At 42.1% G+C, this 62,156-nt stretch overlaps 1 protein-coding gene across 1 annotated transcript; it reads left to right on the top strand.

Annotated features, from left to right (window-relative positions):
• Positions 1-5,042: 5,042 nt before the first annotated feature.
• Positions 5,043-26,348, top strand: hdlbpa (high density lipoprotein binding protein a). Its single transcript, XM_080505994.1, has 28 exons — positions 5,043-5,131; positions 8,079-8,149; positions 10,360-10,473; positions 10,577-10,743; positions 14,811-15,026; positions 15,122-15,328; positions 15,423-15,638; positions 15,723-15,929; positions 16,018-16,125; positions 16,208-16,312; positions 16,668-16,746; positions 16,889-17,028; positions 17,116-17,220; positions 17,302-17,415; positions 17,499-17,585; positions 19,423-19,554; positions 19,647-19,865; positions 20,147-20,368; positions 20,465-20,683; positions 20,798-20,936; positions 21,048-21,199; positions 21,283-21,387; positions 21,467-21,601; positions 21,785-21,928; positions 22,106-22,285; positions 22,532-22,648; positions 22,741-22,881; positions 24,905-26,348. Exons 3-28 carry the CDS (start codon positions 10,398-10,400, stop codon positions 24,992-24,994), a joined length of 3,822 nt encoding a protein of 1,273 aa, XP_080362120.1. The 5' UTR covers positions 5,043-5,131; positions 8,079-8,149; positions 10,360-10,397; the 3' UTR covers positions 24,995-26,348.
• Positions 26,349-62,156: the final 35,808 nt, after the last annotated feature.

Raw genomic sequence — 62,156 nt, 5'->3', positions numbered from 1 at the left:
GTGCAATATTTCTTTCAACCCCTCCACAGTTTTTGGTTTTGTAAAACTTTTATTATGTGTGCCATTTTAAAAGTTTGCTTCAGTGTCAGCTGGATTAATGGGAAAGTGCCACTAAACATTCATCTAACTGGTCTACTGCTTCAACCTGTTGTTGTTGTTGTTGTTGTTGCAAAACAGTCTTGCACATCCACACAGGGAGAACATGCAGACTCCACTCTGCATATGAACCCTCGGCTTTCTCGGCTTGAGGTCAGGGCATGAACACTGCCCCGCATGCAACCGCTCGATAAACAATAATCACCTCAATTAGTTTTAAATGTTCATGTAGAGCCAAAGTAAATGTGATTTATACACTTTACACGACTACACGTGATAGTAAGCACTCAAGGTAATTTTACATTACTTGTTAAATGCAGTTAAAAACAAGTAAGAACATGGTAGTAGCAGTAAAAACAAAAACAAAAAAACCCTGTACTAACACAGTTTTAAGATGAATAGGCTTGTCTAGTATTTTATGAGAAAAATTACTAGTTCAAAACTAGGTGTCAACACCTTACGTATATAATAAAATATACAAAGCGATGTGTTCATAATTTTCATGTTTAGAATGCACAGTAAAACAATGTAATCAAAGTCTCTTTTCCTTGCATAGAGAGAGTTCTGGAAATCTGAGCGGGAATTTGTTTAGTGATGTTGAAATGTAAGAACAATGACAGATGTTAAGTATAAATGAATCTATAATGTACTATCAATATATAATGTTAACACCCTCACCTCACAGTGAGAGGGCTGTGGGTTCGAATATGAGTCTCTCTGTGTGGAGTCTGCATGTTGTGAGCGGGCATGAGTGGATTTCCTCCAGGTACTCTGTTTTTCCTCACACGGTACAAAGGCATGCATGTGAGGTTGTGTTATTTATTTACCCTGATAGCACCACATAGTGGAACATTGGTCGACACGCTTGCCTGACAATGAGAACGCCATGGGTTTATATACTGACATGTTCTCCTTGTGTTTGTGTGTGTTGGGGTTCCTCCAGGTTCTCCGCTTTCCTCCCACAGTCCAATAACATGCATGTGAGGTTAATTGGTGACACTAAATTTCCCATCGGTGTGAATGTGTGTGTGTGTTGTAGCTGTCGCTATGTGTTTGTCCTGTGACTGGAGCAGCACTGAAGATGTATTTATGTACGTTATAATGTTGAAGTATATGTTGTGAGACTAATGGGGAAAACCCTATCAAGCTCCAGTTAGTTTGTAAAAATGATATTATTTAAATTACAGACGATCATCAGTTTTTCTGGAGTAGGGTCAGGGGAGCAACATTGAGTAAAAGGTAGGATACATCCCACAGCAGGTCACCAGTCCATCTGAGCACTGACGGAGAGAGACAGTCATTCACTCACACCCATAAGCAACATGACTATTTCAACCCAAACCAGTCAGTCCAATACTTCATTCCCTTGAAAGCATAGTGTTTTTGGCCTGTGATGAACTGTTGACCGGTCCAGGGTGCAACCTGCCTTTGAGCATTGTAAGATGGGATTGGCTCCTGGAACTCTGAACAGGACAAACCGGTATAGAAGAAAGATGTTATGATTAAATTAATTGTCCTTCAAGACTCTAAGTCAATGGAATACAACAGAACATTGTGGAAAATATATGATGTATTGGGTCCTTCTTGACTATGTACTGTACTGTATGTCTGTATGTGAAGGTCACTGGTTCATCCTCTCGCTCAATATGTGTTCTCATTTATTTTATTTATTTATCTTTTGTGGGCCGCATGGTGGAAAAATACATGTTTTATGGGGTCAAAGACCAGTCAGGCCTCTGTGTGTTAAAAACATGTATGTGAGGTTAATTGGTGACCTTAGATCAGGAGTGTCCAACATACGGCCCGGGGGCCAGAAGCGGCCCTCCAGAGGATCTAATCCAGCCGCCATGTGACTCTTTTTAAAGTATGAAAATGAAAACTGACAGAGGCTGATCTAAAAACACTAGATTGGCAAAAATGACATTCAAAACCGCCCTTGGTCAGAATTTGACCCTCAACATTAATGCATCTGTGAAGGTCACACAACACAACACCTTTCACAATAAAACAACAAGTCCAATTTATGTGAAATGATACTTTAGACATGTAAACTCAAAAAAATGTCCAGATGATGACAAATTGTTTTTATCCTGAATAAGATATCCAGATTCAGGTGACTGAGGGTTTTTTTTTTTGCAAATATAATAATATCTGATTTCCTTTAATATGCATATTTCAGAATAGACTGGCAAATTCTTGCAGTTACAAGAGGATCAAAAGAAAGAAAGACTTTGCATTTGCCCATATCTGCAGTTTAATATGTTATGTTTGACTTGTCCGCCCCCCCAGAGGTCAGGTCAGGTTGGATGTAGCCCCTCAACTAAAATGAGTTTGGCACCCCTGATTTAGATTGTCCATTGGTGTAAATGTGAGTGAGTGTGTTTGTCCTGTGATGAACTGGTGACCTGTTCAGGTCGTATCATGGCCTCGTCCAGAGCTAGCTGTGTTTGGCTGCAGCGCCTTGTGACCTTGAACAGGGTATAGAGGATGAAAGGTTTTATCTTTAGTTTGGAGGAAACTCTTAAGAGAACTCATCTAAAATATCAATGTTCTCTTACAATTGTTTGTTTTTGCAAATGTCCATTTGTTGAAACCATGAATCACTACTGTGCTCGGTCGGTATTTATTTTCCACCTGCTGTTGATAAACATATGAGCGAGTGCTGAAACTAGTCTTCAGAGGCAAATCTGAAGCACAGAAACTGAGGTGTGATTTCATTTCATCTTTCACTCTGAATTCATTTCCTTTTTAAAAGCACTGCATCTTCACCGTGAATGAGAAAATGAATGTGTTGTGTTTAAAGTCACATTCTGACTGCTGTAAGCTTTCTATTTCTGTGATAGTTTAACAAAAACCATCAGACCTGAAGTGTGTAAGTCTCAAACAAACATTTATTACATTTATTCGACCTATGAATTGTCATATAGTCATACTGAAATGAAATGTCACTCACATGCAGAAACTGGGTTGATGGGTAAATATAAATTAATGAGCCTTTGTCAATATTACAGTAAATTTTGTTTCACAAGCTCCAACACCTCGCCTTCTAAAACCTATAAAAGTGAAAACCAATAGATCATGTCTCTCCCTTTCCCTTCTTAAAGAGCCAGTGATAAGACATCAGCTCACCCATCCTGAGTAAGTCAACAGATGCAGATGAAAATATAAGCGACGGACAACTTTTCAGAGGTGGAGTTCTTTGTGAAACTCTATGAAAAATAGTCAAATACAGCAAATTTCATTGCAAATCAGGCTGAAAAAACCCTGTTGTGCTTCACTGAGCACTGCCATAGTGAGAAATGATGAGTCACCGCAGCTGGGCAGAAAACATGCACCTCCTCTGCTATCAAACTTTGTCTAGATTCTACAGTAAACACTCTCTACACGCCATATGTGGCCCCCACACCGATTCTTTGTAGCCCATGAGCCAATTTCCAAAAGTACCGTATAGTTCCCAATACAGTGCAAGCCTCGGGGGGTGCATCTATTGGGAACATAGTTTTAGGCAGTAAGCCGCCCAGCTCAACCATCATTTGGATGGTCAATATTTGAAGAAGACTGCTGAGAAAATAGTGCACGGCTTTCTCAAAGCCGTCTAAAATATGTGTACAGTCAAAACCCGGGTGAGAGGAGCCGGTAAGAGCAGGCATCCTGTTGACAAATCATCGAGGTTCTAACTGTTAAGACACCTTAATAAGGGTGACTCCCTTAGCATAAAGCCTGTGGGCCAAAACCAGCCTCAAAAGCCTCCAAGACCGACCATAACTGAACCTGACCTCCCGACACCACCGATCACGAAATATAACCTCTCCTGGGCAAAACCCACAGGTTTTCCAAGCTGGGCCACCAAGGGCATCTTGTCAGGTTCCCAAACCCGCTCAACTGGCTTCACTTTCTCCTGCAGGGTTCCACTTGACAATATGTCATCAGGAGTGAAGTCTAGCACCCTGTGAAGAAAGTTATTTCAGCTGTCTGCAGCCATATTTCATTCAAACTCAATCGGTTTGCATCGGTGAAATATATGAAGTTTGATCTTCTGCTAAAGTAATATCTAATGACTGTTAGTCATTTGCTCCTTGCATTTGTCTCCAACTCTATTAAAGCCAACAGAAAATCCTAATAAAAGAAACGAGTAATAGTTACTTAAATGTAAAAAGAACAGCTGACATCACAAAATTATTTTATTTTATTTTATTTTATTTTATCAAACTGAACTGAATTAATTCCAGAATCTGAAACGTCAAAAGCATGGTATGCAAAGGCACAAATAAAAACAAGATTCACATGAATGTGAATTTATACATACATACATACATACATACATACATACATACATACATACATACATACATACATACATACATACATACACACATACATACACACATACATACACACATACATACACACATACACACATAGATAAAGCCCCTTGGAAATAAATCCTCTCTAGACATTATAATGATATAAATACAAATAAAAAAGACACATAACATATGTATCCACATTAACATGTCTGAAAATGGGAAATAGTAACATATAAATTGAATTAATACAAGTCTAAAATATTTTGGTTGGACCTGCAAATGTTTTTTTTTTTAATTGAGTTATTTATTGTTCTTAGTGATTCTTCAAACAGTATAAATGTGATGTTCGTGAGGTATGTTTTAAAGCAGGGTATCGCGTTAGCTGCACGGGTCCACCTTCTTTCCACGTGCCGGTCAGACGTGCTCATTATGTTTCTGGGGGGGGGGGGGGGGGTCTTCTGTGTCCGCAGATCACGGCATAAATCACGTTTCACCTCGCCGATCACGTTTTATCATACATGTTGTGATCGAAGTTCACTTCTTACACAAGACTCCGTCACTTCGTGAAAAGAAGTTATTTGTAACCGGACTCCCGAGCGTGACGTCGCGCGACGTGATTGGCGGGCGGCCCTGCGATATATATCCGTCCGGCGTCCGTCCCACCTTCTCGCCAGTGGAATTTCAGCTCAGCTTCTGCACCTTCAGGGCAGACGAGAACATAAACACAAGTAAGTACATCAGGGGGGTTTTATTTTGTTTTATTTTCGTCAACGGGGCTTCTTGCACACACCAGGGGTGCTTCCACCCTCCCCACGCGGGCCGGGCGGGGTGCCGTTGTGCGGGGCGGTTGGCCGGGGTCGCCTCGGTGTGCTGTGGCCTGACTCCGTGTCATTCCTCCCCGCTCAGCTGTGTGCCTACGTGGACTTCTGGAGCTGCTGGGAGCCAACTGTGAGCGCAGCTAACGCTAGCTTCCCCGGCTAAGGGCTCCGCACTAAACTTCCCACTTTCCACACTCGGCAGACGGATACATGATAGGGAGGCGGCCGCGAGGTGTGTCCCTCAGAACCGGCCGCTGGCCGGCTGTCCTCGGCGGGATGAGAACTTGTGTGCGGCGAACTTCATGCCGCCTCTTAGCCGAGCGGCTACGTGTCACAAACCACAGGCAAAGTTTTTAGCAAGTTTGCTAACTAGCCGCAGGTTTTGACGCCAGCAATCCACGCCACAGTCGGCGTCCCCACTCGGTTTGTCACGCCACATGTGCTCCACGTTATCTCGGCGTGTGTTGTGGTCGTATCGATGTCGTTGCGTTCTTATTTTTTAAATTTTATTTTTATTTTTTCCAAGGTTGACCAGCGCTAGCAACGCGGCGGCGGCTAGCATTAAATGTAACGTGTCGCTGGCAGCTGTCAGCCAGTCTAACTTGATATCGTGTCAGCTATAACCCTCACACTAACCACCGACTTAAATCCCTAATCTGGGATTTGGATATAATTTTGTATAGGTTGCAGGGTTGTCATGGTGGAGCTAATGGTAATGTAAGATTAATTAGCCCCAGCAGCCAGTCAGCGTTGTTGGCTCGTCTGACCCTGAATTATGACAGGCTTGGAGACACTGTTGCCATTAAACTTGTAATTACTCGAGTCAATTAAGAGCTGCAATCATTAACATGATTATAGAAGCATTATAACGTGCTTCAAAATGTAGAAGTGTTAAAACACATCTGTGTTAAAGTGAGCAACAGTTGATGATATATAATGAATCGTACAAGTATTTTTGTTGGGATATGATCTAAAGAAATCTTGAGACTTGGTGAAGTTAATAATTTTCAGGTTATTGTTGTCCAAAGAGTATTCTTCAGACTACATACTCCTTGTTGGTCCAATCTATGTTAATTATACATTTGATACATGCTTTTTCTTTCAAGGTTTTCAAATAATTATTTTCTACAACATCCATATGTATTGAAGCTAAAAAAAAAAATGATGAAAATAAATGTAATTGGTAAACTAAAGGTAAATGCTTATTATGATTCTGCTCCATCTGCTCATCTTGAGAGTCCACAGCACACACCACATTATTTCGTAGCCCAGAAATGCAGTAGGAAGGGTGTTGGCACTGCATTTGTCTGTCAAAATTGCTAGATTATTACATGAAGCTGGTTTGAGGAGGCGTTTTTAGTGCGGATGCGATCCTGACTACTAATAGGAGTTCCGTGTCTGTATGATGGTGTAGATTCTGCTCTGCGTGATGCCGGATGTATTGCATTCATGACTGAAGGAATAGTGTATGTTTATAAAAAAAAAAAAAATTGGTTCAAACACCTCTGAATATCTCGAATCTAATTCATTGTGTAGTTGGAGATCATGATCAATTTGAATGGCCAATGATATGATCAAGGTTCTCATAAATGTGACAGTTTTGACTTTCCAAGTTCAGAAATTTCTCATGTAAGCTTTGTACAGTGGTTATAATGCGAATGTTTGTCCTCTGTATAACAGAATATCTGCACATAAATGGTGTAGTATGACGTCTAGTATATAGTCGGGGAAAGTCTGCCACTGCTAATTGTGTAAATGGTTAAAGAGAAAGACATCTCACAAATGTTAAGTCACGTCAATAGATATGGACCAAAAGAGCTGCGCTGTTTTTACCAAACAGCAGTGTGGTTTCATAAAAACAAGCTACACCTCAATGGAAACTTTGATCCGAGCCTCTAATGCTCCACAGTGGGAGTACACATCGGTGACTTCTGTGGCAAACAAGTGAAATGAATCCAAATGTTCTCATGATTGCGACGGCGGGCCAGACCATACAGCCTGTGTTAAGTTGCATTCTTTAATGGGAACCAGGTGTTGAGTCGTTTTTCTCTCTTTGCAGCCTCCTACATAAGAGAACAATAGCCTATTTACCTGATATGACTGCCAGTTCGGCCCTTCAGTATAAAAAGCCACTATGCAATTATGAAAGCCAGATGTTTGTGGAGGAGAGCAAGCTCCGGTGGCTCCAGTGCTTCAGCGGCATACAGTTCAGTAATGCACCTCTTGGCACCTACTTTATCAGACAAGACTTGATTCAGGAGTGGTTTCAGCTGTCTGACTTGACTGTGTCTTTTTCCCCCGCCTCACCAAAATTACAATTATCGCTAAATATACAACCAAGCCTCAGAAAAGGCTACTTGTGTTAGGGTGAAGCATGACTCTGTACTTGCAGTCTGATATCTGGTGGCGATTCAGTGACTTTGCCTTGACAGTTGGCAGGTTAATCGATTTGTCAGTTTATGGAAAATTGGTCGCCAACCTTTTCAGATTTCAGAGCAGTCTTTATTATGTCCAGTTAAAACTCCATGATGGTAAACTTGTGTCCTGCTAACTTCAGAGATAATCCAGTTCCTACTGCAGAAGGATTAAATTATTGTGTGTATTTTTGTGGGTACTGCCCTCTGACATGCGCTCTCTCAAAGGTACAACGCTGTTATTTGTGCACTCATGATGTTCCTGGACATCTATAAGTGAATGAAATGACCATGATTGAAGCCTCTTTAGAGTAGAACCTTATCATCCAACTCGCTGATATCCATCCATGGTCTACCGATGCTATTCTGCATTGTGTGTCATGGTTTCCTTCTTTCTTATAAGCAAGGCTTCCTTTCTTAACCTTTCTTTTCCTTCTCTTCAGGCAAAAGCTGGCAGGCTGAGGGGAACTTGCATCTTACAGGACGGATTATCTGGTAACTGACCATTTAGCTGGTAAGTTTTCACAGCCACAGCATTCGCACTGTCAAGCTTAAGTGCCTGGCAGCATTTTGTTGATTTAAATAAAAGTGATCCTTGGAACTTTGTCATAAGTACATTATATCAGTTTGTAGGTTGGATCTCTGCACACAGGGAGGAGGGAAAAGCCAGTAGTGAGCCTTTTTCAAACAGGCTTTGGAACATGTTAAATAGTGACGATACAACAAACATTTCACCTGTTTGTCTTTGGCGTCGCATTGTTTTTCCTTGTTCGCTGACTTTACCATGTAGTGCGGCTTCTTTACGAAGCAAATCAATTATCAGGCAATCCCGCACTTTAATAACACACTAATACCACCCCTAGAAAAAAAAACCAAGTTAAATTCGACCAAAAACAAAAAATGTGCAATTTGTGTCATTAATTTTCATACCAGTGCTCATAAGAAGGATATTCACAGCCTTGGTACAGTGTCAGTAAACAGGGTGGACCGCCGGGCACAGTCGCCTTAAGTTTATGAAGCCTGACAAGGAAGAGGCCACTGAAAGGGTGTTCTCTGAAATGTGTTCCTGGGCAGGGGGCGAGGGGGTTGGGGGACCTGCTACTCTGACCAGCTTCAGCAAATTCCCTTCCATTGCAGGCTCTGCGGAAAGGAAAAAAAACAACAACCACCCTTATAATATCAGCTTGTGTGTGATATTGGGGAGTTGTCTCATCATGCTTTCTGACATATTTCGGAGTAAAATAAATCCACCCTGAAACGATTTACATTCCATTGCATGCCATCCAGAAGTTTCTCTTCAAATTGGAGACTCCTCTCGATCTGCGTAGTTTCATCGTGGGTTGTGACTGTTTATCGGCTCCTGTTCCTGAAGTAAATAAGCATTCAGTCAGCACCCTACTGTGGTTCTCAAAGTTGAGAAAATCACACGACAGCAGGGCCTTTAGCCTTCTCTTTGTGTAAGGAATATAAGGTTCAAAGATCCTTAATGGGACTCGCAGGTTTTCCCGCAGGTGGATTCTTACTTTAAGCCTGTCCAGCGTGGAAGTTCACAGGGGTCAGTGGGTGAAAATCCTCTTACCTGTTCACCATTTCCTAGAATAGGCAGTTGCACAGAAAAAGAACTGAAGCTGCAGCCCCAACTCACCACATTGTTTCTCTGTGTAAAAGGTGTAATGTCTTAAATTCCCATGCAGTGCTGACACGCCAAAAGTTCTATGGTAATTCAGTGAAACCCATAGCTTTCTTTGATAAAACTAGATTAGATAATGGTAAGAAATCCCAAAGTCCAACAAGATAAGCCAGTATCTCATGTTAAACTTGTCACATGAGAGAAGGATTACTTCCGTCTGTGGTGGAAACCTGGGTATCGTGATCACCAAGTTAATGCAAATAAGCTTTCGTTCTGGATGCTTCGGTGTGTGCTGATGTGCAAAATCTCCAAGGAGAACATTTGCATCATGTTTTACTGAAGATCCAGAAAACGGGTTACTTTTATAAGTCTTTAAAGTTTTATTGTTTGAATAAAAAACACAAATATGCTCAATAAGTAAGTGGAAGATGATGGGATTTTCCACTGTGTACACGTAAACTAATGAATGGCACAATAACAGAATGGATGATAAGCCAGTTTGGTACTTGTCTTGGTGGAAGACAAGCCTCTTGATTTAAAACCAGTAGGAATACAATACTGCACAACCCGAGTTTGTATTGCACTAATGTGCTTGATTTCATGTCTTAAGATTTTGGTATTTTCAGTACCCTGGAGGGGGATTGGACAAAATGAAACTCAATATATCTTGTGACTTTTTTAAAATGACTGCCTAAAATGAACAGAGCAGCATGTGAGGGAGATCTCCTCAGGGAGGCTCTCAAGCGTTTCAGGGTGAGACTGAGAAAATACTCTAGTTGTAGAGATCACTGAAGTCTCAGTGTGAGGCGCTTTAAGACATGGCAAGAAGTGAATTATGTAGGACAAAAAAACCCTCAATTGAATAGTGGCAACAAAGGCTCAAGCTCAAGCTGAGAACTACTAATTAAACAAAAAAAGCTCAACTTTACACAAACTGGACAGTAAAGTGTCTCACGACAACCACTTAACACACACAAAAGCTGCTTTACCCATTTTTATTATCCTGCATTTTGAGGATTTCACAAATTGGGTGCTAAATGGTGTTTGTATGTAACTGTCTGCCTAATTGAAAATGTTGTTGACTTTGGTTTTAGTGGCACACTCGGACTCCGTGTTACGTGGGATTTTGACCATGAGCTCAGTCGCTGTACTTACGCAGGAAAGCTTCAATGAGCACCGCAGCGGGCTCTTGCCAGAGCAAAGTGGTGGTGAGTATCTGCATGTTTGAAGACTTGTCGCCTGCTTTAAGGTCAATAATGGAATTGTGAGTAGGACACAAATCATTTTCTTTCTTTTTTGGGGGGAATTCAGCTGCTGGGGCAGGACCCAGTGCTGCTGAGGAGGAGGAAGCCCTTCCTACTTACAAGGATGCCTTCCCCCCTCTGCCCGAGAAGGCGGCTACACCTGAGGGGACCCAGGAAGTTTCCCATACCTGGACAGCCAAAATCCGCCCCATTAAGTCTTCAATCATCACCCAGGTAGGAAATGTGTTTTTAGTAAAAGTACATTTGAAACACTAAGGGTTTTAGATCGGCCTGTGAAATCTGAGACAATAATTAAAGCTGACATTTACTCAACTCACTTCCATCACGGTTATATTTTTATTGCCCTTTTCTTTAAGTACACATACAGACATGAACGAGGGGACGCAGGGCTGGGACTAATTTGCGATATGCAGCGTCTCAACCAATGAGCATTTTTGGTGCCTTCAATGAGGCATTTGAAGAGCTTGTTGTTAGCGTCAGATCCCGGCACCTGGAGCCGACGTGTCGCCCATCCTGCTGTGACCACGAGTCATGGTGCGTTCTGCACGTGTGATGTTTGACTGACTCCGGTGCCGGTCAACCTTCCAGGCTGGCAGCCAGTCGGACTCTGGTCAGCAGTGAGCCTGCTCAATGTTGACCAGGCTGAAGTGCATTGTCAAAACCTTGGTTTGCATGCAGCTGTCAATACAAACTGCCACAACCAAGAAAATAATGGATTTTCTTTTCATTCAGATGGCAGGGTGTATGGCAGGCGCTATGCTATTATGAGACTGTGAAAAAATGTCACATTCATCTCATCACACTAAATTTCCTTTGACATATTCTAGTAATAATAGCACTAATACATCTGTCAGTAATCCTGGCAGCCTCTCCAGAACCTGGTAGAGAGCCGTTTCCATAGGGGCAAGTCACGCTTCACACAGTAATGTTGCTACCTGATCTACCTTGTTCGCTTCTATTTGAGCCACCGGCTATCATGCTAGCAATGCTAATTCGGCTCCGCAAAAGCTGTGGCGTTGGTGAAGGTCTGCGCTCTACCGAGTGCCTGTTCTAGTTTTATTGCTGTAACATTACAGTATCGTTTACACTCTTTTTACATGTAACAATGTGATTAATCAGAGAAAATCATACAAGTTCCTCTCTGCCCAGCACCAGTTTTAGGTTTTCTTCTCTTCTATTTCACTTTTGCATCCTTCACATCCAGCGAAACTCTAAAATGACACATATGAATTGGTAAAATGTACACTGCTCATAAAAAAATACAATAAACACTAAAATAACATATCCTAGATCTCAATGAATAAAATATCCCAGTTGAAAGTCTTTATTTATTAGAGAGTGGAATGTGTTGAGAACAAAGCATAAAAATGATCAATGTAAATCAAAGTTGGATTTAGTCATAAAGTCTCAAAATAAAAGTGGAAACTCGCATTACAGGTTGATCCAACTTATGTGGAAATTCCTCAGGACGAGTCAAAATGATGCTCAGTAGTGTGTGTGTGTGGCCTCTGACTGTATAACCCTACAACGCCTAGGGAGGCTCCTGGTGAGGTGGCGGATGTTCTCCTATGAGATCTCCTCCCAAAAACAGATTAAAGCATCAGTCAACTCCTGGACAATGTGTCGTTGGTGGGTGGAGAGACATGATGTCCCAGATATGCTGGATTAGATTCAGGCCTGACGAATGGAAAGGCCAGTCCAGAGCATCAATTCCTTCATCAGGCAGGAACTGCTGACACTCCAGCCACATGAGGCCTCGGATTGCCAGGCACCAGAAGGAACCAGGGCCCAGTGCACCAGCATCTGGTCTCACAATGGGTCTGAAGACCTCATCCTGGTACTTGATGGTAGTCAGGATACCTCTGGCGAGCACATGGAGGGCAGAGCGGCCCTCTCCACATCATCACTGACCCACCGCCAAACTGCTCATGCTGGAGGACGTTGCAGGCTCCAGACACGGTTTGTCACATGGTCTCAGTGTGAACCTGCTCTCATCTGTGAAGAGCACAAGGCACCAGTGGCCAATCTGCCCTTCTTGGTGTTCTCTGGCAAATGCCAATCATCATACCTGCATATACCACCCTGGTGAAGTGTGTTTCTGACAGTTTGAGCAGAAACGCACATATTAGGGTCCTGCTGGAGGTCATTCTGCAGCTCTGGCAGCTCCTCCTGTTCCTCCTTGCACAAAGGTGGAGGTAGCAGTCCTGCTGCTGGCTTGTTGCCCTCCTACCCCCTCTCCATGTCTCCTGGTATGTCCTCCATGCTCTGGACGCTGTGCTGACAGACACAGCAAACCTTCTTGCCACCACTTCTGGATGAGCTGCACCAACTGAGCACCCTGTGTAGGCAGTAGACGCCGCCTCATGCTGCCTCTCGGGGTGAGAGCGCCGACAAACTGCTGAAGTGTTCAAATCATCGGCCAGAAAGGCTGAGAAGAGGAAAGTGGTCTGTGGTCACCACCTGCAAAAGCCGTCCTTTATAGGGCTCGTCTTGCTGATTGCCTCTCATTCCCACCTGGTGTCTGTTCCATTTGCACACCAGCAGGTGAAATACATTCACAATCAGTGTTGCTTCCTAACTGGACAGGTTGATTTCATGGAAGTGTGATTGACTTGGGAATCATTGTGTTTTTTAATTGAGCAGTGTATATTCCACCGTCGTACTGGGCTAGCAGGGATCGCGAAATGCCAAACATTTTTTGCTGGACACTGGTCCAGTAATCATGCAGTTTTCACTGGATCGAAGTAAAGTTTGATGAAAATCTTGTTTTTTTTTGAGGCTGTAATAAACTCGTTTCCACAGGAAAGTATGAATGTATAACTGTATTCTATCAAAATGTAACTTGAGGTTAGTGTAAGGTCAGAAAAGGAAGCAGTCACTAGTTTTGTTCCATGAGGACAATGTGGGGGTCTGCATGATGTCATCATGTCATAATAAACTTGTTGTATATTTAAAAACCAATCCATTTATTAATCTCTGGAGAAATTCTTTATCAACGCAGCACAAACAGAATGTTTCCAGCTCGAATGCAGCACAAATGATTGGGACTATTTTCAGGGAGTTTAGCGTGGAGGAGGACGCAGCTTCACGGAGGTGTGAATCACCTGCTACAAGCAGAGGAGCTGCTTTTCAATGTTCTGATGTCAGAGCTGTTCTCCTGGAGAGCTGGAGTTTTATAACAGTGACATCCGGTGGCAGAGCGCCTCGCTTTACTACGGCTTTGCAAACATCCACGTTGATGCTTTGCGGGGTTTTGAGTGTAAAACATGTCCAAACAGTGACATGTTATGAAAAGTTGGCTCGCCGCAATGCTACTTACCTAGCATCCTCGCTGGCTGCAAACTGTGGAATGGATTTCCTGAAAGGAGGCGGGTCTCAATGAAACTCAAAGTGATGAGTCAGGAAATCGATTTCACATTTTGCAGAGCAGCAGCAGGGAAACACTTGTGGAGTCATTTCAGCAGACGTGGCTTCATTGATCTGAAATCTTCGCAGGTTGGATCAGAAAAAACGTCAAATGATCACAAAAAAACCACGAGCTCGTTCGGTCAAGATGATTCACTTGTCCCACCAAAGCTTTTATGAGATCCGGATGTTCGGACAAACCTTAATGTCCAGGCCTGAGAGTGATAAATGAGAAATTGGGACACTGGACCGGTTTTAAGAGGATATTAACCAGACCGAGGGCATTTTATTGGTAATGACGACTGTCCGACGTATTTCGCGATCACTGGGCTAGCGTCGGACAGATTCATGAAACCACACAGGAAAAGGCCCAATCTAACAGATACTCGTCAGTCTGGTTATGTGTTGTTACATATACGCTTAGGTTTTCAGATTAATGTGAAGTTTAATATAGGCTGTATTTTTTTTTTTTTCCTCAATGAGTTACTGTTATGTGGTTTTATCTATCAGAAAACTATATTGATCACTTCAGAGGTCGGAGCTGTGTGTAATTCCCAGAGTTCAATTAGTGAAATTCCACACTAAATTCACCTATTTCTTTCTATCATGAGGAAATATTTTTAAAGCCAAAGTCTGCTTTTATGTCCTCAGATCAAAACATATTCAGAGCTTTACAATAACTTTCTAATCTGGATGGGGGAAAAAAAAAAACACTAGACATGAGATGAAAAAGAATTTGTTGGAAATTGTGAGCCGGAGCTACATGTATTGCAGTGGCACTTCTAACTTTTTAAAATCTGTTTAATCCCTTAATCAACAATGATCCATCACTGCAGATTAACTCTGCTTTCATTCCTACCCCTTTTCACTCAAAGGTTTTCCATGTGCCGCTAGAAGAGCGCAAGTACAAGGACCTCAACCAGTTTGGCGAAGGAGACCAAGCCAAGGTCTGTGTGGACATCATGCACAAGACCGGCGCCCACCTGGAGCTCTCCTTGGCCAAAGATCAGGGGCTCTCCATCATGGTGTCTGGAAAGTTGGACGCCGTGATGAAGGCCCGCAAGGAGATTGTGTCCCGACTGCAGACTCAGGTCAAGAGGATGTCTTTGTGAACAACAGAGGCTCAACTTGTATTTTTTGTGAATGCTTTTTGTAGAAAACTCACCCCACATGTTGCCCATAACAGGCCTCGGCTACTGTCGCCATCCCCAAGGAGCATCATCGCTTTGTCATCGGCAAAAATGGGGAGAAGCTTCAGGAGCTTGAGCTCAAGACCGCCACCAAAATCCAGATCCCACGACCTGACGACCCCAGCAACCAGATCAAGATCTCTGGTACCAAGGAGGGCCTGGAGAAGGCCAAGCATGAGATTTTGTTGATCTCTGCTGAGCAGGTTAAACTTCCTTCTTAAACAAATGTATGGTTTTTTTTTTCTTTTAAATGTAATAAAGATTTCATAGATGATTTCCTCCCTCGTGCTCTTTTAGGACAAGCGTGCGGTGGAAAGAGTGAACATCGACAAAGTGTACCACCCTTTCATCACCGGTGCCTACAATAAAATGGTAGGAGAGATGTCCCAGGACACCGGCGCCCGCATCAACGTCCCCCCTCCAAGTGTCAACAAGACGGAGATCGTCATCACTGGGGAGAAGGAGCAGGTGGCCCTTGCTGTGGCTTTGATCAAGAAGATTTATGAAGAGAAGGTGAGCAAATAATGACTCAGGAAGTCGATGGGCAACTGAGCTTTCAAGCCTCAGAGCTCAAGTTGTCTCCATTTTGTGTTGCAGAAGAAGAATGCCACCACCATTGCAGTGGAAGTGAAGAAGTCTCAGCACAAATATGTGATTGGCCCCAAGGGAAACACTCTGCAGGAGATCTTGGAAAAAACTGGTGTCTCAGTTGAGATCCCACCTTCTGACAGCAGCTCAGAAACTGTCATCCTTCGTGGGGAGCCGGACCGCTTGGGTCAGGCACTCACCGAAGTTTACGCCAAGGTAAAGGAATTCCCAGCTGATGACCGTCAACAGTGGTAACTAGAAAGCTGAGCCGAATGAAGAGTCAATTTGTGTTTTTCTTTCACAGGCAAACAGTTACACTGTTTCCTCGGTTTCAGCTCCCTCTTGGCTTCATCGCTTCATCATTGGCAAGAAGGGACAGAACTTGGCAAAGATTACCCAACAAATGCCCAAGGTTGGTTGAGAGGCTATAATGCCGCAAAATAATACTCCTAAAAAGAAAGGAATTTAATAACGTTTTTCTGTTTTTCACTCAGGTGCACATTGAGTTCACCGAGGGAGAAGATAAGATCACCCTGGAGGGCCCTACCAAAGATGTGCAAATGGTGCAGAGCCAAATTCAAGTTATTGTTACTGATTTGGTGAGTATTGCATTACTTGTATAATTAAGTTACTTTGTCAAGCTCATCACAATACTTTGACTATTGTGGCATCTCTTGTTTTCCATGGAAGTGTGCCGTCACAGTTTACAAATAAGCAATGTAGCGGTCTGCAGGATCTTGAATGAGCTAATAGTTTGATGGTTGAGAAGCAGAGTGAGGCGTGAGTGGATGCTAGAAACAAAACTGGAAAAATGGCTCGTGCACAATGTGTTGTAATGGCTAATAAACGGGTTCTTCTGGATTTTTAGTCAGCCGATACCAACTTCGCCAACTGTCCCGAGCCATGTGTTATAAAATGGGCTCCATGTTTCCATCTTCCTCCTCCTATTCCCAGGTAAGCCGAATGGACTATACAGAGATTAGCGTGGATCCCAAATTCCACCGTCACCTGATTGGAAAAGGAGGGGTTAACAGTAAGTTAATGGCTTTTTTCCTCTCGGTGGAATGCACAGAAACAAGTGTGATTGTGCTCCAAAGGTGACGTGTCTTTTTACCATTGGCTTGCTGATTTAAAGAATAAAAAAGTCTTTTTATTGCATTTTTTTTTTTTTACAGTCAACCGCATCAAAGAGCTACACAAGGTGACCGTCCGCATCCCTCCCGATAACGAGAAGAGCAACCTTATCCGCATCGAGGGGGATCCCCAGGGTGTGCAGGAGGCCAAGAAGGAGCTGCTTGAGCTGGCGTCACGCATGGTTCGCTCAAACGCCACTTCACAGTCAAGGATGCCGCCACGTCCTCACTGATGCACTGGGAATTGCTAAGCGTGCCATCTCTTGCAGGAGAACGAGCGTACAAAGGACTTGATCATTGAACAGCGTTTTCACAGAGCCATCATCGGCCAAAAGGGGGAGAAGATTAAAGAAGTGCGAGACAAGTTCCCAGAGGTGAGCCGTCCACCGTTTACACGGAGCGGTGCGTTTCTACGTTGGGGTGTTTGTGTTCAGAACTGTCGAAATCTGTTCCAGGTCATCATCAACTTCCCCGACCCAGCACAGAAGAGCGACATCGTTCAACTTCGGGGGCCACGAACTGAGGTGGAAAAGTGCTCCAAGTTCATGCAGAAGATCGTGGCTGAGATGGTAATAATAATCGGTGTTTTCTCACGTGTTGAGTTGAAATGCAGTTTATTGGAGCGTTAACCGAAACTGATTTCTTTGGCCAGGTGGAGAACAGCTTTTCTGTCTCAGTCCCCATCTTCAAGCAATTCCACAGAAACATAATTGGAAAAGGAGGCTCAAACATCAAGAAGGTACTGTTTATAGACAGTTCAGTTTTTTTTTTTTGTTTTTTTTGCATTTGTATGGCAATGCAGTATCCAACTAAGCAAATTTAAACTGGCATTTTTTAAAAGTTCTTGCCTCATACGCATGCACACATCACTAGATGGACAAATAATTGGGTTAAAAACACCACACACACACACACACACACACACACACACACACACACACACACACACACACACACACAGTGGTAAGAGGTCAGACTGTCCACTACTGTTCAATGTTGTCCTGCCAGAAGTTTGGCAGGACATCAGAGTTGCCCTCCGCTCGTTGCGCTGCTGTTCCTTTCAGTCCAGTGCTTCCACTCGGTCAGCCTGGCCTACTATTCCTGCAACTCTGAAGCCTAATCTGTATCTTGGTATGTGACCTGAAGCCAGGGTTTACATTGCAACATTGATGAGCTGTGTCTACATTTGCTGCTTTAAAGAAAGAAAAAAAATAATAAAATAGGGCGTCTAATCAATAAGTGAAAAAAAGTGACAGGTCGGCTTAACCTGAATTCTCAGAACTAATGTTTCCCAACTCTGAAAATTCACATGGACTCCTTGGAGTGAAAATATTAACTCAGTGAATCTTTGATTTTTAATTGGTGTCCCAACGTGGAATCTGCCTTTTTGCTTAGTCTCCCTTGAACATCCAATGTTAACAGTCAACAATACCAAGTGGATCTTTATCAAAAAACATTACGCGAAAGTGCTTTCTCAATTCTGGTGGTAGTTGGTAATGTTGACTTGTATCTTTAACCATTTCTATATTGGCTCGCCTTAAAAATGGGTGATGGGCAAATGAGAATATACTCCACGTACAACTATTCTATAAGAATCCATACAGTTTTGGTGAATCTTTATAGTTGAATCCAGTTATAAATGTGTCAGTTTGTATTTCTGCTGCAGCATTCTGCCACAAGGCAATTCAGTGCTTTACAAGGAAACGCATTCAAGCAAGGCAATTAAGAAACTTAAGTGATATGATGAAAAACAAAAGACAAACCAATTAAGAATAACATAACAATTTAAAAACTATCAAAGTAATACAATAAGCCAAATCTGAAGATTAATGACATGCCTGAGCAGATAATATTGTTTTAAGTCCTGATTTACAAGAAATGAATATCAGCAGGGAAGTTGTTCCACAGGTGAAGAGCGTAGGAACTAAAAATCTGCTTCACCTTGTTTCTTCTGACTCAAACGTCTTCCTGAAGACCTCGGGGATCTGGCTGTTTCATAATCTATAATCTGAGATGTATGTAGAGCTTTCTAGAGCAGAGATTGAAGCTCAGGTGTAATGAGTTGCACACTCTTGGTGTTGGTTTGGACTCTGTCTGACACGTCATTACCGAGACCTGTTGCAATGATCCAGCCTGCTGAAAATCAATGCATGAACACATTTCTCTGTATTTTGTCTAGTCAGAAATCCTTCACTCTTTCCAATGTTTTTCAGATGGTGGTAAGCTGATTCTGTTCTATTAATGTGGTTGTAGAATTTCAGTTTAGAAACGATCATTAAACCCATATTTCAGCTTATTATTATTATTATTATTATTTGTCTTGACAGGGAATAGAAGCGTATCTCATTTCTAGGTAGTAATTATCCCGCTTTTGGACTTGAACACATTCACACAAGTTTGAAGAGGCTTATCATGTTGATCATCTCAACACGTCATCCTATGTTCATTTTGAAATTACAGCAAGGGGGATTTTGTACAAAATCCCGCCTTGAACAAGTGATACTGAACTTGAGTTTATGGTGTAATCATGGCGTGATTAACCGCAGTTGATTTTGGCTTGGTAAACCACCATCTAGATTCGTGAGGAAACCAACACTAAAATTGACCTGCCTGCGGAGAACAGCAACTCAGAGATGATCATCATCACCGGGAAGAAGGCAAACTGCGAGGTGGCACGGAATCGTATCTTGGCCATCCAGAAGGAGCTTGTAAGCTTGTAACATGCCACGATGAGATTTTCAGAGCTTTTAGCACCTGGTGTAAATGTACGCTTGCTTAACATGCCGGTCATTGTGTTCAGGCCAACATCACAGAAATGGACGTGTCCATTCCCTCAAAGTTGCACAACTCCCTGATTGGGTCGAAGGGCCGCTTGGTGCGCTCCATCATGGAGGAGTGCGGCGGCGTGCACATCCACTTTCCCACGGAGGGCTCCGGGATTGATAAAGTCACCATCAGGGGCCCTGTGGAGGACGTGGAGAAAGCAAAGCAGCAGCTGCTCGCCTTGGCAGAGGAGAAGGTTTGTGTGCACGTTTCTGAACACTTGAACTTGTGTCGACCTCAAGCTTCCTTTTCAGAGGCGTGGGGCAAAGAAGAAAAAAGGTTTTTCGTTTTCTAGCTGTTTGAAAACACTAAGCAACACTAAACAGTAAGCTGGTGTTTGTCTCTTGTCCAATGACCTGCACTTTTCATTGATGCCTTTGCCCCTCAAACTCCAGTGGCAACCATAAGTGGGATCTCTGCTGGTTCTGATCTTTGTAATTGACTTGAATTCTTTTGCACATCTTTTGTTTTTTTTAGCAAACAAAGAGTCACACCGCTGAGCTGCACGCAAAGCCAGAATACCACAAGTTCCTCATTGGAAAGGGTGGAGGAAACATCCGTAAGGTTCGTGACAGCACCGGGGCCAGAATTATATTCCCTACGGCCGAGGACAAAGACCAGGAGCTCATCACGGTGGTTGGCACTGAGGAGGCGGTGCGGGAGGCCCAGAAGGAGCTGGAGGAGCTCATAAAGAGTCTGGTATGCTCGTGTTGCTTGCTCACATTTAAAAAGAACAAAAAGTTTTTATGCTGTTAAAATGTCCTTTGATAAAACGCGTTCTATTTGTAATTGTAGGACAACGTTGTTGAGGACACGATGACCGTTGACCCCAAGCACCATCGCTACTTTGTGGCTCGCCGCGGCCAGGTCCTCCGGGACCTGGCTGACGAGTACGGTGGCGTGATGGTGAGCTTCCCTCGCACGGGCTCTCAGAGTGAAAAGGTCACCCTTAAAGGAGCCAAAGACTGTGTGGAGGCAGCCAAGAAGCGCATGCAGGAGATTGTTGAGGACTTGGTCAGTATAGATGGTTTAATAAAAAAAAAAGAAGAAGTCTGTATTTAATATTTGTCTTGAATAAAATTTCTTTTTTTTTCCTCTCCCTTTTTTGTTTTGTGTCTCTTCTACCAGGATGCTCAAGTCACCATTGAGTGTGTGATTCCTCAGAAGTTCCACCGTTCTATCATGGGTCCCAAAGGCTCAAGGATCCAGCAGATCACCAGAGATCACAATGTACAGATAAAGTTCCCAGAACGTGAGGACCCACAAGGTAACTGCAGCGAGAATATGAAGAAATGGAGCTCTTAAACTCCTTCTGCACATCCACGTGACCTTGCAGATCATACTTCTCACATGTCCAACATCACACTGTACTTCTCAGCTGCTCCTCCTGCTGAAACTCCAATCCAGGAGAATGGAGAAGCCACCGATGAAGTGAAGGAGCCAGTCGATCCAAACGCACCCAAGAAGTGTGATGTGATTGTTATTTCTGGCCGCAAAGAGCGGTGCGAGGCTGCTGTGGAAGCACTGAAGGTGAGAGCTCGGGACCAAAATCTGTCTCACCCCCTCCAACAAACCCACCCTTCCCCTCATGCCGGGTTTCTGTCGTTCCTCAGGCCTTGGTTCCTGTCACTATTGAGGTGGAAGTGCCTTTTGAGCTGCATCGATACATCATTGGACAGAAAGGAAGTGGAATTCGCAAGATGATGGATGAATTTGAGGTCCGTGTTCCAGATTTTGTGGCGCCCGGCTTTTAAAATCTCTGCTCCTCTTTTTAACGGCTCGTCTCTCTTCCTCCAGGTTAATATTCAAGTGCCTGCTCCTGACCAGCAGTCTGATAAGATCTCCATCACCGGCTTAGCCAATCACCTTGACCGCGCCAAAGAGGGCCTTTTGGAGCGCGTCAAAGAGCTGCAGGCCGAGCAGGAGGATCGGGTCAGTTGTTGAACACGCCGCTTGTGTGTTCAAATGATCTCTGAAGTGTACTGAGGCTAAGCACTTCCTGGCTCATGAGGGCTTTTTGCTCACTCACCAAGCACCCCGAGTGTGACGACTGGGATGTGGAAGCTTAATAAACAACCAGCTCACCTGCAGTTGTTTCTTTCAAACCATCTGCAGGCACTCAGGAGCTTCAAGCTGACCATCACTGTGGACCCCAAGTATCACCCCAAAATCATCGGCCGCAAGGGTGCCATCATTACAAACATCCGCACCGAGCACGATGTTAACATCCAGTTCCCAGAGAAGAACGATGAAAACCAGGTAAATGCGGATTTTTCACTCCTCACATGGTAAACGTAAGAAACCCTGCATCAGTCCAGCAGATGGTGCCATTTCAGCAGCTTCGCTTCATTAAACCACACGAGACTGCAGAACTGCCTGTCAAAAAGCAACTGAATCTCATCAGAGAAATCTCTTTTTCTGATGTTCTCTCCACAGGATCAGATTACTATTACAGGGTATGAGCACAAAGCCATAGCTGCACGCGACGCCATCCAGGCCATTGTGGACGAGCTGGAGGAGATGATCTCCGAGGACATCACCCTGGACAGCAAGGTCCACGCCCGCATCATCGGGGCCCGCGGCAAGGGCATCCGCAAGATTATGGACGAGTTTAAGGTGAACACAGTGTTTAGGGAAACGGCCTCAGAAAAACACCATCAAAACTTAGAGCTTGTTTGTTCCCAGGCAAAATTATCAAGCTTAAAAATGTAGTGCTAAATCAGGATTATATACATCTTTTTGTGTGGAACAGGCCAAGGGTGCAAAACGCTGCTCTCGCTAAAAATGGAGGCATATGTGTGATGTGGGTGTTCTGGTGTTCTGGTTGACAAACCTAAACACACGCTTTATTTTGCTTTTCAGGTTGATCTCAGGTTTCCCCAGAGTGGCGCAGCAAACCCCAACATTGTGACGGTGACGGGTCGCCCTGAGCTTGTGGATGAAGCCATCGACCATCTGCTGAACCTGGAAGAGGAATATGTGAGCTCCTGCCCACACACATCGATGAACTCCAACCAGTAGACGTAACGAGTTCACTGACGCACTTCCTTTTTTGGTGGTAATGTTGTTAGATGGCGGATGTTGTGGAAAACGAGGCGAAGATGGCTTACATGAGGCCCCCCGGCGGCAGCGCTGCTGCCAGTGATGAACATCGTGGCCCATCCAAAGGCTTTGTGGTGAGGGAGGCTCCCTGGACTAACACCAATGAGAAGGTGAGGCTTTTTTCTTGTCCTTCACACGCCACCATCTAGAAAACTCAAACTCGGTGGTTATTTCCACAAGTCATTAAAATCAAATGAACATAATTGGGAAAAGCCAGAGAAACACTTGGTGAAGCAGATCTTCCTGTCAATATTGAAACAGAACTCTAAATAGTGCTGCAGATATTCAAAGAGGCAGCGGCAGAGTTGGAACCTTTCGACTTCAGCTCCACTCTTCTAGACCACAACGGTTCCTCATCACAGGATTTTTCATTTCTATTGAGGTGATCTAGCAAGTGTCCTATTCTGGAGTTTTTTTCACGTCTTCAACATTGGAGCAGGCAGTGCTTGAGGCTGTCCTTGTGGTGTACAGCATTTCCTTTAAGGGGGAACTTGCCTACTTGCTGTGCCTCACTTGACGTTTGACAGTGAGTCTGCTGTTAGCTTAGCCAGCGAAGAACCAGCTCCCTCCCCGGGTTTTGAGCGATTTGTTTATACTTGAACATCACGAGGCGTAGTGCGATCTCGACTTCCAGGGTGCTGGAAAAGAGATTAAAACTCTGCGTCCTGGACAGAACAGCACAGGAGCTCAATCTAAGATCAGCTGAGGAGGGAGAAATCACGTCTTCTCTGTATGTGGCGCTGTGGGAGAGTCCAGGACCACACACAAGTTGTTTTTTGTTCCCGTCTGGTCCGACACAAACGGCTCTGTTTGCTGGTTACTTAGGCCCCGTTTACCCAACGTTTTAAGTGAAAAGGCATCGTTTTGACATTTTCTCATATGAAGGGTTTCACTTTTACATGGAAAGGGCAGAAACACTGGAAAAGGGTTCTGTAGGTTTCATGTTGGGCCACGAGTTGGTGCTGTTTTTTGCAATGAAACTTCACATGTGCAGAGAAGAATCTGCTATGAACAAATAACGGTGGGAGTACAAAGACGGATTGTTATTACAGCAACTGTTGACTAGAACAGTGATTCCCAACCGGGGGTACACGGACCACTGGGGTACGCGAGGGTATTGCAGGGGGTACGCAGAAAGATTATAAATTAGCCTACAGTATCCACACAAAAAAAAAAAAATTATACTATGTTATATTGTATTATATCATGAATTTTAGTAAGGCCATACGTTTATTTTCCATGAGTAGCAGTTCGTCCACAGTGATTGTAACACTACAATGCACATAAAATGAAAAGACTATAAAGTGGCGCGCTTTAAAAAAAAAAAAAAAAAAAAAAGGTTCACGTTCTTGCTGCGGGCGCGCACGATTCGCGAAGCTAGCTAACTCTAGCTGCATACCGACTGTAAACATGGATGCATGGCTAGGCAGGAGTCAACGTCCAGCTACCGCTACTGCTACCGTCGCCTCGGACGCAGGCGCAGGGGAGCCCAGTGAAAAAAGGAATTATGAAAGACTTATGAAAGACAAGCAAGCGCAAGTGTCTCATTAAAAGGTATGTTTTTACACTCACAATCATTGTTTTATTTAAATGAGCAGTTGGATAGATAGAAAGACAAAGGGTTAAATATAAATACACATTAAGGCGAATAATCACACACGAGAGAGGGGGTACTTTTCATATGGAAACCAGCTCAAGGGGTACACTGGTCAAAAAAGGTTGGGAACCACTGGAGTAGAAAACTATCAAGTCCCAGGAGAAGCTGGACGGGAGTCACGACAGTCTGGAGCTAAACCTTGTCGGTACTGTCCATCGACTGAGCATGTGCAGAAGAACTGTTACTGACAGCCATAGTGCCACTGTCAAGACGGAGACGTGGTTTACATGACGATGGAGTCGGTGTTTTCAAAAAGTTCCACCTTCGGAGCCGTTTTCTGAAGCAACGTTGTCGTGTAAACGGATGCAACAAAACTTCATTACACTCAAACGCTGTGGTGTGAACTCATGAAGGCAAAGCTCAACTGGTACCTTGTTGTTGTGGTTCAGTTTTCTGTTGAATATCCACCAAGTTCAGCGCTCAAACACGTCTGCAGTTTCCTCTAACTAAGCCATGTTTGCATCTTGTGTTTTCAGGCTCCCGACATGAGCAGCTCTGAAGATTTCCCGAGCTTCGGAGCCCCTGTGGCGACCAAGGCCTCACCCTGGGGACCAAAGCGCTTCTAAGCCGTGCTGCGGGAACGTCGGCCCGAACCTGATTCGGACACAATCTTCCCTCTACCTGAGTCATTCTCCCTCCCCCTCCCCCCCCCCCACCCCCCCCCCAGCCACTCCACCTCTGACTGGACTGACCTCTGACCCCTCTCTCTTCATTCCTCTCGATCTGCCCTCCCAGATTCATCCGTCTCAAAGTGCTGTCAGATACTGTAAACCACTTGTGAGCTTTGTGTCTTGCATTGCATAAGAGTAAGGTTTCATAAGTGGGGGAAACAATGGACAGGTGCTGTGTTTAGTTCGGTCTGTGAAAGACTGTAGTTGTTGCTTAAAGCTACATTTCATTGTGGGTCAAACTGTCGTACCAAATTCAGTGGTGGCCAGACATCGATTTGTTTCTTTGAGCTGCCCTTCTCTTAGTTGCCTTCGCAGGTTGGGCCGGAGGCGTTCGAATCACCGCCGGTGACGATCTTCCAACGCGTTGCCAGTTGTTTCAGCGCCCCTCCTCCCTCCTGCTTTATACATGTAGCCAAGTGGAAACTGTCCAGTCATTGAACCCTTCCCTGTAAAGCACAGTGTGGTGGTTGTCGTCCTTCCCTTTGCTTCTAACTGTGCTTGTGAGAACATGGGCGAGTAGCGGCACGTACCTTGTAGCCTTATGAATCGGGATAACTTTACAAACGGGGCATGCGGATAGGAGGGGAGTGTGCAGCCACTGCAGAGAGGCGCCTACTCGAACTGCCAGATGCTCGGAGATTGCGCCAAAAAGAAAGAAAGAAAAAAAAAAAAGGAAGAAATAAATAACCTCTTACAACACTAGGCCTAGAGCTCCAGTGCATCACAACCTCACACTAAACTGTTGAATGGACTGTTTTTTCCGCATCCAAAAGTAAATCGCTCTGCAGTAGGACATTGTGCAATTGTGGGCAAAAACAGCAAAGCATCTTGTGCCAACTACCTGTCTAGTGGTGTCTCGTGTTGCTCCTCCTCCGTGTCGGGTCAGCGTCCAGTCCTTTTGTCTTCCACTTGCTATGCAGGTCACCCTGTTCAATAGCAATGGCCCTTTCTTTGTTTTGTTTTGTTTTTCAAAATCAGCCTTACAACTAGAAGGATACAAACGAGGTCGAGAGGATGTGGCGGTGTGTTTTTCTTTCAGCTTGAAGGGAAGCTCCCAGGTCCCTCAACTGTCAGTGCTGAATCCTGCAAATCCATTTTGCTAGCTGATTCAACATCGCACATCAGCCTACCTTTGTTTATATCCTCCTGGTAATGAAAGAAAGAATATGCAAATACCATTGAAGTGAACGGTTAAGGATGACACTGGAAAAGAAACTGTCCAAAAAGTCAATAAAAATTGAAAACCCTTTGTCACGTCTCTTGATTCTTTCTTTAATTCTGTGATTTTTCTTCTAAAGTTCAGAATCAACTTCAGACCGAGAGCACACAAGATGACAACATTCAGGAGTGTCGATGAGCTGAAGCTTTAATTTTGGCAAATCTTGGAAAAATCTGAAGTTATTCTAATATATTGTGTATTTAAGTAAACCAAACTTTTAGTGCATGCTAGAATTTTGAATATTACAAATTTTATTTATCCGATGTTTGGACTCAACTCAGTTTCTGTCCATTGTCCCCTAATGTATAGTTTCTAAGTGAGGTGTCGCATTTTTATTATCATTTCAACACAGAAAATGTAACATTTGATATGGAGCCTATTTTTAATGTGGAAACTTTGAATTCTCTTTACATATCTTTAAATGTGGGTCTGAAACCAACATCTGCCACATAAAATGTGTTTCCAACAAGTTTCTTTTTTAGTAATATTGGGATATACTATATAGCTATATAGTTTGTTTCAGTAGCGCACAGACAATCTCACAGCCTTAACATATTCCTATATATGTGTGCGAGACAAGTAATGAAGTTGGTATGAGTAAATGTATTCTCTGCATTATAGTTTTGTTAATGGACATTTCTTACACATTATTTCCTTAACTTTTGTGTAGGAATATGTTTTGTAGATCTGGAGGACTAACACATGAGAAGTTTCTACCCTATTTTGAAAGTATTCTCACATAACACATAATTTGATACATAGTTATCTGTTACAGTTTGACAGTGAAACCATTACTGATTTGTGGCACAATCATGTAATGCAGCTCTATTTTTGTAAACAAATGATCATGATTTGAGTTTTAAATACTTTGTCTATGAAATGTTTTCAAAATATCTAATATATATATATATATATATATTTTTTTTTTTTCTTCAAAGGATTACTTTGTAATTTTCACTCGAGTATATTTGTCAGTGTCACGAAGCAGTTCTATACAATAACAGTTGCAGCACGTGTTCTGAATCACAGGGCTCGTGTTGCCCGGTCCAAGATGGCGGCTCCTCGACGTGTCGCTCCATTACAAGCGCACCACGTGTTTTGAAATAAACTCTACATCCTCCTCTTCTGGGCCCAATGAGTTATTTTATTTGACTAAAACTGTAAAAATGATGAAGAAATATTCGAACAAACGGGTTTGCACAACTCCGGTTAATGCTAACAGAGTTTAAGGGAAACATTAGCAAGTTAATCTCCGTTTTTTCCTGATGTGTGAAGAATCATCAAATCAAACTGAAGCTGGATTGAGATTGTAATCCCACATTGCTGCAATACCAGGATGATCATGTGGATAAGGACCTTCACACTTCAGAGGAAAAGTACTGAGGTAGGACACACTGATTTCACAAAATACAGGATGCTTCAGAAAACAAAATTAACACTAATTTTATGGACTGTTTGGATTTATAATGTACAACAGAGGTAATTATCTGCACATCCCACAAACATCTTTCTGATGAAAAAAAAAAAAAACTAATTACCTCTTCTTATTAATTAGCATATATATATATATATATATATATATATATATATATATATATATATATATATATATATATATATATATATATATATATATATGGATTGAATTCATTCCCTATTTGTAAATAGTTGAGACAATTGATGTTATTTACCTTCATTAATTCAACATGATATCATACCTGGGGAGTAATCGAATCCATATGTATTTATTAAGTGCTTGAAACAATCACAGGGACACAAAGTGCATGTTTTCTAGTTGTCTGGCTGGACGACTTGTACAAACCATCAGGAACCACTACACGTCACTTTATGACACCGGAACACTTCCACTATTACATGTTTAACTGTAAAAACTACAGAGTTTAATTGTAACATGTGCTGAAGGGAACTGAAGCAGAGACGCAGAAATAGTTTGAGAGAAACTTGTGAGGGACTGGATATACAGTAACAATGTAGATACTAACAACAACAACAACAATAATAATAGTGACAATAATAATTGTGCATTGGAAGGTAATTTATTGCAGTCACTGTATATAAGAGGTTCTTTCAAATAAAATCCCCCCTAGTTCGTCCCCATACATAAATCGGCCTTCCGTGGTTCTCCAACCCTACGATTAAATGTACAGCTTTGCTGTATGGTAAGTGTCACTCATTCTCACACAGCAACAAGGTTTAAATGCAGTTGCTCCTTCAAATTAAACCCTGAACTACCTTTCGTTCTCCTGGAAGTGAGCAAAAGGGCGGTGAGTAATTGTTAAATGTGTTTAAAATGTGAATCGCCGTCAGTGTCAGGACCTGTAGAGTTTCCCTCCCTTTCCACGGATTACATGTGTGCATGTTTGTGAAATACTTGAAGCGGGAGAAAGGAGTGAAGATCAACGTGTCTCCCTCTCATGCCGGCTCCTCTTGAAAGACACGCTCTCCACACTCATGGAGTGTTCCTCTGTTTGAAAGGAGCAACGTAAAGCTCTCACCAGAGCTCTGAGGCATAATCATGACACAATTAAGATAATTTCCCAACGACCGCTGGTGGCAAGAAAAGCAATTTTTCCACCTTGTAATCGAGTCTGTCTGTCAGATTAAGATAGCAGGTGATTTGAGGGAAATTGTCTTGGCTAACTCTTTGGAGTGGGATCCAGGAGGCCTCAGGTATCTCTTTGCCCGTTGAGGTTGCCCGCAAGGTAATGCAGTTTTTGATTTTTGAAAATGAAAGAAACATTCTGAGCGGTGGATTTATGTCTCTGGGCATTTGTCGTCTTATTACCTGCCTCTGCTGCCATCTCACTCCTGTATCTTGGAACATGAAAGAGCCAAGTGGCCCGTTATCTCTGTCTCACTTTCTTTCTCCGTCTCCCTTTTCTGTCTTTCACTTGCCATCCAGTGACAAACTCCAAAAGCAACACATACGGAATGAGATTACCATACGAGGGGGTGGAAAAGCGAGCAGAATGTCAGCCTCTCGGAGCCGACCTTAGACATTTCAGTCAGGGGGAAAAAGGAAAACCTGTCCTACTTAGTGAAAGATCTCTGTGAGGAGAGTGTGACCGTGTTTGCTTGACACTTCAGTGAAACAAAGGAACTTAAACAGCTGCAGCATGAACCCATGTTGATGATTTAATACATTTTACTCACTTATTTTCAAATTCTATTGTGTTCATGGGCAGAAATGTTCTTTTCTTTTATAGCTCATTTTGATGTTTGATGAAATCACAGTAATAAAGTTGCTCAAGCTGCACCTTTCATGAAATGTGAACAAAAAAAAGAGATAAAATAAGTATGATTTAATGAACAGAATTCGACAATTAACCTTTCTAGTACAGCCTGACAGTTTGGCCCCTTTGCTTGTAATGATGAGGTCATGGATTTATTGTGAATTACCAATAAAAACAAGTGAAATAAAAGTTATCAGGGAGTGAGGAGAGAATGAATTTAGTCAAATTCCTCTTTTATATGATAATAGGTCAAAGATTCAATTTAAAATTAACATTTGTCTTAAAAAAAGTTAAAGTAAATCCAAACCACTTTATTTATATAGCACAAAGTGCTGCCAGTGATCAACAGTATAGAGAGATGAAAAAAAAGTGTAACATTGAACCTCCATGTCTAATAATCAAGTGACTGTAGGTCATCGGTGGAAGATTTCATTGATTTGACTGAAAATAAAGCAGAAGCCCTTGTTTTTAAGATTGATCTATATTCTAGAGATGAGAGGGAAAATGAAACTGTATTCTAAAATGTTGCTTCCACCTGCTGCTGTGTGTCAATTCCCCTTAGAGCTGATGAAGTAACATCATCTCACAGTAAGAACACGACTTGGCTTTACTTCCTGCTAGAAATGTCTGAGTGGATCATAATAATACCAGTTGTCTTGACGAAAGGCTTATTTGTTTTAGTTCTATAACTGTTGGATGTGTGCAGGAGCCTGAAATAATCAGGTACATTTGCATGTGACACATTTTCTCCTGTTGATTTCCAATTCTAAAGCTATTTAAAGTGTCCATTTACCACTTTGCTTACAGAAACAGTGCATGGTGATATGTTGAATTATTTCCTCTGCCGTATGTCATCCCCATTTATACAACCATACTAATAAAGTTCCTAGTATTACTAAATAACAAAGACAAACGGCAGAAATGATAAAGAGTCTTTAACGCTCTCTGCTCCTCTTTTCACTCGCAGTGCAAAGATGATAAGAAAAAAAAATACACAATTTGAAAGAAACATTATCCTTCTGAGAGAAATTTTTTTTTCCACATTTGTTTCGGGGGATTGTAACGTGATTGCATTTGTTTGCTAAGAGGGTTTGTCCAACTTTATAACATTATTGTCAGCATTGTGATATCTCCTGATTCCAGTAAAACGGTGTAGCAGCCATGGAGTGTGAATCGCTCCCTCCACTAGATGGCATTGATAGACTTGGATTAGATGCTCCCTTGCTGAGGCGGCAGCAGCAGCAGAGCAGCAGCAGAGTCGCATAGTAGCAGCAGCAGAGCAGCAGCAGCAGAGCAGCAGCAGAGTCGCAGCAGCAGAGCAGCAGCTCATCAGCTCTCCTCGTCCGTCTGACACATGCTAAAATATGAAGTGAAGAGAAGTGGAGCTCACTGAAATCCGTCTGTTGGCCTGTTCCGCTGCAGAAACTCTCCAGGAAGGCAGGATGAGTGAATGTTGTTCCTGAACAGCTGTGATCATGTGATTGTTTTGCCAAAGTAGTTCAAGGAGAGTTTTTAAGTGAAAAGGTAAAAAAAAAAAAAAAAAAATTCCTGCTGGTGCTGATGGGAAAGTACATGATTTAAAAGCGAAGGTCTTGGAGATGTGAAGGTTTTGCACTGTGTGGTTTTGTATCACCGTTTATGACCAGACCGAAAACACTACTGAGATACAGAGATACGGACGCGTGGCTCCATAATATACTGTTTCAACCCATTTATCAAACAAATTGCATCATGCAGTCGTAATGAGGCCGATTTCTCACGTCTGGGCCTTTCATCCACAGCCACGCCGCACCATTCATCTTTAAAGTTTTCTCTCCAGTGTGAAAGAGGCAAAAGAAGAAAAAAGAAAAAGAAAATAGGCCGGATGTTTTCCTCTTTTGAATTTTCACATGTTATTTGCTAAAAAAAGAATCCTTTCTCTGTCTGTCGAGGTCAATTTGGATTTGGTGGCCCTGGCAGTGAACAGCGAGGGCAGAGTGTAGAATCCCCCGCGATCGACACTGGCAGAGGCCAATCAAACGGCGCGAGGCGACACAATCATGTGCCAGAGAGCACAACGTCCCCCGACCTGCCCCCCCCCCATTTACCCCCAGAAAAGGCTCGGCTATATGAAATTTTGCTGAACTTAAAGAGTTCTATAAAAAAAAAAAAAAAAAAAACTATCCAATTTGCCTTGTGATTTGCCCTGCATGGGGTTTGGCCCGGGCGAGAGAGTGAGAGAGAAGGGGGGGGGGGGCGAGAGAGAGAGAAAAAATTGAAGCGTCGCCTTTTCAAGCGTTTTTGAATCCGTTGACAAGACATGAGCACCGTATCGCCAGATGTTAGGCAGAGAATGGGCAGTCCACACGTCTCGAGTGTTTATTGCCTGTGTCAGCACTTCTGGAGAGGAAGCAGGAGAGGAAGCAGGAGAGGAAGCATGGGAGGAAGCAGGAGAGGAAGCAGGGGAGGAAGCAGGGGAGGAAGCAGGAGAGGAAGCAGGAGAGGAAGCAGGAGAGGAAGCAGGAGAGGAAGCATGGCGGGTCCGGACAGAGCGGCCAGCAGGGGTCACATGTGGCCAGGCAATACTTCCACTTTCTTCTGAGCTCCCACTTACTGTTGAAATGTCGAGAACCAAAAAAATACTCCGATCAAAATGTTCCATGCTTGCGATCTTTGGTTCTGGTTCATTGATCTACTTGATCTTATTGATGTTCTGTTTTTCATTTCTTGCCTTAAAACCACAGCTACAAAAGCTACGTGTGTCTGTCCGCGAGAGCCAGACTATAAACATCCAGACTCACTACTTGTGCACACACACACACACACACACACACACACACACACACACACACACACACACACACACACACACACACACACACACACACACACACACACACACACACACACACACACACACACACACACACACACACACACACACTGGGAAGACTGACACCACATAAGAATAGAACATAATATTTATAGAGCTTTTTATTGAAAAGTCTAAAGGTGGAAATGTTCAGCTTATTGGTCGAAGGATGTTTCAACAGGGTTTCATTTGTCTGCGTATCTTTTGCCATTTAAATCCACTAAAGTCTGTTTAGAAGTGTAAAACGAACCAAAATCACACATCCAGAGGTTTTCTCTGTGACTGATCATTTAATAACAGCATAGTTCATAAATGATGGCCTCAATGTCTGTTAATGTTACACCCGCCTCAGTTTCACTGTCCAGTCACTGTCATGTACGCTTTAGACGACCGCTGTCCTGCTACATATTGTGTTGATTTAGGTAAGAAATCAGTTTTATCCTCAGCATTATGTTCCAGATGTTCTAAAATGGACTGACCTGCTCTCGTCTTATACACACTGTTAGTGTTGGAGACAGTCACAAACATATTCTAAAGTTTTATTTGTTCACTAAATGTTTGTATAACAGCTTTTTACTGTTGATGAATTCCTGCTGGAAATGAGCACAGCCCATTCTGTTGGCATGCATTTTCTTCGGCTTTGTTTTGTTGTGACGTTCAAGTTATCTGTTCCCAGATCAGCGCTCTGGACCGAAACACATCCTGCTATTTGTTTTCGAATAGTTGCTTGCCACTTAAACGAACCTCAGGGAGACGAACAAAAACAAAACGGTTCAGGTGAGTGGCTTTCTTTACAAAAAGGTGTCAGACGGCACGCCATGGTGTCGTGTCACTGCACGCTGCGGCCCGCCGCCGCCGCCGCCGCCGCCGCCGCCGCCGCCTGCCCTCGCCCAGCCTGGTTTCTACGAGGCCACATGAGGCAGCGGCACGCGCTCTTTATTTAGCAGCTTCTTGTCTTCACTTCTCTCTCCAAAGCTTTGGTCCATCAAAATGGACGGCAGCTGAGCTTCGTCGTCACTAAAAGGCGGTTTCGGGTCGGGGTCATCCGTTACAATCAAACACTTTTGCTTCCAAACAGTTTCACATCTCTGCAGAAATCAACGGCCGCGTACAAGTAGACACCTTGTTGTTCTGATTTGTAAAAATCTGGATTCGGTTGCGTCAGAAAATGTGAACTTTTCTCAGATTGTGACATGAAAGTGTCTCGCTTTCATTAAACGCCTCCACTGCTTCTGCAAAGCATTTCTGTGGAAAAGGAGAATTTAGCTCTAAAGACAGAAGCAAGCAAATCTTCAATGCATGCACACAAAGGCTGCTGTTGATACATGAACATTAAATAAACGAGTGAATGAATGAATAAATGTGGTCATACTTGGTTTCTCAGACACATATTGTGTGTAATTCATCAGTAACAACATTAAACTTAAAAGTTATCTCTTGTTTTAAATCATTAAAATCATTTTGAAATGTCTTTTCTGTGCCTCATTTCACTTCATTAATTATTTTGTTTCCCCCTTCAAATATTTTGGGGAACATTGCGTTTGCTCTGTGGTGAAAGTGCCAACATTCCTGCTTTGGCCGATGGTGAACACACAACGCAGACATCCAGTGAGCGACATGACAAAAAAACTAACTTTCTCAAAGGTTCTATTTATTTTTATGCAACAAGTTCTTTTAAACAAAACGGCAAGAGTGAACTAGACTTTCCCACAATAGGAAGAGAGAATTATTGATCTCTCCAGGAGTTGGTTTTATTTTTCCCTCCAGGTTTTTCAGTTTCTGTAAATCTGGATATTTTATTTCAAGGCGGATTTTCGTGTCACAGGAATGTTGTCCATTCTTATTGAAGTATTAATTGTGTTTGCGCTGTTAATCGGATGAGGCCTTTTTTTGACATTGCATATATTTGTATACTAATAACGATAATAATAATAATAATGAGTGCTTGTCTTAACATCACTGAGGATGGTTCTAACCCTGCCTCATTCATGTCTAAAGCAGTTTCAGCATTTTCATTTATACTTGCCAAAAAACCCAAAAAGGCAGCGGGTGTTGTTTTGTTTGAGCTTTGTGTGCTCTGGCAGATGTTTGATGCTGATGTTGAATGCATGAGTGACACTGAACTACACAAGTAGATAAGAAAGGAAGTTGTGCTTTTTAAAACAACAACAACAAAAAAAGAGTTTCCTAAGGTCTTAAGACAAGCATGCAGTTTTCTTTATGTGGCCTGCTGGTACCTTCACGCCTGTTGTTGTTGTTGTTGTTGTTGTGTGTCTCTTCAGCCGGCCTCGTCCCTCCCCTCGCCCCCACACCAGGTTCATGCTAGCTGGTGATGAAAAATGACTGCGAGGAAAAGGGGGATCTGCTGAGGCGCTCTCGCACAATGACATTGTCTGAAGTACAGCCTCCTCGGCTTGCTGCGCCTCAGCGACAGCCCTTTAGTATTTCCTGTCAAACAGAGCATTGTTGCTTTTAGTTCACCTTAAGTGTCTAGACAGTGGTTTCCCTGCTCCGTTGGTTCTCTTGGATTGAGGCCAAATCTTCACTCTTGGAGGCGATAAGAGTCTTATCTTGCTGTTAGAGGGGCTCGAGACTGGAGCAGAGCTCAAGTGAGTGTCAGTCAGGTGGGAGTGTGGGCACCTTTAAGAGCAGCAGGGATAGTCAACCGACTTACAGCAGCAACCGACAATGAAATGTGCAAAAATCACACCTGCGTCTTCACTCTGACTCAAACAGGCACTGAAACTTTTTTTTTGTCGTGTTTTGTGAAAGAGATTTTTTTTAAAAACCAACATTTTGAGTTTAATTTTCTCCCGGCTCCACAGAAGAGACCGGCTATTATTTATTCCACGGCCATGATTGTGGCGAGGTATTCTGTATTAGTAACACGTTGTGCAACAGACAAGGGCATGTGAAGGTGTCCCCTCGGTATACAAATGTGCGCAAAAAAAAAACTTTCCAAGTCACAAACCGCAGCAAACAGCTTGTGAACAATGCAAAACAAGCGCCTCCAAAGGCAGCTATTTACTTTTCCAGCAGCGCAGTGATAATTTATGAGATTGAGGTCATCCATTGGCGTACAATGAACAGCCCACATTCTTCCTGACAAAGGGCAAGAGGGTAATACAACGACTATTCAAGCGCTCCTCTTTATGCTCGTCTTTGCTCGGAACTGTTTGTTGTGAAAAGTCCAAGGTCCCTCAAGTAAAAAAAAATCAGGCTGTGGATTGTACGCTGGTCCTTGTTTGAAGTCCATTGTGGCTATATTCCCCAGCCAGGTAACACAAGAATGCTGCTTTTATTCTCAGAATAGTTGATCCACAATATTGGCAAATGGTCCTTAATTCCTCTCTATGCAAGGTAACTCTCCAGCTTGAAGTAATTCAGACTCCTTTCTTTTCATTCTGAATGGTGAGCTTGTGTTGCGAAATGAAAAGGATTCAATAGATGTGGATGATTTATTCAAGGAAAAAGCACTAAGACTTTGGAATGAGAAGCATGACTGTATTCTTTAGCGAAGGACACGTTATTTTCTACGACACAAGGCAAAATCTATGGCAGCTCAAATCATTCTGCAGCACACAAAGGAAATTGAATTGATAAAAGCGAGAGATGTGAAGGGGGGTACGTTTTTTTTTTCTTTTTTTCCAGAATTTAGAGATGGTCCCTGAACAGACCGCCGCAGCAATGCAAATTTCAAAGCCTGTAGCCTCGTGGACCATTTTATGGGACTTTTCAAGCCCTGGATGTAGCCATAGAAATATGGACTAAATACAGTTTGTCTCATGTTGCACAAGTGGATGAGAGAAGGAAAATAAAATATTCTATCTATCTATCTATCTATCTATCTATCTATCTATCTATCTATCTATCTATCTATCTATCTGTCTGTCTGTCTATCTATCTATCTATCTATCTATCTATCTATCTATCTATCTATCTATCTATCTATCTATCTATCTATCTATCTATCTATCTATCTATCTATCTATCTATCTATCCATCCATCCATCCATCTATCTTTCTTTCTCTCGACAGACACTTTATTCATTCAAGGGAAATTCAAGTTTCAAGCAGCCCACATACAAAATAACAAAAAAAAGTCCAGTAACATGAACACGAATGGTTTGTACACAAAATACTTTTCAAATCTATTGAAATACTAAATGTATTACAGTAAAAGTCGATATTTACAGTATTCAAGGCAGTAAGTGTAAACTGCATCAAACAATTAGAAAGAAACTCAGCCATGTTGATAAAAACTCATTATTTCAATTTAATCCAATTCAACTTTATTTATAAAGCACCAAATACAACGCAGTCATTTCGAGGTGCTTTTAACAGAGAAAAGAGAAAAACCCAATAAACTTCGGCATCAATACTGCATCTTTGGGAACTGATGTTCTATGTTAAAGTCTAATCTTCAGATATAGGAGTCAGTTTTGTTATTACAATCCTCTCCAGTATCTATGAAAGTTCCTGGGTCTTTGCAGATGTAGTGAGCAACAGGGTTCATTTCTGTTGCGTGGACACGTGGCCTAACGCTGCTGAAGTGAAGGTTTGTGTCAGTGACAATGGAATAAAACTACTGTTTAAGGCAGCAGACGTGCTGACAAAGAGCTCAAAGTGAGCATTCCTCATTGGTCTGTTGGTTCTTCAGCTAACAGCCCTGCATCGATCACACCTGTATTGAACTGGCCACTATATATTAGTTTTAAATCAAGAGTCCTGTATGTGCAGTATATGGTGTATGTTTATGCAGTGAGACATAATGTACCTTTTATTATTGCTGTGTGAACTTCTCATTGCCAAATTTAATGTCATTAAAGAAGATATGTTATAGAGTTTACAGATACGTCTCTCTACCTCACTGCAGGGACAACTATCATTTCAGTTCAATAGAAAGAAATCCATTCAATTTAAATATATAGTAATATCCCTCATAACAATACAATCATGCAATGAGAAACTGTGTTTCATATCTAATATTGTAATTTTTCAATCTGCTCAGAAATGTTATCCAGTTGTTAAATCATCCAGACATAGTAGCTGTGTGCAATAAGACAACTAGAACAGGCACTCGGTAGATCGCAGACCTTCGGCAACACCACATTTGTTTGTTAGCATCGCGAGCATGATAGCAGTTAGCTCAGGGGATGGGTCTGATCATTTCAGTATTGGTATCGGGTTCCAATACCAAAGTGATTCACGGATCGTAAATCCCTGATCCACGAAGCCTCGTCTGCTTTACTGTTGCTGAAATGACTCCACAGTGTTTCCCTGCCGCTGCTCTGCTCGCTGTTTGCAAAATGTGGACTGGATTTCGTGAATGGAGGCGGGGCTCAATGATACGCAAAGCAATGAGTCCGGAAATCCATTCCACAGTTTACCGCCAGTGAACAGGCTAGCATAGCAGCACTGTGCTATCCAACGTTTCATGACACTATGTCGCTGGTGACACTGCAGTCTGTGCTGCGCTGCTAAGGAATTTCTCCAGGGATTAATACAGTGATTGTGAGTTTTTAAAGATAGAACTAGTTTATAATGAGATGATGACGTCATGCAGACCCCCACATTGTCCTAATAGAACTAAAATACTGTGTCCTTTCCTCACCTTCTACTAACCTCAAGTTGTCTTTTGAGACAAAACATGCAAACATTCCTACACTTCATACTTTACTGAAGAGAGGAGTTTATTGCAGCCTCATATAAAATCAATAATAATGATAATAATAACAGTAATAATAATGAAGAAGAAGAGGAAGAGGTGCCTCTTAATTACTATGTATGGGAAATGTTTTCCCAGTTTTTGGGGATTTGTTCAGAAGCGGTTAGCCATTAATGTCACAAAATCGAATCGATTTGCATGTAATTCAGTAGTTTTCGAAAAAAGTTGCTAAAATACATATCCGTACAAACCAATAAATAAATACATGCAGGTGAAAACATATCCTTCTCTACTTTCGTAGGTAATTAGAGGTGGATGTAAGCAGCATTAAGTGCAGCTGATTTATTTATTTTTGGGGTTTAGAAGGTGAACAGACGTGAGTGTGTCTTTCATTACTTTTAAACAAGCCACCAATATTAGGTCACATTGATATTCAACATAATAATTTCTTTTTGCCACTTTTATCTCACTTGAAATCACATTTAATTGTGTATTTTCGGCACTACCTCTGTATTTTCTCAATTCGTGGCCGTTCTTTGTCCACAGTGTGCTGCTGTTTGTGTTTGGGCCTCACCAGTATAATCACAGTGTTTTGATGCTTCAGTAGTTCTGACATTTGATGGTGGCGGCTGTCAGGCCTTGTCTTGGATTAAGGGCAGCATCAGGCAGACATATGTCCTTTCTGCTTTTGTAATGGTTGGGTTTTTTTATCTGGGTGAAATATAATTTTTATCTCACTTCATTCAGAATGACAGTTCCTCAAAATCGCTCCACACCAAGGGATATTCATTACTTTTTGTAGACCTGCCTGGGTAGCCCGTCAACTTTTCATCTCGCTTCATCTCTCATCTATTTCACTCTCTCAGAAAGCCTGTTATTTTTTTCCTGGCAATTTTCTTGCTTTACTTTGCTATGACCTTCCTGCCTAAATTGCTTGGCTTGTGTTATTCACAGTTTGAGATTTACAGAGAATAATATTGCACCATAGGATTTCCCACACTCTTAGGTGCCCAATAACTTGTGACAGAATTCCTGTGACCCGGTTGTCTGTATTTTCTCAGCTTAGGGTGGAGGTGATGGAGGGGGCTGTAGTTCTCATCTCGCTGCAGCTGAACCCACAACACAAAACTGCTCTGAGCTGAAACTGCACCTCGCAGTTCACAGGAGTCCATTCATTTGAAGAAATGCAAGAAAAATAATAAACAAACAAATAAAATAAACAAATAACAACCAAATAAAGCACATTTTTAAAGTTTTAAAGGCGAGCTGGTGGAGCCGGTGCTGGTTCTGGTGTGATGGAGGAACAACAGGTCAGCGGCAACTGGGCTGGACTTGATGCACTTCCAAGTGTACGAGTGTAATAGCAGCTGTAGTAGGTGACATAAAAGCCTCTTTACACATTTTACTTCATTTAAGACAGTGAGCGCTTATCTCTTGTCACCACAACAAAAAAAATGTATGAAAGAGGATGCACACAAGTAGACCTTATTTAAGTTTCTTTGCCTCTATCTTGCAAAGAGGCTTTCACATTGGCACTCTCTCATTTGTGGCACATAATAGTGTCTGGAAGTCTCTGTGGTCCATTGTCAACTGCAGGACTGGTTGTCCATTTGGAGCATCTAAAATACTGGGAGGGCTTTAATCTTTCTTCATTATGTTCCAATTTTGGATAAATGTGCTCATAATACCTCCCTCCTCTTCTAAATGAAACTCTTTGACTCTCTCTTCCCATCTCTCATTTCTCTTCCCTTCTTGCCTTACTTTTCACCTGCTTTCATCTTTTTTTTTCTTTTTTTCTTAAACTCAGAAGAAATAAGTAGCCAAAAGTGTTCAGTCCAAAATGTGGAGATAGAAGGATAATTGAGTCGATAAACATTAGGGTCAGGGTGAGATCATTGTTGGAGCTCATTCAAGAGGTGCTTAATCCATATATCAATACGCATATTACCATATTTTTGTTATTCCCTCTAAAAGCGAGAATTGACCCAGGAAGGGCTACTTTGCCAAACTGTGATTGTGCGAATAGTTAACAGGACACTTAGGGGTCACGCTCGCGACTGTCTGCCCGCTGCAGCGTCTCCCGTTCTAATGCAGCCACAGTGCAATTTATTTTGCTATCTGAGATGAGAAATTGCAGAAGTATGACCTGCTCTAATTCTGCCGCAGACCACGTTTGTGATGTGGAAATTTGTATAATTTGCGACATGCTCAGCAGAAATAGGCCACGCCAAATATCAATGCGCCTTGATCTGACCCCAGAGAATGTTGCGACTGTGACGGATGCGATTGGTCACGAGTACGCAACATCAGCCCCCGACGCCGACGCCGGCGGCTCGCCGCCTGTTGGTCACCGGCGCCGAGCGGCTGGGTAGAACAGCAGCCGCAGACCGCCGAGGCTCCAACAGCCCCTGCTTTCACTACATTATTGGTTAAACAGTGAACATTCATGCGCTAATGTGTTCATTACATGCTCAAGTTATGTTCGCATGAATAAATGTCTGCAGTGGAGTGATCTCAGGCCAAAAGCAGGTCTAAAATTACAGCCAAGAGCTTTTACAGTTCCACGGCCTGGAGGAATAGCATGCACTCGCAAATAGACTAAAAAAAAAAGACCCAATAAATGCTCATTCCATGGCCGTGGCAGCCATGTCCATTAAATGGCTTTCATACCGAGTGACATGCACAAATGCAACATTATTGTATCATTTAAATTTCATTAAAGCTAATTTTCCCTCTCACTAAACAGACTTTTAGTCAACAGTAAAAACATCAACTAGAAAACTGGAATGCCTCTCCAGAACGACAGCAGCTAATGTGTTACAGAGAGGAACTTGTTGTAAGCTTTGGATCCTTGTCATATTTTTAGATCGTATGCCCCAGACAGAAAGTCATCAATATATAGAATTGTGCTCTTGTAAAGTCTATCTGTATCGATCTATTTAAATGTAAAGGTATATAATAGCACAATGTAGTAAACATTCAAGCACGCGTTCACTTTCCCCTGTTTGATCCAGACCAAAGTTCTCTTCTGGAAGGTTCTGGAAAAGACTGTTTCATTTGAGCGTCTTGAACTCTGGATAGGGGGGTTGGATAAATGACCTTTTTTCCCAAAACCTTCGTGTAACAGGTTTATTTTGACCTTATTTATATATAAAACACACAAGTAACCTGCATTTTCAATTTTGGCTCTGCTACTGCCTGCTACTGGCATGTTTTGATGTACTGCGTATATCACACTTTTGCACGCTTTTTTCAGCTATATATGATAATGGACAATGACTCTGTCTCAACATTGTGTACAAATATAGTGATTACTTGTTTTATTTTGTTTATTTATGAACTAAAAGGTATGGTTTATACTAGAACACACCAAAAAAAAATCAATAGCATGCACATTATTAATGATTATAATGGCTGAACAGACAGTCTTTCCATCGCGGCACGGAATTCTGTCAAGGTAACAGTGGATCTGTCAGTTGTTTTCCCCAAAACTATCTTGAGGTTGTTGCCAAATTGTTCTGGTGTTAGCATTGTTCTCTTCGTAACAATACCAATAGTGGAGGTACTACTGGCAGCCATCTTGTCTCAGACTACCTAAAATAAACAAATAAAACATTGATTAGCATGACAAATGTGTGAATGTAATATATGATACGTTACTGTTGAGCCATTAAATCACAAAACTTGTCAAAAGTGGCAAAATTCGAGAAATTCGCCCAAAACGCGGTTTTCCTTATATGGCCAGTAGCAGGCAGTAGCAACCTGAAAATCAAAAAATGATATTATATATGTGATTTGTATATAAATAAGGTCAATTTAAACCTGTTACATGCAAATTCTAATTTTATCCACCCCCCCTACTCTGGAGAACGTGGGTCTCGGTTCTTGTGCAAACGGTCTTTCCAGCGGGTGAGGTGAGAGGGCGTGACGTAGTGCGCAATGCATTCTGGGTGGTAGACAAACAGAGCTAATCCCGTGATTCAAAAGATGCAGATGAAGAAAGACAAAGTTGGAAAATATTTTGCAGGCAGATGTGGAGGAGTGAGGAAGAAGAAGTGAGGAAGACTCTGGTCTGAAGACTATATATCGCGGTTGTTTGTAGCCTAATAGCCACGAGCTATCTGGCCTCGCCACCACGGGCTGAAGACTTTTGGACGGAATCAATCAATGAACTGTGGTTCTTCTTTAGTTTGTCTCTGGTCAGTGTTTGTTTCAGGCAACAGCACGCCAAACAAGCAGCTGTTGTGATTGTGAGACATTGTCCAGGTGGTTTGATTCGCTCTCTGAAAAGCTGCTTGAACTTCAACCTGAACCAAGTGAAGGTGTGAACGAGTCCCAGACTATCTGAACGTGAAAAGCCCCTTGTTGTGATTCACTTGTGTGTCACTGAGGCAACAAAACACTAAACTCTTCAGCTTAGTTCTTCTCATGCCAACTTTGTTGTTTATTGTCAATATTGATACATTTGAAGTCACATTAACAATACAATTAAACCCGACCAGGGATAGTCCTGCACCCAGTGAAATATAGTTCTACACGTGTTTTCTATTCACCCCGGCCTCCCTCATCACCCGCCTGCTGCTGGGTGCTTACATTGGCTTTTATTTGTTCATTTAATATCATGTGAGCAGCCAATTTAAGGTTGAAATTTCATACATGATAATACATTTATTGTGCCCTTTTGGAAAATGTTGTTTCTATAATAAACATTGTGATATTAATAATCCTTAAAATGTGTCCTTGGACACAGAGTGACAGTGAATAGTTGTGCCATTTCAATTTTATATGCACAAGAAGACAAAAAAAAAATTATGATATGTGACATGCATTTTTTGGTCCATTTAAGGTTTTTCACGTGTCTGAATTTCTTTATATATTCATGAAATTAAACCAAATTCTAGCTGAAGCGTTTACAGCTTATTCAAAACTCTGATTTCATGCTTTCTAGACCAACTCAATCTTTCTGAGTTCACAAACCTCTTGTTCTGATCACACGCCTTCTCCTTGTGCTGTTTACTCTGCTGCTGCCATGTTGAAATGAAACTTTAATACTGATCCCAATCACACACACATGAAGCCCTGCCTGGTATGGCAGCTCCGCATAGCAAGTAATGTGGCTGTTGTGTGTCACTCAGCGATGGGCGGAACCCAGCAGGGTCTCGCCTGGAATGTTTGCTGGAGAGAGTTGAGAGAGTTGAGAGAATTGAGAGAATTGAGAGAGCTGAGAGAGTTGAGAGAGTTGAGAAAGTTGAGAGAGTTGAGAGAGCTGAGAGAGTTGAGAGAGCTGAGGGAGTTGAGAGAGCTGAGAGAGCTGAGAGAACTGAGAGAGTTGAAAGAGTTGAGAGAGTTGAGAGAATTGAGAGAGCTGAGAGAGTTGAGAGAGTTGAGAAAGTTGAGAGAGCTGAGAGAGTTGAGAGAGCTGAGGGAGTTGAGAGAGCTGAGAGAGTTGAGAGAGCTGAGAGAGTTGAGAGAGTTGAGAGAGCTGAGAGAGTTGAGAGAGCTGAGAGAGTTGAGAGAGTTGAGAGAGCTGAGAGAGTTGAGAGAGCTGAGAGAGTTGAGAGAGTTGAGAGAGTTGAGAGAATTGAGAGAGCTGAGAGAGTTGAGAGAGCTGAGAGAGTTGAGAGAGTTGAGAGAGCTGAGAGAGCTGAGAGAGTTGAGAGAGCTGAGAGAGTTGAGAGAGCTGAGAGAGTTGAGAGAGTTGAGAGAGCTGAGAGAGTTGAGAGAATTGAGAGAGCTGAGAGAGTTGAGAGAGTTGAGAGAGTTGAGAGAATTGAGAGAGTTGAGAGAGTTGAGAGAGTTGAGAGAATTGAGAGAGTTGAGAGAATTGAGAGAGCTGAGAGAGTTGAGAGAGCTGAGAGAGTTGAGAAAGTTGAGAGAGTTGAGAGAGTTGAGAGAATTGAGAGAGCTGAGAGAGTTGAGAGAGTTGAGAGAGTTGAGAGAATTGAGAGAGTTGAGAGAATTGAGAGAGTTGAGAGAATTGAGAGAGTTGAGAGAGTTGAGAGAGTTGAGAGAGTTGAGAGAGCTGAGAGAGTTGAGAGAGTTGAGAGAGTTGAGAGAGTTGCCATGCATGTGTGATTGGGATGATTATTAACGTTTCAGTTCAATGTCTTCATTATTCTTTTACTCTTAAGTTTCCAGTGTAATTTACAACAGTACATGATGATATACTTGCAGAATATAGTTTATCCACAGAAATGATCCAAAAGTACGTTCTGACGATGTGATCAGTCAGATTCTCGGGAGGGATGTGCATGTCGACATCAGCGCCAAAAGTCCCTTCTTGTGACGCCTGTTCGCTACAATATATTCATTATTCAATGTTTCACACAGAAACTTAAACTAATCTACGATAATACTCACCAAATATAGTGTTTTGGGTGGTCAGCTGTCTTGTATTCAACAATTCTCGACAACGTGCGTGAACTCTCACGAAATCACGTCACGATGGCGTGACTTGACGGTGTTTTGTGAGATTCAAAATGGCCGCGCGCCTTGTTCCAGGCGTCCTTGGTTCAGAATGTACACTTTGTGCACTAGTCCCACGGACTAGCATTGGAAATGTGTTGTAGTCTGTAGGAACATGTACGAGTCTCGGACTGGCGTTAAGACCGACCCCTGCCAATACTTAAACCATACGTTTATTTTGAGTTTTGGTTATTTAGTTGTTTGTGGTGAAGAGATTTTGTGACTTTGGTCATAATATATAATTGTTACAGCCCTGTTTCAACACATCTAGTGTGAATGAGATGGTTTTGAGAAAGGCTAGGATTTGTGTACAGTACATCATAATATTTGAATGAAGCAGAATTACAGTTACAGTGTTTTTCTGATATTGTGTTGAAGCTTTGAGGGGAATCAAGTCTCTTTGAAGCAGTAATAAAACTAAGCACCTACGTTAGTCACACCAACACACACTATTGAATATTATATAAGAAAATAAAAAAATAAGAATCACAAAATCAGAATATCATCAGTTTCAGTGGCAGTATGTTGGTCGTTTGTGAGGTTTTGAAGCCCGCGAGAATTGATGGTAATATATCTGTTGTCTCTACAAATCGAGCTCGTTGTGTTTCTTTTAAATCTGCAAGAAACTTGTTATCTTTGATTACATATCTTGATCAGCAAATGAGAATTATAGTATTTCCATATTATAAGTTGCATGTTTTCTAGTTGTCTGGCTGGACGACTTGTACAAACCATCTGGAACCACTACACGTCACTTTATGACACCGGAACACTTCCACTATTACATGTTTAACTGTAAAAACTACACAAAGAGTTTAATTGTCACATGTGCAGCAGGAAACTGAAGCAGAGAGAGAGAAACTGGTGAGGGACTGGATATACAGTAACAATGTAGATAATAATAATAATAATAATAATAATAACAATAATAACAATAATAATAATAACAATAACAACAACAATAATAATAATAACAATAATAATAACAGCAATAATAATAACAACAATAATAAAAATAATGACAATAATGCATTCAGTATTTATCGATACGAAACAGTAATTTCAAGCACTTTTCAGGAGAAAGGAATTCTACATGAGCAAATGTAGGAGACAGTGGAAAGGAAAAACTCCCTTTTATTAGCAAGAAACCTGCAGAACCAGACTCAGAGGAGGAGATGTTGTGCAGAACCAGACTCAGAGGAGGAGAAGTTGTGCAGAACCAGACTCAGAGGAGGAGAAGTTGTGCAGAACCAGACTCAGAGGAGGAGAAGTTGTGCAGAACCAGACTCAGAGGAGGAGACATTGTGCAGAACCAGACTCAGAGGAGGAGACGTTGTGCAGAACCAGACTCAGAGGAGGAGACGTTGTGCAGAACCAGACTCAGAGGAGGAGACGTTGTGCAGAACCAGACTCAGAGGAGGAGACGTTGTGCAGAACCAGACTCAGAGGAGGAGATGTGCAGAACCAGACTCAGAGGAGGAGACGTTGTGCAGAACCAGACTCAGAGGAGGAGACGTTGTGCAGAACCAGACTCAGAGGAGGAGAAGTTGTGCAGAACCAGACTCAGAGGAGGAGAAGTTGTGCAGAACCAGACTCAGAGGAGGAGAAGTTGTGCAGAACCAGACTCAGAGGAGGAGACATTGTGCAGAACCAGACTCAGAGGAGGAGACGTTGTGCAGAACCAGACTCAGAGGAGGAGACGTTGTGCAGAACCAGACTCAGAGGAGGAGACGTTGTGCAGAACCAGACTCAGAGGAGGAGAAGTTGTGCAGAACCAGACTCAGAGGAGGAGACGTTGTGCAGAACCAGACTCAGAGGAGGAGAAGTTGTGCAGAACCAGACTCAGAGGAGGAGACATTGTGCAGAACCAGACTCAGAGGAGGAGACGTTGTGCAGAACCAGACTCAGAGGAGGAGACGTTGTGCAGAACCAGACTCAGAGGAGGAGAAGTTGTGCAGAACCAGACTCAGAGGAGGAGACATTGTGCAGAACCAGACTCAGAGGAGGAGACGTTGTGCAGAACCAGACTCAGAGGAGGAGACATTGTGCAGAACCAGACTCAGAGGAGGAGATGTTGTGCAGAACCAGACTCAGAGGAGGAGAAGTTGTGCAGAACCAGACTCAGAGGAGGAGACATTCTGCAGAACCAGACTCAGAGGAGGAGATGTTGTGCAGAACCAGACTCAGAGGAGGAGACATTCTGCAGAACCAGACTCAGAGGAGGAGACGTTGTGCAGAACCAGACTCAGAGGAGGAGACGTTGTGCAGAACCAGACTCAGAGGAGGAGACATTGTGCAGAACCAGACTCAGAGGAGGAGACGTTGTGCAGAACCAGACTCAGAGGAGGAGACATTGTGCAGAACCAGACTCAGAGGAGGAGACGTTGTGCAGAACCAGACTCAGAGGAGGAGACGTTGTGCAGAACCAGACTCAGAGGAGGAGAAGTTGTGCAGAACCAGACTCAGAGGAGGAGACGTTGTGCAGAACCAGACTCAGAGGAGGAGAAGTTGTGCAGAACCAGACTCAGAGGAGGAGACATTGTGCAGAACCAGACTCAGAGGAGGAGACGTTGTGCAGAACCAGACTCAGAGGAGGAGACGTTGTGCAGAACCAGACTCAGAGGAGGAGAAGTTGTGCAGAACCAGACTCAGAGGAGGAGACGTTGTGCAGAACCAGACTCAGAGGAGGAGATGTGCAGAACCAGACTCAGAGGAGGAGACGTTGTGCAGAACCAGACTCAGAGGAGGAGACATTGTGCAGAACCAGACTCAGAGGAGGAGACATTCTGCAGAACCAGACTCAGAGGAGGAGACATTGTGCAGAACCAGACTCAGAGGAGGAGATGTTGTGCAGAACCAGACTCAGAGGAGGAGACGTTGTGCAGAACCAGACTCAGAGGAGGAGACATTCTGCAGAACCAGACTCAGAGGAGGAGACGTTGTGCAGAACCAGACTCAGAGGAGGAGATGTTGTGCAGAACCAGACTCAGAGAGAAGCACAGACAGACACATTGTTAGGAGAGATTCAGGTCCTACTTTGCATTTTCACTCTGATCACAGTCTCATTGTCATTATTTGTGTCCATGTGAACACAGTAAGAGTAAAGTCAAACGGTGAAACGCAGCTTTCCTAATGTCAACAGCTACCATAGTCAAAAGCTAGAAACATAAGGCATTCACACATTATAAATTGAGGTAATTGCTGGGGAGCTGCTGCTAATGCCTCCAGGAATTGCTTCAGTCTTTGATTGATGAAGTTTTTCAATTAAAAAAAAAGGTGGGGTTTATCTGTAGCAAACACTTTGTATTGGCTTGAAATCAGGTTTTAGAATACATTGGTCAGTTCTTCCACGTGTTCTAAACATTATTTCGTTTTAACAAGTTAACTTTGTTGACAAACAAGTTATATAAATGTTTTCATCATCATCTCCAGCGAGCCTTGTCCTCTAGTGTCACGGCTGCTATGCATGTCATTTCAAAGTAGAAGAGTGTAAATGCCTCTTCCCTTCGTTTGGCTGTGAAATGTCCAACATGGTTTGATCTGCTCCACACCGAGTAATGAGAGTAAACAGCCGTTTGTCAACTCACAGGCCTCATCGCCTTCGACTCTCAGTGTTTTACTGCGACTTCTCCTTCCTTTGCTGCTGCTGCTGTTTGACTTTGGGTGTTTTGCTCTGGTCTCCTTCCTTCGTTCTCACCTTCACCTGTTCGACTGTCGTGCTCCGTCACACGCCTCACACAGCCCTGAAACGTGGCCACAGAGCTCCGCAGCTTTGACTGTGCTTTTCACCGTGAAAATGATGTAAGGAAGCCTTTGTCGCCGTCCTCCCACCGGGCGGAGACGAGTTCAGCCCTTGGCACACAGGGTGAGATGCTTTTTGTTCTTTGGTGACGGAGGTTTGGATGTAATGACCTTTTAACTGTGGGTGGTCCTCTGATTCACTTCACTAATCACTGGGAATTGTCTTTTACCAACCTGCTGCAAAACCCCACGGCATTGAGAATCTTTGATTTGAAAGCACAAGTTTCCTTTTTGTCTGCTGCACCGGTGTGCAGTCTTTAATTCTGCCTAATTAAAAAAAGTTAGAGAGCAATTATAAGCAAATATAAGCGAAATGTGACGGTTATGGTCACAATAAATGTTTCGTCCATTATAGTTATTTTACTCGTCCAAGGCCTCTCAAGCTCAAGCCTTCACAACTTATCAACTGTCTGGATTTGGTAGCGAGTGGAAGCAGATTAGTCCTTCATTTAAAGATTTCAAACTCATTATTTGCACTGTGAATTATCTTCTTTTCTGGTTGAATGTTCTTTTACATGTTTGAAATATCACTGGCCAACATGGAATGTGTCCTGTTACTTGGAGAGAGCTGCATTCTGTTCCTGCAGGTTTCCTCTTGATAAACATCAACTCAAAGTACATCATCAAATATAATGGAGTGTCTTGCAGTGCAGATCGTCTCCTTCTTTTCTTTTGGGGTATCTGCACTTGTGCTTCCTGCATTGCCTTTGTTTTCTATTTCCATTCTAACATAACATCCGTTCTCTAGTTTTGGGGATTGGAGGAACTCTTATTTTGAAATGAAGTACTTAAGAACTTGAGACCATCCTATTAACTGTAAAATAAGTGTTAGACCGCTAAATGTTGCAGGATTCCTGGTTCTTTATTCCTCTGAGATGCTTTATTTAGTTTCTGTGTCAGTGTTTAGGTTCAGTGTCACTCTGCAGAATTTTACTGTTTTTTACTGTGTTTTTTTTATTGTGTACTAATCATGAGTGGTGGAGTTTGAGAATATATTTTATTCTTTGTTATACTGTCATTCACATCAGTATTCAGTTGAAGAACTGATAGCTCTTTTGCTGGTGACTGTGGGTTGTGGGGAATAATTAATCCCTCATAATTTGCAATAAATCACATAATTCCATGAAGCTACAGGAAAACAACGCGTTCTAATTCACCCACTTGGATATATATGTGCAGGGCAACGTAAATGTGTAGTCGAGAATTAATATGTTTAGGAGAGTATCAAGAAACGTGGATATTCCATTTGAACATCATAAATATACTTCATTCACAACATAAATAGCACAGATATAATACAGAATTAATACATAAATACACAACACGTCTAATGCAGTATGGATATTAGTGTTAGCTTCATATATTATAAAGAGGTATAAATGTACTCTATATATCTCGTATGGTAAATAATAGGTAAGGATAAATACAAGTGGAGGTTAAAGGAACATGCATTTCATTATATTATAGTACAAATAAATATATGTAGTACAGTATAATTATGTACAAAGTAATGTGTGATATATATATGTATTCTAATGTATATATAGGCTTTTATTTCTACAATAAAGTCATCATATGCTTATTGTTTAGTAGCGCTGAATGATGAATAGATTAAGATAGGTTAAGATATTGCTAGCGTATATGCAAGACTCAGCTGTGTGTGTGTGTGTGTGTGTGTGTGTGTGTGTGTGTGTGTGTGTGTGTGTGTGTGTGTGTGTGTGTGTGTGTGTGTGTGTGTGTGTGTGTTGTATATGCACACACAGTTATACTATTACTGTATCCGTACTATTTAAATACATGTAGTATGGCTACACGCATAAATAAAACTGCCATTACAGCAATAACGTACAAATAACTGTTCATTTTATTTAGAATGCATGAAAAAAATATAAGTAGAAATACATTAAATTCAGTCATAGTGATAAACTGCAGATCTGTCTGAACCTACTGTAGAGTATGAGCAGGTAAATATTTCAGTAAGAATACATTATATGTCGACAATAATAACAATAATAATATATACAGTTTAAATTGGTGTAATTTTTATTATTATAATAGAACAGCAGTTAAGTGCAAGTGTTGTTCAGTATTCATCTATTATGACCATTGATCATTCATCTCCTGTTCAGCCGGAATTATTCCAGGTCCGTCAGTGAAGTCATGTTTTCACCTTGTCCAGATCATTTATGTCCACGACTTTACTTGAAGCAACTTGTGTCTGTGCTCCCTGAGCAGCTGAAAATGTAACGCACATACGCTTGTAGAAAGACATGAAGTGTCCTTATTTCCACATGTACAGGCTGGAAAGTGGGTTTGGAAAACCACAAATCTCAGCTTTTTGCAGAGCAGCCATTGAGCCATCGCCAGTGATCAATACTCGCACCGATCCATCACAGATATATTCTGAGCTGTGGGGCAGTAAATCTGACTCGCCGCCCTTTAAAAGCTTGCACACGGCTCCTCCTAAAGAAGTACATTTTTCACTAGATTGAGTCTCTTTTGGTTGTTAATTTTTGATTTTTTTTTATAATGCAGTTAAACACTTCAAAGCCTGGCAGTAAAGCTCCATGTATCATGTACACTGCTAAAGTACGCATTGGATCTGTGCATTCAAACACACCTCCTGACTTCAATTTCTCACTGATTCGCCATAACACAGCAGGAAAATAGACTTATTTCTTCTAGCTGTAACTCCCCCTTGTGTCATACATGTGTTGAGTCGAGCCTCTGTAATCAGACGTGTCAGTGATTGCAGGATCTGTCCCACATGGTTCTCACAGGATCTTTGTCTCGTGGAGGGGATCTACATGCTTGGGTCAGAAAGAGGAATTCATATATTTTAAACAGATTTGATAAGAAAAGCAGTAGAAAGCACGCACACACGCACACACACGCACACGCACACACACACACACACACACACACACACACACACACACACACACACACACGCACACACACACACACGCACACACGCACGCACACACACACACACACACACACACACACTCCAGTGTACACTGCGGTGTGTGTCAACCTTTGCACCTAAAGCATCTGCATCATGACACAGAAGCTTATAAAGGCGCGATGAGACCCGGGAGACGAGGTGTACATGATCATTATATTCACAAGTTCAGACGAATCGAATAAAACGAGAGCTCATGTGAGGCAAGCAGAAGGAACGATGGGGTAAAAAAAAAAAGAAGAAAAAAAAAAAAGAAAAACAGTTTTGAATTAAGCATTCATTGCAGGAGAAGAAAACGAGAGAGAAAAAGAGGAATCAGAATTTGTGGGTCCTAATCTTTCGCTCCAAGCACTGCACTGCTAAGCCCTGGTTCGGGATGACAGGTCCCCCACCTGGACAAGCTTGGACAATGTCTCTGCGATGTCTCATTTCTGTGGGAACAGTGCGCCACAGACAGCTAATCACGTCCGGAACCAAAGGCACCTGCCCTATCTGCCTCTACATTTGGTCGGGAATCTTTAAAGAGGCTAAACCTCACTTTCATGCTTGTCTTTTATTCACGGTAAGTGCTTATCGAAACCGAGCTGTTGCCACTGCCCCATCTTCCCTCCCACCAGCTCGGAGAATGCTTGACGTAAGTACAGCCAATCTGGGTAAATACGAATCTCTCCTTACTGTCACTGCTGGCATATTATGCCCCTGAGGGAACATTCTTTTCATAATATCATAAGCTGCTTAGCGGTGTGCTTCTATTTAAGGCATACATATTAATAGCTATAAGGAAATCATATTTGAACTGTTCCCTGCAATCAATGTCTTTGGGTTTGCTGTTATACTTTGTATAAGAAGGTGCTAATAACTTGAAGGCACTTACACTGGGCAATCTAATCCTTTTGTGTGATAGAGACTCGTCGAGGCAGGAGAGTGTGCCAGATCATAGGACAAGGTGCTGCAGAGGTTTTAGTCCCTCAAATCACAAGCCTGCTCCTCCTTCCCCTCCTCTTTTCAAACAGAAATACAAGCAGCGTGAGACCCGGCAGTCAAAGTTGCTGCACTAATACAAAAAGTTGGGTGATGCACTTGACAACAGCCGATTTAACCCCCTTTTCGGTGCAGAGGATTTTAGCAGGGGCCTCTTCTCATTTTGTGGCGATTAAAGGATTCTGCTCTTTTCTTTAGGATAATGGCTAACAACTCTTTTAATTATTAAATACTCAATTTCTTCCCCCCCACTATTACAATTACAGGATGTAAACAACATCTATTTTACTTCTCCCACATCCCGTAAACATTAAATTGAAAAAATAAAATAATCCCATGTTATGAAAAAAATAAAATAAAAGATTTTGCAATGTGCAAGTTTTTGATGTAGAAAAGCAATAAATCCATAATGACGATGCAGAGTCAACTCAGAAACTCCCTCGCACTACACATTTAGTGTCCCCCCCAAAAAAAAAACAAAAAACAAAAAACCTTCTTGTTCGAAGGACAATATCTTAACTGTCTAAAGTCTTTAAATTTGAATGGTGCATTGTGCGCTGTGAGAAAAGAGAAAGTGATAAAACATAAAAAATATTCTCTTATATCTGAAGTGCCTCAATATCGAACACGTTTGACAAAAGTCTTATTTTCTTGTGACAGGCTGGGCTCTTGTTGCTCCACCACAATATGTGAGTTATCAGCAATTATGTCCTCGCAGTTATCACACTGTGATTGAAGCCAGTTGAGGGTTTTTTTTTGTTTTAAATATATTACATTTCTTTGTCTTGCTTGCAGTCTGATCTCAGTGGAGCGTTTGCAAACTGCTGGGGGGTCTTCGTCTAATAAATCCAAAGTCACAAAGGAATGTTTTCATCGAACACAGTTAATATTGAAAAGCGAGGGGAAATTTAGAAAAAAAAACTTACTGATGTGTTGGCGTCTTTGTAGGCATCCTGTATGAATTGGGTGCATTTTAAAAGACACAGACTCTGAACATGTGCTGATCTTTGCCTGGAGCTGATGTGGAATGATGTGGCCCGGGCAAACCCTGGGAGCCTCACGGCAAAGATTTCATTAAAGGCTCGACCTCTTTGTGCTAAAAATGCAAAGACAAATTCACCGAGTCTCGTCTTCTGAGGGGAGGAAAAAAAAAAAACATACCTTCCCAATGAATGTCCTCCTTTTCTTGTAGCTGCATACCAAAGTGAGGACTGAGAGTTGAGGGTGGAGGAGGAGGAGAGCCCAGGCGGCCCTCGGCCAGCAGGGGGTGCTCGCGCACAGGGCTTGGAGGCTCCGTGTGGGGAGGAAGAATCTGGCTGCGGTTGCTGGGGCACAGCTCTCTGAGCCCAGATGAGTGCCTCAATTGTAGGGATATTTTCCTCTAAGCCTGTGGTTGACAGCCACACAGTGCACTTATTTAAAGCAATTTCAAACATGTCTTGTCTGACAAGTTTTAAATCCTACTTAACACCCCGTAACAGCCACGAGTTTACTGTCAGAATTAAAGAAGAGAATTCTCAAAGGGAGAGAAATTATCACTTTCATTTTGTTCACTGCTGTTGTTTAGAAAGGACATGGCAGGGCTGTTTACCTAGGGATGAATATATTATTACCATTTAGCTCCACAGTGTTTTTCATGCTAGAGAAAAGGCTTGTTTTTCTTAACTTTACCTTTTTTTTTTTTTTTTTTAATTGCTGCCATTACAGCAAAAGGACTGAAGTCGGGCTTGTGCCTGGGTGGCTTTCACACGAAAAGCTCCCGGCACATTTTTAAGGAAGCACAAGTTATTTTACGCTTTATATTGAATAATGATGCATGTAGTATTCTTTATGTTTTCACCTTTCGCCAATCTTTTTTTTTTTTTGCTGGCGATTTTAAATGCATCAGATTTTTTTTTTCCTCTTGGATTGCATCTTGCATCTTCCTCCTGCTTGTTGTGGTTACCACCCAACAAAGCCTTTTTATTTACATTAAGACATAGGAGAGCATATCTAGGCCTGCCCCAGCACAGGCTCATGTCGTGCCTGCAGAGACGACGCAGCTTTTCCTGCTCAGATTCCACCTTCTTTATCAGTCACCTTAAGCAAAAAAAAAAGAAGAAAAAAAAGAAAAGAAAAAGGAAAAAAAAAACAAATCACCAAATGTAACAATCTTCCCCCTGTCCTCCTTGTGATTGCATGTTAGGCACTGAGGTGATAAGCACACTGGTACGTGTTGTTGCTGTGTGAAAGACACCCTTTATCGGCTCATACCTCTGACTTGTGCTTAGTCTAGTCAGCCGGAGAAATATGACGGAGATCTGATATGGGAATGGTCCCATCTCCACATCAGCGCAAGTGCACGCCTCGCAAGCCAATGTTTATGCTTCCCGCGCCTTATGTTCTCCGGGGGGAAAAATGTCAATAGTGTCACGGGGAGCATCTTGCCCATGAGAGGGGGAGGGGGGGGGGGGGGTCCTCTGACCCCCACTACAAACATGTCGGCACACAGACGTCACTGCTTTCTGATCAGAGGATTCAAAAACAGAGGAAATTACAAGAATGTCTCCAGAGAAATTAGCTGCCATTTGTTTCTTTCTCTCCCTCCATGTGAACGGAGGTTTGTGTCGGTTATGTGGGGGTGAAAGTTGTTTTACTCGTCAATCTAATGACGGCATCAACGACGGTCAACTACAAGAGCGTGGCACAACTCTCACTTTTTATCACTTTTATAACCCCGGACATGCTTCCATCCATGTCGTAGTCCTCTTTTGGGATGTTGAACAGTTTTCATTCCTCTATGAGACGATATATTGGAATGAAAACGGCGGTTGAATCGTAAATAGTAGGAACACTTTTGAGCGTTACTACTACTCCTGCTTCAAATGTCAAGTTTGGTTGAGACTGGACTCGTTACAGTAAACACTGTCCAGGAACATGCTCGGCGTCTTCCACCGGCCGGGTTTAAACAGGACGTGAGGTATTCTATTGTCCATTTGACGAATGCTGTGAAATGAACCTGGAGAACTCATAGAATCAAACAGTTTGGTGCTCAGTGTTCACATTAGTACATTTCACACCATGTGATGCACTAGAGTTTGAGCATCTCATGTCATTGTCTCCCATTATTATTATTATTATTGTTATTTTATTGGATTTTAACCTTTTTTCCTAGTTAGTGTAATGTTAAAATTAAAAATATAAATAATTGATGATTGTCAGTTTGAGAAAACTAATTTCAACAGCAGAGATAAAGGGAAACGCTGACATGTCATCAAATTCACTGAAAAACTAATTTTCTAAAGTTTATTCTAGTTTATAGTATTATTATAGCAGTACATCGTTTCTTTATAATGCACCCAGGAGAAATGACTAAAAACATACTTTTTTATATTTTTAAAGTCTTATGAATGATGAAACGCAAAATTTTACATCTCTCAGAGAAGGATCATGTCCTCTATTATAGTGATTCCTTAACAGTAACCACAATAGTACAAATAGAGCCATTCTCCGTGAGGGTCAGCGCTTCCCGTCGGTCAGATGTCTTTTAAATTGCAATGATTGGGAGGTTCAAGGATGAAAATCCACCCTATTCACCATCCACATGCTACTCAAACATTGAAATCTTGTTCTCTGTCTGAAACGCTAATCATCAAATTCATATTGAGGAAATAGACTAATAATGACTAATAAAGGTAAGAATAAGTGCTGCTAATTTGGATGTTTTCAGTGAGAAATGCATGTGAAATGACCTGATCTTGTGTGTCAACACTTATTGAACGTTGACGGAGCTTTTCTTAGAATACTGAGATAAGAACATGATGGAAATTTCTCACACTTGTTACAATCAGAAAAGGCCTTTTGTTACACATTTCTGTTGCAGTTTTTAAGCGATCTCAGCCAGATCTCTTTGCAGCTTATTGTTTTTTTTTTCCTGCGATAACTTCTCAAAGGTTATCTCGCTGCCTCATCAGCCAGCGGTCTTTGCACCCCCCCCACCCCCCACCCTCACCTGACTTTTTGTATCGTCTCCTTGAGCATCTTTTTCTCTTTTATTTCCTCGCTCTTTCGAGGTTCGTCAGAAGTGTCCGTGGGGTGGTCTCGGAAAAAAAAGACTGAACAAAGCTGTTTGTTTCCAGCTACACCACCTCACCATCAACTGCAACATCTCGCTTGATAGCTGTGCAGAGCCAATGGGGATGAGGATAGGGGTATTTGGAGGTGGAAGAAAGCAGATGCTATCCGGGCTAAATGAGGGAAGATTCACACAGTATAATGAAGGCTGGACCCATGGCTTCACAGCTGATGTGTATCTAAAAAGGCCTGGTAAATACTGTTTCGGAACAGAAGGCTTTATCTGCAGATATACATATCCCCTGCAACCACTGCCCCCCACATGAGGGCCAGAGATATCGCTGGGATCATTTTTATTCTTGTTTTTTTTTTTATCTGGGAGACTGAAAAAAAAGAAGAAAGACTTCATTTTAACTCTTTGAGAGTTTGTGGAACGGTCAACAAAGTGGAAAACAAAATCTAACTCAAAAATAGAAATGGTGTGTCAAAATATTTAGCAACCTTTCAGCATTACACGATGTGGGTCATTGTTTATTCTGCCAGTGTGAGGCAGACATGTAAATAAAGGAAATGTAGGTTCTGAATGCTTCAGTTTACTTAGAATTTATCTGCGGGGAAAAGTGGGAGTCGCTTTTGTTTCCTGCTTGAAATAACTACAGCGAACAGCAGAGAATTTCTTCACTCCTCCAGGATGGCTATTCAATGCCAACATACTAGAAATAACAGTTTTGTACTGTTGGATGGTGAAAAAGGCAAAGAAAATATACATGTATATTGTAAAAAAAAACAACTTAAAAGTAATGCAAACATGTAGCCTTATCAAAATGTGTATTATTTACATTAATGCACAATAATATGAGCTGGTAAATCTTCTTGTGTATTTTCTCGTTTCTACCTAACCGGGCAGATTTATGAACATTCACTGCTTCAACTAAAGTTACATCAAACAACGACGAGCCGTTTATGTAACATATGTGGTGTTGTTAACCATATTGGGAGAAATTCATCATTTAATTTCAGTAGCAGTAAATATCAGGCCAACACTTGTTTCCATGTTATTGTGTTAAATTCTAAATCCAGTGGTCTCAATCAGCATCCTGAACATCATCCATGTTTTAAGTACATTTCCTGCATTGCATGAAGATTTCACACTTTGGATTGTTTCACTTCTGTGGGAGCAAACGGCTCCAGCTTCTCTGAATTATGTGATAAAAATAAATCTTAACTTACCTTAACAGCCTCCCCTGCGATACATTTCTGGGAAATTAAAACCTTTAGACCGGTGGTGTAAAACTCATTTCAGAGTTGTAATAATACAATCATCTTTATTAAACAAGTCTCTCAAAGTTTATTCTATATTTTAGGTCAAAGAAATATGAAAATAATATCTTTTTAATAAAAACACTTTGCAAACTGAAATCAGTAAAGAAAAATAAATACATTTTCAACATGCTATTTTAACCATTTGGTGCAAAATACAGTGAAATGTCAAAATACCAACTTCATTACAAATGAGTTTCTATTTTTTTTGAGGATTAAACTGACGTTTTATTTGTAATATTTGCAATTTGCAAGGTCATCAAAATGAACCCATCTGTTAAACACACCTGCTCTAATCCCTCAGACAGAATATATCCGGCTCTTATATTTGTTCACCAACGTGAAATAAGTTGCAAAGTAGCTGAAAGTAATCAAGTGCAGCATATTTGTCCTCTTTGGATCTATGGATCACAACATGTTGGAGGATTGATAAATGTACCCTCAACACACATTGCTCCTTAGAATCTGTGTGACCTAAATATTGTGACAATACATACGATGACAGTGTTTTATTTCCACACACTTCTAATGAAAGGCTGGATTCAGCCCTGGTTTCTGCTTCTCCTCTGGAAGAATCAGACAAACATCTGATAACTGATTTCTTTACATGACATTCACCGAGTAATGGTGGGATAATGAGATTGTGGGTTCAAAGGTGATCTCTCTTTCCTCTCAAAGCTCTGGCAAACACTTGTACAATTGGGAATATTTGCCTCTAGCACACAGAGGAAGAGTTGATTTAGCTAAAGTTTAGTAACTTTTTGCAAGACCCCCCCCCCGTCCTGCTTTCCCCGAAACATATCTAGAGGAGACACTGTTCCATGTATGGAGGTAACATTAGCATTCAATGGTATTAAACTTTGTATGCATTTTTGGAGTCACAATATTTCCGCAGCTCTGCCTATAAGGTTGTTTTTATATGTTGTACAAAGCGCAGATAAAAATGGAGGATTTTCAGATGTTTGGCTGCCTCCCAGCAAGCGGCTCGGGGGCCAACTGTAGCGCCCAGACCTGAATGTCTGGAATCCGGGCTGTAGGCAACAAGATGCAAAGAGATGTGGAAATTGACAGACATAAATAATGAGTAAGCCCGGGCAATCCCTGTTAGGCTTGGTGAAAATCACAGTATTGGTCGCGAGGAGCCAAGACATGCCATTCAGTGTACTCTGGGCCTTGGCTTAGATGGTGCAGGTTGTGTGTCCTCTACTGAACAGATTGTTTCCTTTCCTCCTGTCACTGCAATTGAGCTATGGCAAAGGAGGCGGGGAAAAAAAGAAAAAGAAGAGAGTAGGAAAAAGGTCAACTGGATGTGAAGCTCCTATTATCAGCAATCTTTCCCTGGCTTCCATAAGCAGCTTGTTTCTAAGCTGCAACCTAGCCAAGCATGAAGAGAATATAATTTCAGCCAATCTCCCGGTAGCATGGGTGCACAGAAAACCATTGTAAAGCTAGCAAAATAGTCACAATAGAGTCACCGGCCTTCCCGATAAAGATCTGCATAGGTAATGCCAGGGCAGCAAAGAAGGCAATTTTTTGTGCTTCCTCACATTTAACTCCACTCCCTCCCTCTGACCACTGTCCCCTGGCAGAGAAAGCCCGAGGCAGCAGGTTTTATTGTGTGTAATTATGAGCGGTATGGCACCGAGCACGAGGAGCCCCTTCTTCACATTTTATATGGCAACCTAACCTCAGCCTCGCTTTGTACACACACTGATTGTTTCCATCTTTTAAAAGGATGTCAGGAGAAAATATGTTTTGTTGCTTCTTTTTTTTAGGGGGGGGGGGGGGGGGGGGGGGGGTACAGTAAAGAGCTGTTGATGAAGGTTTTTGTTTTGACACGGTGGAGCCTCCAATTTGTAAAACTTCTGTTCAAGAGAGATTCTTCACAGATTCATTCAGAATAAAGGGCAAGGTTGGGTCAGCAGTCTCTGCACGGGGCAAAATGATTGACCATCACACATTCAGCACTACAGCAACGAATCGTCAGAGGACACCGACATGCAGACTCCACACAGATGAACACATTATTGACAATTAGAATATGATGATTGAAGAAGAGGGGGCGACTCACGCCCCATTTAAATGTTTTCAAGTGAAAATGCAAAACTTCCAATTAGTTTTGGGTGTCCATTTACACGACAACGGTGCTCAGAGCCACTGAAAACACTACTTTATTAACACGACTCCAAAGGAGAAACTGTCTGAAAACGCTCCATCGCCGTGGAAACAGGGAAAATCTTGTTCATTACGTATTGTTCTCTGTCCACATGTGTGCTGTTTTATTACTAAAACAAACACCTGCACTGCTAACTACAATGTTTCTGCAGTTTCTGTGTAAATGGATGATATTTTCGAAACATTGTTGCATAAATGCGAAACACTTGTGAAACGTTGTCGCATCAACACAGCCTTAGATCCTGTCCACACGAGACAAAACAATATATTTTCTACCCGGCCACTATGAACATGGCGAAACACGAGCTTTAAAGGAGTCATTTCACACAACTTTTCACATTTCAACGCTTTCACATGGTTCTTATTTTTTCCACAAACATTGTATTCAAAGCTTTTTGCCACAAATCCAGCTTGTTCTTGATTTTCAGCCAGTTGAATATTTGAGCATTCGAGCCGCATTCAGAATCTGCTGGTTTCAGGAGCTGGACTGGCTCCGCCCTCATGCCCATCTTGGGAAGAGGAGGAAGTACTTCCTCTCCTCATGCCATGTGCTATTGTTTACATTCTACCTGTACATTACAATCTACCTCTACATTATGGAGAAACGCGGTTCAACCAAACCAATAAGAACCAGAATGTGACCCAGAAGGAGAAGCTCCAGAAGAAGTTGTGACTCTGCTGCTGCAGCAGGACGTTTCAGAATGTGAGTAAAACTTATTGTGTGTCTCAATATGTTCATCAGCTGCTCTGAAGATTTTCTTTACAAAGAAATGTGGTGTTTTAACAGCAAATAAATGACTATTCAGACCAACTGAGTGACTCTGACCTTATCTAACTATGTGCATGCCACACTGAGATCAGATAATTGATGATCCTCTACTAATGATCATAAGTAGTAGCAGACAGGAAAAATATCCTGAGCCCCCATTTAATCATAGAAATAAATAAAAAGATCAGCTCACAATTATCAAGCCCATACACAGATCTCAGACTCTGCAAAGCCAACATTTGATCTACAGTCTCTATCAGCACAACTTTGCAGACATGAACAATACATCACAATAAACAATACCTCACAATAAACAACAACAACAAAAAAATGTGGGATCAGCTTTTGCAAACTAAACAGCCGAGTGCCTCGAAAAGTAATATAAAGGCAAATAAATCATAATATTTTACTTGCAGCTCCCACATTTGCTTTATTCAAAGTTTTGCAGTGAAACTGGCGGCGTTCTGGACATGTTGTGAAAAAAAGTCCTCCGTGAACAGCGGAAATATAAAACTTTGGGATGTCTTGTCGTAGATTCCTATTAAAAATTAAATTAATCCACTGGGTCCTCACAGGCTCAGATGAAGGCAGTAAAAATCCAGTCCTCTGCTCGTTGATACAATTAATAACGGCTTCTTGTGTGTTTTGCTGGTGTCTTTGCTGGTATCTTTCTGCACTGAAGGTAAACACCTGCAGCTGTCACCAGGTGAAAAAAACAGCACATCGCGTGCTGCTTGTGGGCGGGTCAAAGGGAGGGGCTATCTGGTTTGGGTTTGGCTAAAAACCTTGGTGACGACGCCAATGCCAATGGTTTGCTTTCCAAACACACTTTAGAAACAATTAAACAAGCAGAGAACGAGACGGCAGGTTTTCTTAACTTCTGGAGTGTCATTTCCAGGCATGGGGACGATTATTACTGTAGGAAAACCATTAGAAAGTCAAGGGCTTGTAGTACATATGCCAGGCCTTTAGTGGCGCTGTGACCAGTTTCAGAGCACTTAAAACGCTGCATCGTGAGGATAAAAAATGGTATGTTTAAGTGAAACGGTGTTCTTGTGTGGACCAGCCTTTAGGCTATGCTTCCTGTTCAGGGCTGCTGCTGCATGGCAGCGGATGTACAGTACATTTTGTACAATTTAAAGAAAACCAGCTTTCTTTCACAAAAGAAAACAAAAATCGTAATCATTCAAACATCACAACATGTTGTGTTTATTCTGGAGTTAGTACAATGTACTAAATGCTTTACCTCTTATATTAATTGCCTTTACTGCCGATGTCAACATTAAACACTGAGTTGACACTTTGACTGCAGGTCTTATGCGCGTCAATGACTTCACAGATTTTGCTGCTCTGATGTGGCTCATCATGTCCACACCTCTCTGAAACAGACACTATCAATCATTCAGAGCAGGAACAAATACGTTTCAAACACAAAGCAGTAATCTGAACAACAGATAAAGTCGTTGTTGTTGCCCTTCGTTGCTCCATGGTTATTAATTTGACTTTTTATCACTCTCCCTTCTCCTCCAGGTTGGG

This window comes from Blennius ocellaris (genome assembly GCF_963422515.1).
Source record: "Blennius ocellaris genome assembly, chromosome: 12".
NCBI lineage: Eukaryota > Metazoa > Chordata > Actinopteri > Blenniiformes > Blenniidae > Blennius > Blennius ocellaris.
Note: the sequence above shows the minus strand (reverse complement) of the source record. Positions and strands in the feature narration are given on the sequence as shown.

What these genes read in the sequence shown, in the direction of transcription:
- hdlbpa (XM_080505994.1), top strand. Translation starts at nt 10,398, where the DNA reads ATGAGCTCAGTCGCTGTACTTACGCAGGAAAGCTTCAATGAGCACCGC. An exon ending in AGAACGTGAGGACCCACAAG is followed by an intron (nt 20,937 to 21,047) that starts GTAACTGCAGCG and finishes TGTACTTCTCAG; the next exon opens with CTGCTCCTCCTGCTGAAACT. An exon ending in AGATGATGGATGAATTTGAG is followed by an intron (nt 21,388 to 21,466) that starts GTCCGTGTTCCA and finishes CTCTTCCTCCAG; the next exon opens with GTTAATATTCAAGTGCCTGC.